We start from the raw sequence: 60,121 nt of genomic DNA on the forward strand, positions 1-60,121 counted from the left end.
CAATGGAAGTTGATAATAATGACAATTAAAGAAGATAAAGAAGACACAAATTTAACGTGGTTCGGTCAAGGTGACCTACGTCCACAAGTGGAGAGAAGCAATTTCACTATACCAACAAGAGTACAAAAGAGAGTACAAAATTAGAGTAAATACTCTAATTAATCCCAAATACCCCAAGAGAATAACCTCACAAGATCACTCCAAAGAAAGGGTTCACACAAGTGTTTTCCAACACTCACTCTCTTATAAAATACTCTATAATAAAATAAATGAGGAGAAAGAAAGACAAGAGTGAAAAGCTCTTGAATTGGTGTGTTTTCAAATGAGCAGAAACTCCTCTATTTATAGCAAGAAATCCTTGGCCTAATAATGGATATTATGTCATGGCAAATGTCATGATCCACAAATTTATTATAATGGATATTATGTCATGGCAAATGTCATGAACCACAAATTTGTTATAATGGATATTATGTCATGGCAAATGTCATAAAAATTTGGCCATATTACAGTTATCAAAGGCGAAAAGCGCAAAAAATCTCTAAGGTCCGTTGGGACTTTAAGCGCAAATAAAGTGTGGGCTTTAATGAAAAATACACAACGGGAGAAAAAGTAAAAATATGCATGTAGTCCAAGACTAATCATTATAAGCATGAATAATAAATATATAGACAAAGAAATTGAAAAATATTTCATGATAAAGTGAAATATCAATTGTTTAAGGTCGCCTTTTCAGGATTACACTCATTGGCAAGGACAAGTATGCCTTAGAGCTTTGATGCGACACTAAAGCGCCCATAAAGCGAGGTGAAGCACTCAACGTGTTTTGAGCCTCGCTTTAGGGTTTTTTAAATACCTGTTTATCTCGAACATTTTTCTCTTCTATATATTGGTGTTCAACTTATCTTAGGTGACCAAAATGTATATTGATATTTAGTTTTCTTATTCCTTGCTGTTAGGTGAGTACGAGTGCCTTGAATAAACTTTTAGACTATCCCCTTAATGTAAAAAAGAAAAAAGTGGGAGTAGAGATAGTTATTATACGAACAACAACAATCCAGTATAATCTTATTTGTGGGGTTTGGGGAGGGTAGTATGTACGCAGATCTTACCCCTACTCTGGGGTAGAGAGGCTGTTTTCGATATACCCTCGGCTCCCTCCCTCCAAGAACTCCCCACCTTGCTTTTAGGGTGACTCGAACTCACAACCTCTTGATTGGAAATGGAGGATGCTCACCACTAGATCAGCCCCCTCTTGTCATAGTTATTATACAAAGTATGAAGTATTTACGGCTCACTACTGCTCCTTTTTGGCTTTAGCTTAAAAAGAAGAGTTTATGATTTTTTATGCTATCAAGTTACATAAAAAAAATGTGTATTGTCCTTAAACAAGTGAGGTAGAAACCTTGAAATAAGACATGTAACCTACTAAAATATTAAAATATAGATAGTGTATAATTTTTTTTATTGTTAGTGTATAAGTTAAATCTAATTAAAAAATACATGCAATAAAAAACTCAAGTTCGGTATAACAATTAACAACAATAACTATATCTCAATCTCAAAACAATTTAGAGTGGATTGCTTCACTTGTTTCTTTAAACACTATAGTGTGCGACTAGTATTTCACGGGTCTTTACCCTTAACTATTGTTAATTTAATTTGTGCTAGGTGTCCTTGATGTTTCTTATGATCCAAAAACAAAGGTGGCTACCATTAGAGGCAAATTTGATCCTTTTATGCTCACTAAGACCATTAAGAAAAGTGGCAAAACTGCAGAGCTAATATCTTATAACAAGAATCCTCTTCACGAAGCACAAAGCAGTACGAGTAGAAACTCAAATAATTACCACCACCCTTCTGGAAATACCCACATTAAAAGAGAGGTCAAGGGCAAAGCTAAAGTTGGCGAGAAGAAAAGAAATGAACGTCGTGCGGGTAGCAAGGACGACGGTGATGATAATTCTGATGATATTCACCAGTGTGAAGATTTTGTGTCAACCAAAGATAAAAAGTATCACAAGGCTGAAGCCCCCTAAAGGCGTTGATGAAGCCATTTGCATGACAAATGAACGGGTTGGATCAAATTTAAGCTGCTCAAAACGGGTCATGATTCAACCTCCTAAAGTTTGACTGAGTCAAAGTAGGTTGGATCAAAATGGGTCGGGCTACAACTCACAACCAACCCACTCAACATGACCCAACCTTTCCTTTTTAAGTTTGCCTTTTGAAAAGTAGTACTGGAAATACATTAGTAAGTTTGGGTTCGGTTGCCTTGACCCGTCGAGTTACATCCAATAGTTTTATGAGTCATTTCAATTCGTTAGGTCAAGTCAACAAAAGAGTCATAATCTAACCTATTTAAACTTTACATAGGTCGAACATGGTACTGAAAAATGGATTGATTTTGCCACCTCTATTTGCAAGGGATCGCTATTGCAAAATACATAGAAGAGGTGGAGGAATTTTAGACCGTGTAACTGAAGAACAAAGACAGAAAGCCTACTCCATGTTTATGCAAATGGGACCTCAGTATTCTGGTGGATTTTACAATGGAGAAGCTAGTAGTTATCTTCATCCTCCTTACCAGTATTATAATCCAGAATATGCTAATTTTTTTCCGCAGGCACAACCCATGTCAGGAGTAAATGACTTCACTCGTTATTTTGACGACCAAGATTCAGCTCGCAGTTGCAGCATTATGTAAAGCGAAATATTTTATATTTTGTCTAGATTCTCTTGTTCAAGATTTTAGTTTGTTTTTCAAAGAAATTATAGAGTACTTGACAACTTGTGATACTTCTCTACTCTTTTCCTTTTTCCTTTTTCCTTTCTTTTGGGCAAAACGTGTTAGAGGGGTGTGCATCGGTCGGTTCGGTTCGGTTAATTCAATTTTTGATTTGTGATTTTAATAACCAAAATCGAACCACAATAACTTTGGTTCGGTTTATTCATGTTCGGTTCGATTTTCGGTTTCAAGCCATGGCAAAAATAATACGAAACAACGAAAATAGATTACTTTTAGCGGTTCATGCAAGTAGCGAAAAACATATCTAGAAAAATTGGGTAGAACAGCAAACTGCCCATTCACTCTATTTCAAATAGAGAAAGAAATACATGTAGTATGTATATTAAAGTGAAAGTGACTATTTCCATTAATTAATTTGCCCATTATTCTTAAGTCAATGCGACACTAGTATTTAAAAATTAAGGGCTGCTATAGCATAAAAGCACGTCATGTAACATGTGAACTGGATTATTTATCTATTACACAAAAATAATCCTCATGTGAACTGGATTATTCATCTTGTTTACCCGAAAAATGGATAGAGTTGAATTTATACGCAGTTCCGAGGATATGTGGCGTAACTTAATACAAAATGTAAGGATCAATACAAATGTAAATATAGATTGCAGAGAATGCGAAATAGATAAGGTTGTCACGAACAATGAATCTTATGATTCAACAAATAGAATCAATGTAAGAAATCTCAAAGAACGATTCTTTACTGTAGAAGAATATAACACTTTTATTATAATGTAAGCCTAAGAAAAAACTTGTCCTACAGAAATAGTAACCAAGCCCTTTTATAGTGGAGGGATTTGGCTCTAAGCATAATAAAATAAATATTCAGTGGGAGACCCATGATAAGTCAGCTTTTCCATAATTTCTGCCAAGATTCTCTCTAGTGGGATTGCAACGGCTTTTGTCTGCGAGCTCGATCTTGCTTGGAACCTCGATTTTGGTTTGAGCTTGATTTCGGCTCGAACTCGTGATCTTGGTTCGAGCCAGATCCTGGCTCGAGCCAAAATCGAGGGTTCCAAGCAAGATCGAGCTCATAGACAAAAGCCGTTGCAATCCCACTAGAGAGAATCTTGGAAGAAATTATGGAAAAGCTGACCTATCATGGGTCTCCCACTGAATGTTTATTTTATTATGCTTAGAGCCAAATCCCTCCACTATAAAAGGGCTTAGTTACTATTTATGTAGGACAAATTTTTTCTCAGGCTTACATTGTAATAAAAGTGCAATATTCTTCTACAGTAAAGAATCGTTCTTTCAGATTTCTTACATTGATTCTATTTGTTGAATCCTAAGATTCATTGTTCCTGATAACCTTATCTATTTCGCATTCTCTGCAATCTATATTTACATTTCTATTGATCCTCATATTTTGTGTTAAGTTACGCCACATATCCTCGGAACTGCGTATAAATTCAACTCTATCCACTTTTTGAGTAAACAGTTTGGCGCCCACCGTGGAGCCGAGGATAACAGTGGTTATTTGATACAAATCTAAAAAACACGCCATTGTGCTTTGCACTTATTTCCGAAAACATCCTGAATTTCGGATCAGCTACGAATAACCATCAATCAAATGGCTTCAACGATTAATTACGAAGCCGGCCTTCAAGATGAAACCAACAACTTGGCACCCGGGGCCGGAAGACCAATTAACGATGGCACCGAGGCTCGAATCGAAGTACCCGAAATTCGAGTCGAAATACCATTGGATGTCAATTCACAAAAAGCTTTGGAGGCGAATCAGCGTTCCGAACCGGAAAGAAGCATTCAGGGCGGTACTCGATCCGTAGCCCGAGACACCCAAAACGCGGGAGAAATTGGGGCCAGCTTACGTATGATCTTCGAGATGCTACAAGCCCAACAAGTAGTGATAGCTCAGCTACAAAGCCAAATTTGCGCACAAAGCAGGCCTAATTCCAATCCACCTCGAGAAGTCACCCCAGAACAGAGCCCGCCATAGTGAAATCTAACAAGCAAGAATCGGGGACTACTCCCGGAATTACTAAATTGCTCGAGGAACTCACAAAACGAGTCGAAGCCAACGACAAGAGGGTAGAAACGTACAATGCTAGGGTCTATCAAATCCCGGGGGCTCCACCAATGATAAAGGGGCTTGATTCGAAAAAATTCATACAAAAGCCTTTTCCGTCGAGTACGGCACCGAAGCCAATCCCCAAAAATTCTGTATGCCCGAAATTCCCAAATATAACGGTACAACTGATCCTAACGAACATGTCACCTCTTACACATATGCCATAAAAGGAAACGATTCGAAAGACCATGAGATCGAATCCGTGTTGTTGAAAAAGTTCGGGGAGACCCTCTCGAAGGGAGCGATGATCTGGTACCACAATTTACCGCCAAATTCCATCGATTCTTTTGCCATGTTAGCAGATTCGTTCATAAAGGCATATGCTGGTGCCATAAAGGTTGCAAAAAGAAAATCAGACCTCTTCAAAGTAAAGCAAAGGGATGATGAAATGCTGAGGGAATTCGTATCCCGATTTCAAATGGAACGCATGGAATTACCCTCAGTCACAGACGATTGGGCCGTACAAGCTTTCACCCAAGGGTTGAACGAGCTAAGTTCGACAACATCACATTGGCTGAAACAAAATTTGATCGAGTATCCGGCGATAACTTTGGGCAGATGTACACAACCGATACCAATCAAAAATTAGGGTCGAGGATGATCAGTTGAGAGCTCCGTACGGACCCGTTCATCAGAGCAGGACAGTTACTAAAAACCAAAAGGAGATCGACAGAGAACAAAGGTCGAACAGAGACCGATATCGACCGTACGCCGCAGATCGAGTGAATAACGGTTCAGCACGCAATGCAGTTCGGAATGATCGAAGGATTGATCGAGGAAGAAATTCTCGGAGGCTTATGAGTAAGAGCGGCTTTGATAAATATGCCGATCCTATAGAAGCACCTCGATTATCAGAATATAACTTCAGCGTTGGTGCATCCACTCTCGTGTTAGCCATCGGACGCATCAAAGACACAAAATGGCCTCGACCCATGCATACCGATCCTGCCCGAAGAAATCCCAATCAAACGTGCGAATATCATGGTACCCATGGCCACAGAACGGAAGATTGCAAGCAACTAAGAGAGGAAATAGCTCACTTGTTTAGCGAAGGGCACCTTCGAGAATTTCTGAGTGATAGGGCGAAGGACCATTTTAAAAGCAGGGATTTCAGCAAGCAAAACGAGTAAGAAGAACCGTAGCACGTCATCCATATGATCATCGGCGGAATCGATACCCCTCAGGGACCAGTACTTAAATGCACTAAAACATCGATGGTGAGGGAAAAGCGATCTTGGACTCAAGATTACGCACCCATGGGGACTTTGTCCTTTGATGATGAAGATGCAGAGGGGGTCATCCAACCTCATAACGACGGACTGGTAATATCCGTACTCATGAATAAAGCTAAAATTAAGTGTGTGTTAATCAATCTAGGTAGCTCGGCCAACATCATTCGATTGAAGGTAGTAGAGCAGCTCGGCCTACAGGATCAGATCGTACCCGCAACTCTGGTCCTAAACGGGTTCAATATGGCATGCGAAACCACCAAGGGTGAGATAATCCTACCAATAAACGTGGGCAGAATCATCCAGGAAACAAACTTTCACATGATCGAAGGCGATATGAGATATAACACCCTTTTCGGAAGGTCATGGATCCACAACATGAGAGCTGTACTTTCGACCCTACACTAGGCCCTCAAATTCCCGACCTCAAGAGGTGTCAATACGGTGTATGGAGAACAGCCAGCCGCAAAGGAAATATTCGTCGTCGACGAAGCTAAACCAATGTCCTCACTTTCGCCGATAAAAGGATCGGGCCTGGAAGGAGAACGGGACACCAAATAGCAATCACAGATATCGGCTTCGACCCAGCCAGACAACCAGAAAATCGAAGAGGATGATGATCAAAGGGTCCCTCGATCTTTCGTGATTCCCGATGACTCCGATGCCACCAAATCAACAATCGAGGAGCTAGATCAAGTCATATTAATCGAGCACTGGCCCGAGCGAAAGGTATACTTGGGAACGGGGTTGAGCCCCGAACTCAGGAAGAAACTCGTTCAATTTCTTATCGATAACATCGATTGTTTTGCCTGGTCCCATTTAGATATAACAGGGATCCCGCCGGACATAACGACGCATCGGCTAAGTTTGGACCCAGGTTCAGACTGGTGAAGCAAAAGAGAAGACCCCAGTCCGAGAGAAAGCACGCATTCATAAAGGGCGAGGTAACCAAACTTCTCAAAGTAGGGTCCATTCGGGAGGTGAAATATCCCGAATAGCTAGCCAACGTAGTTGTAGTCCCTAAAAAAGGGAACAAACTTACAATGTGTGTGGACTATAAGGATTTGAACAAAGCATTCCCCAAAGATTCCTTTCCGCTTCCCAACATCGATCGCATGATCGATGCCATGGCCGGCCACGAGATCCTCACTTTTCTCGATGCCTATTCTGGGTATAATCAAATCCAGATGAACTCGGAGGACCAGGAAAAGACTTCATTTGTCACTAAATATGGAACGTATTGTTATAATGTGATGCCCTTCGGGCTAAAAACGCAGGGGCTACTTACCAACGCCTAGTAAATAAAATGTTCGAAGAACAAATAGGAAAATCAAAGGAATTTTACATTGATGACATGTTAGTTAAGTCCCTGCGCGCAGAGGACCATTTGACTCATTTGCAGGAAACGTTTGAGATTTTAAGGAAATACAACATGAACTCACCCCCGAGAAATGTGCTTTCGGGGTCGGTTCGGGCAAGTTCCTCGGCTTCATGGTGTCACATCGGGGAATAGAGATTAACCCCGATAAAATCAAGGCCATCGAAGACATCGTCGTTGTGGACAGCATGAAGGCCGTACAAAGGCTAACGGGTCGGATTGCAGCCTTAAGCCGGTTCATCTCAAGATCATCTGACCGAAGTCACAAATATTTCTCTCTACTCAAAAAGAAGAACGATTTTGCTTGGACCCCGGAGTGCCAACAAGCATTAGAGGAACTAAAGCAATATCTATCAATCCCACCACTACTTCACACTCCAAAAACAGACGAGAAACTTTGTTTGTACTTGGCAGTATCGGAAGTCACCGTAAGCGGTGTCCTAGTTTGGGAAGTGCAAGGTACGTAATTCCCCATTTATTATACGAGTCGAACATTAGGAGAAGCTGAAACTAGATATCCACTCTTAGAAAAATTGGCGCTTGCACTGATAAACGCCTCAAGAAAGTTAAGGTCGTACTTTCAATGTCATCCCATATGTGTGTTAACCACTTACCCGCTTCGTAATATTTTGCACAAACCCGAGTTATCAGGACGACTGGCCAAATGGGCCGTCGAACTCAGTGGGTACGATATCGAATATCAACCCCGCACGACCATCAAGTCTCAAATTTTAGCAGACTTCGTGGCCGATTTTCACGCCAACCCTCGTACCCGAAGTCGAAAAAGAACTGTTGAAATCAGGTATATCATCGGGGGTTTGGATCCTTTTTACGGACGGGGCTTCGAACGTAAAAGGGTCTGGGCTGGGCATAGTTTTGAAACCACCCACGGGTAGCACTATTAGGCAATCTATTAAAACTATCAGGTTGACTAACAACGAGGCCGAGTATGAATCCATGATTGCAGGTCTCGAGCTAGCTAGAAACTTGGGAGCAGAAGTCATTGAAGCCAATTGGGACTCCTTGCTGGTGGTGAGTCAAGTAAACAAAACCTTCAAAGTTCGAGAAGGAAGAATGCAAAGGTATTTAGATAAACTGCTTGTCACTTTGCACCATTTCAAACAATGGACTTTACGGCATGTACCAAGGGAACAGAATAATGAGGCCGATGCGCTTGTGAATTTGGGGTCGTCGGTCGAGGTAGATGATTCGGTCTCGGGGAATGTTGTTCAACTTTCGAGATCGGTAATCGAAGAAGGTCACGCCGAAATAAATTCTACAAGCTTAACCTGGGACTTGAGAAACAAGTATATTGAATACTTGAAGAGCGAAAAACTCCCATCGGACCCTAAAGATTCCAGAACCCTACGGACTAAAGCTGCTCGATTCACGTTGGCTTCAGACGGAACTCTGTACCGAAGAACGTTCGATGGACTGTTGGCAGTATGCTTGGGTTCGAGAGATACCGATTACATCCTACGGGAAGTGCACGAGGGTACTTGCGGGAATCACTCTGGAGCCGATACATTAGTTCAAAAAATAATCAGAGCAGGGTATTATTGGATCGATATGGGCAAAGATGCGAAGGAATTTGTTCGTAAATTTGACAAATGTCAAAGGTTTGCATCGATGATCCACCAACCTGGAGAGCGACTCCACTCAGTCCTATCCCCATGGTCGTTCATGAAGTGGGGAATGGATATCGTCGGCCCTCTGCCATCAACCTCAGGTAAAGCCAAATTCATTTTATTTATGACTGACTATTTTTCTAAATGGGTTGAAGCGCAGGCGTTCGAAAAAATAAGAGAGAAAGAAGTTATAGACTTTATTTGGGATCATATCATATGCCGATTCGGGATACCCGCCGAAATAGTGTGTGACAATGGAAAACAATTAGTTGGCAGCAAAGTGACAAGATTCCTTGAAGACCACAAGATAAGAAGGATACTATCGACGCCATGCCACCCCAGTGGGAATGGACTGGCCGAATCAACGAACAAAACTGTCATTCAAAACTTAAAGAAGAGGTTGAATGACGCTAAAGGAAAATAGAGAGAAATCCTGCCCAAAGTCCTTTGGGCATATCGGACGACGTCAAAATCCAGTACGGGGGCGACCCCATTCTCCTTAGTATATGAGTCCGAAGCATTGATACCAGTCGAAGTTGGTGAACCCAGTGCCAGATTTCGATTCGCGACGGAAGAATCAAATAACGAGGCCATGAACACCAGCCTCGAACTATCGTACGAAAGACGAGAAGTTGCTCTCGTCCAATTGGCTGCCCAAAAGCAGCGAATCGAAAGATATTATAATTGAAGAACCAAGCTCCACCATTTCAAGCCTGGGGACTTAGTGTTAAGAAAAATTACCATCAATACCCGAAATTTGAACGAAGGAAAACTAGGACCGAATTGGGAAGGGCCATATCGGGTGCTCGAGAACATCCGAAAGGGATCGTACAGGCTCGGCATTATAAACGGCAAACAGCTATCAAGCAGCTGGAATGTATCACATCTAAAACGGTACTATTGCTAAGGTACAACCTTTCCACATTCGTTTATATCACAAAACTGACCCCTGCAGAAGTCCGAACAAGGGCTAAGATGGCTCTCTCGCTTGAAAGCACGCGCTACACTCTTTTTCCCTTAGACCGATTTTATCCCAAATGAGTTTTTCGACAAGGTTTTTTATGAGGCAACCATTAATCGTGTAGCATTTACAACAATATCCGAGGCCTCAAAAGAAAGTTATTTCACAACAGCAGGGTTCTAATAGGAAAAATTGTAAAAGCCAAATGGTCGAAGCGAACCATGCTCATATAGATTGGCCTGAACCTAGGCGTGTAATAACGTGCGAAGAAAGTTCTCTTCTTTATCAGCTTCTTATATCCAAGGAAAATTCCTCTATTTTGAGATTTATTATGCAATCAGAATTAAGATAAACTCGACTACTAAGCCTACGGGCTACTTTTATTTTGAGTTCGAGCAAACACTCATTCGACTATTACGCCTACGGGCTACACTACTTTGAGTTTGAATCATTCACTTGACTAAGGCTACGGCTATTTTTATTTCGAGTTCGAGCAAATACTCACTCGACCATTAAGCCTACGAGCTACTTTTATTTCGAGTTCGAGCTAACACTCACTCGACCATTACGCCTACGGGATACACTACTTCGAGTTTGAATCATTCATTCGACTAAGCCTACGGGCTATTTTTATTTCGAGTTCGAGCAAACACTCACTCGACCATTACGCCTACGGGCTATTTTTATTTCGAGTTCGAGCAAACACTCACTCGACCATTACGCCTACGGGCTACACTACTTCGAGTTCGAATCATTCACTCGACTAAGCCTACGGGCTATTTTTATTTCGAGTTCGAGCAAACACTCACTCGACCATTAAGCCTACGGGCTACTTTTATTTCGAGTTCGAGCTAAGACTCACTCGACCACTACGCCTACGGGCTACACTACTTCGAGTTTGAATTGCTCACTCGATTAAATCTACGGGCTATTTTTATTTCGAGTTCGAGCAAACACTCACTCGACCATTACACCTACGAGCTATTTTTATTTCGAGTTCGAGCAAACACTCACTCGACCATTACGCCTACAGGCTACATTACTTCGAGTTTGAATTATTCATTCGATTAAGCCTACAGGCTACTTTTATTTCGAGTTCGAGCAAACATTCACTCGACCATTACGCCTACGGGCTATATTACTTCGAGTTCGAATCATTCATTCGATTAAGCCTACGGGCTACTTTTATTTCAAGTTCGAGCAAGCACTCACTCGACCATTACGCCTACGGGCTATATTTCTTCAAGATCGAACCATTGACAACTAATAAGCCTAAGGGCTACATCGCTCCAAGTTCGAGTAAGCACTCGCTCGGTTATAGAGGCTACGAAGTCCAAATTTGATTAAGTTGTTTAAATCATTGTGAAAACAGTCATAAGGCGTGAATAAAGTCCTCACAAGACAGGAAACAAAAATAGAAGCAAGTCGACAAAAAAGGGAGATATGTCTATGTACAAATTTATCTGCATGGGTGATTGCAACGTAAAAACTAAGAACTAAACTTCTCGGTCAGGAGCGGTCTCTTCTTAATCGGGCTCCCCCCATTTTCGGATCTACTCTTGCTCTCATTGTCATCGTCATCGCTATCAGAAACAAGAGCTTCGGCATCAGCTTCGAGTTCTTTGGCCCTTTTTATCTCTTCAGCGAGATCGAAGCCACGAGCATGGATCTCCTCGAGAGTTTCCCTTCTGGATCGACACTTAGCAAGTTCGGCGAACCAATGCGCTCGAATATCGGCGGACTCGGCTGCCTCTCTTGCCTGGACTTGGGCAGCTTCAGCATCGGCCCGATAGACGGCCACGAGCGCATCCGCATCGGCCTTTGCCTTTTTGGCATCGGATTCGGCCTTGGCAAGTACAGAGGCCAACCGAGCCTCAAGCTCCTCAATTCTTCTTGCTTGAACCAAGCCTTTTTTCCTTTATTTTTTGAAGTTGGGTTTCGGACGATGATAACTGGGCTCGAGCAGTCTCTTTTTCTACAGCAAAGCGGTCCATACCTTTTTTCCACCGCAAAGACTCCGTTCTTATCACGCCGACCTCCTCACGAAGCTTCCCGATCATCTCGATTTTTTGCTGCAGCTGTGAGACTGAAATGTTAGCTATCGTTCTGGTATCAAGCCCATAGGCTTTCAAAAGCATCATTACCTGCTCAGACAAATCGGTCTGATCTCGATAAGCCTTGGCCAGCTCAGCTCGGAGGTCTTTTATTTCCTCTTCTCTCTGCCCTAGGGAAAGTCTAAGGGAGTTCTTCTCGTCAGTAGCCAGTTGTAGGTCGGCCGCGTATCGATGCAGCTCATTCTGGGATCGAGAACATTGTTCTCGATGAACTGCCGCTGCCTACAAAGAAAAAAGAAGCAGAGTTAACGAAAAACGAACATAAAGATAGTACCGACAAAATAATTTTAAAAGCTCACCTGATTCAAAGCCTGCCGCAATCCGTGAAAAAAATCTGACTCATCATCAACACCAGCAACGTCCTCAATACCGGTAAACATGTCACGAAAGGGATCTTCTTTATCGTGAGGCATGTCTAGATCGAGGGCTCCTAGAGCTTGAGCTTCCCTAATCACCCCTACGGAAAAGGCGGGAAAGGTAGGCGAATCCTCGATTGCTGCTGCCCCAAATGAATCGCCTAGAGCTTTCTCCTCGGTTCGAAGGGGTTCGAGGGCCTCTTCGGTCATATCCCCTGCCAGTTGACTCCGATGAGATGTGTCTTCGATATCCTATAGTTCGGGGACTCTACCCGAATCTTTCTCCGGTATATCTTCAGTTCGAGGCAGAGTCTCATGGAGCATCATCGATCCAACCGGCGATGAGGCATCGGTGGTTCTCTTCGTTCGGACCGCCAGCACGGACTCATCGTTCTCTTCTTCTTCTTCTTCATCATCTTCATCCCTTAGACGCAGAACGGATTCCACGGTCAAAGGGATGACATTCTTGTTCGGCTTATGAGCTGTCCTCTTCTTCGGTTTTGGATCTTCGGGAACCGAGGCTCTTTTCCTTTTATTTTCCTTCACCGGCTTTGGGAAAGAGGCCGAAATTTCCTCCCCATTGGACAAGGGCCTCAAAATTGCGTTTTTACCCAAACCTGCATATGGAAAACCTTAATAAAATATTTTGAAAACCACCTCGTTCGGATCATCAAAGAGTCCGAGAAATGAGCTTACCGTGATTTTTGGCCTCCCAATGACCCTTTGACAAATCACGCCATGAGTGCTCGGCGTATGTGGAGGTCGAAACAAGGGCTCGTACCCAGTTCTTGAGATCGAGAATTGCTCCGGGCATCCAGGGAACCGCTACATCAAAAAAAAGGAGTGTCGATGAGAGAATAAATGAAAGAAGAAAATAGAAGTAACAGCAAGATCATACTTACGTTTCATATTCCACTCCTCGGGAAAGGGCATCTTTTCAGTCGGAATCAGGTCCGAAGTCCTTACTCGAACAAACCTGCCCATCCAACCCCGGTCCCTATCCTCGTCAATACTCGAGAACAGAGCCTTGGTAGCCCGACGCTGGAGTTTTATTAACTCTCCTTGAAAAATTCGAGGACGGTACAATCAGATAAGATGATCAAGGGTGAACGACATCCCCTCGATCTTGCTCACAAAATATCGGATCAGGATAACGATCCGCCACAAAGAAGGATGGACCTGGCCTAGGGTTACCTGGTATTGTCGACAGAATTCAATAATAACGGAATCAAGGGGACCCAACGTGAAAGGGTAAGTATACACATTCAAAAACCCTTTCACATAAGAAGTGATATCTTCGTCGGGCGTAGGAATTATTATTTCTTTCTCACCCCAATTGCAATCCCTCTTTAGTTGTTCGAGGTGCTTCTCGGTTATCGAACACATGTACCTCGATACCGGCTCACACCGGCCAGGGACCGATGAACCTTTATCGACCTTAAAATCTGAAGTAAGGACACATGCCCTGGGAACACACTCCTCAGGCCGTGGTTCTGCCGGTGTCTCATCGGCGGCACACTGTGAAGATGAAGCCTTCTCTTTCTGAGGAATGGTTTGCGATGTTTTCGCCATTTTCGAATTCAAAGGTGAGGAGTAGAAATGACAAAGATTTGGTAGAATTGAAGAGGATTTTTGCGGAAAGAAATCACAGGTTTAGTGGTAAGTTGGAGAGTACGAAGAAGAACTTGGGAAATTTGGAAGATAGAAGATGTAAAAATGGTAGAAGATAAAAGAAAGGGTTATTTATAGGTTCAAGCGATGGCGGTTCAGTATCAATAGTGGCCGACCACCGCCTGACATGCATTAAATGCCTTGAAAGGCTAAACCGACGGGACAGCTACCAGATGCGTCATGGCCGAACCCGATGGAAACGACAGGATATAATCCGATCGAGCTGTTAAAAAATCATATCGTTTCTCGCCACATTCTTTCTGAGAAACGAGGGGACTATCCGTATACGGTTGAAATAGATTTCGGCCTTAGCACGTCCAATCGAGTACAAATAATGATTTATCGAAGTAAGATCCCGAAGGTGGAACAAACTAACCTCGAACCTGGGGAGGCCGATCCGTGTCGAGTTCGATATCATTATCAAGCTCGAATCAAAATCGAACCATGATGCAGAGTAGATCTATCATGTTGATAATCCATAGACCAACCAACATTGACCTCGAATTAATTCGAGGGCTCGAGCCAGGATCGGGCTCGAACCAAGATCACGAGTTTGAGCCGAAATCAAGCTCAAACCAAAATCGAGGGTTCCAAGCAAGATCGAGCTCGTAGACAAAAACCGTTGCAATCCCACTAGAGAATCTTGATAGAAATTATGAAAAAGCTGATTTATCATGGGTCTCCCACTGAATGTTTATTTTATTATGCTTAGAGCCAAATCCCTCCACTATAAAAGGGCTTGGTTACTATTTCTGTAGGATAAGTTTTTTCTCAGGCTTACTGTTACGCGGCGCCTTCCTGAAGTTCCTTGGAAGGGCGACGTAAGGCTAGGCAACCGATGTCAGTACGGTTGCTGTCCGCCAACTGAGGTCCCCTCCGTACGCTAGACTAGATTGTCAGTGCCGTACGGGAAAACCAATGTCATGAGCAATTGAAAGAGAGCAGAAAAGAGAATTGAGAATGAAAGAAAGCTTGATTGCATTGAATGAAAGCTATTACAGAAAACAAGACGGTGTCGGGGGGAGAGACACCAGTACAGAGAATTGTTTGCTTGCTTGAAAGTTTTGATTGCTTGGTCCTCCTTAATAATGCTTAAAAAAAATAAACCAAAGTTACATGACTAGACCTATGAAAGCTGGAAAATCACACTTAAAGAAAATGCAGCAAAACTACTCTATATTTACAATGAAAAGGACTTAGTCTTCTACAAAGCAGCAGCAAGTCCGTTGGCAGCAACTTTGTCTTTAGCATCAGGGTCTGCGCGCGCGGCATTGTCTGCGCGCGCGGCGCTGTTGGCTTTTGCCTGTGGCTGGGCGCTGGCGATGGCTATCGGTGGGGCGACAGAGGCACATGCGCGCTTGTCACTTGGAGCTGCCGAGACCACGGGGCCGACCGTGGCGACGGGCGTTGGGAGGCTGGCCAGGACGCCACGGGGCGCGTCCAAGGGATCATGGGGCATGGCTGGAAAGCCGCCCATGACATTCTCCCCCACCTGAGTTGGCGACGTCCTCGGCGCCTTCCTTGCAAGGTAATCATCAATCAGGCTCTTGTAGGCTTTGAGGTTTGTTCCCCTCTCCCAAGTATTCTCCTCTGCATCACATCCCTGCCATTTCACCAAGAACTCCTGGTGATCTTTTCTTGAGGCGTGAATCACTCGATCATCAAGAATAGCTTCAGCACGCCTTTTTCCGGTTGAATTGGGGCCTCGAATACTTGGTATTGTGAGTTGGCTTCATGAAGGATCCTCCACATCTTCCCGAAAAGGTTTCAGGAGACTGACATGGAAAACAGGATGGATTTTCCACCAAGCTGGGGTATCCACCCGGTATGCAACTTTCCCAATGCGCCTTTCAATGGACAAGGGTCCAATATATTTTTGCAATAGGCGAGGGTCATGGACCCCTGCAAACAAGTACCGCTTTGGGATTTTGACCATCACTTTGTCTCCCACCTGGTATTCCACAAAGCGGCGATTCTGATCAGCATGCCTCTTCATCCGCTTTTGGGCTTTGACAAGATAGCTCCGCACTATCTCCAAATTTTGCTTCCATTCTTTTGAGAAGCTGGCAGCCCGAGGAGATTTTGACATGTTTGGTGCGTTCACTGTGTGTGGGAGTAGCGGTTGCTGTCCGGTAACAATTTCAAAAGCGCTTTTGTTGGTACTTGAGCTCTTTTGTGAATTGAAACACAGTTGAGCAGCATCCAGAAGCTTCACCCAATTCTTCTGCGATCCGGTCACAAAGTGCCGGAGATATTCCTCTGGCATGCCATTGAATCGCTCCGTCTGGCCATCAGATTGCGGATGAAAACTTGAGCTATGACTCAATTTTGACCCGAGGCACTTAAAGAGTTGGGTCCAAAAATTGCTAGTGAAGCGTGAGTCGCGATCACTAACAATGTCTTTAGGTAAGCCCCAATACTTGACGACATGAGAGAAGAATAGTCGAGCTGTATCTTCTGCTGATATATATTGTGGGGCTGCTATAAAGGTAGCATACTTGGAAAACCGATCTACCACAACCAAGATAGTTGTGAGATCTCCGACCTTGGGCAATCCGGTGATGAAGTCCAGGGAAACGCTTTCCCAAGGTCTTTTTGGTACAGCTAGTGGTTCCAAGAGCCCTGCCTGCGTCAAGCGGTCTGACTTATCTTTCTGGCATACTAGACAAGTCTTCACATACTGAGCGACGTCATCGACCATTTGAGGCCAATAATATGCACGGCGAAGCAATGCCATGGTGCGTTCCTCGCCGGGATGACCGGCCCACAAAGTATCGTGGCATTCTGCAAGGAGAGTCCGTCGCAGATCTCCTCCTTTAGGAACATAAAGTCGGTTCCCTTTCACCTTCAGGAACCCATCTTCGGTGTAGAACTGGCGAGTCTTGCCCTGTCCTACCAAATCAACCAAATACTGTGCAGCAGGATCCTTGATGAGTAGATTCTGTATCTGGTCTTTTATGGTGGTGGTTACTTCGCTTCCCTTTAGGGCGGCGAGTACACACATCGATGCTAGATCAGCTCTCCGACTGAGTGCATCAGCAACATGATTGGTCTTTCCACTTCGGTACTCCAGGTTGAAGTGAAATTCCGCTAGGAGTTCCTGCCACCTAGCCTGTCGTCCATTCAGCTTTGGCTGGGTCATGAAATGGCTAACGGCTGTATTGTCTGTCTTGACCACGAATGGGGCTCCCAGTAGATAATGCCTCCAAAGGCGTAAACAATGAACGACAGCCAATAATTCTTTCTCATGGGAGGCATAGCGTCGCTCTGCATCCTTCAGTTTCCGACTCTCGTACGCTACGGGATGCCCTTCTTGTAGCAATACTCCACCAAGTGCATAGTCGGAGGCATCCGTTTGCACTTCGAATGGCTTGGCCAAGTCAGGGAGGGCCAAGACTGGGCTACTGGACATAGCCATCTTCAATGCGTCGAAGGCCTTTGCCCGCTTGGGGCCCCAATCCCACGGGGTGGCCTTCTTGAGAAGTTCTGTCAGCGGCACTGCGATGAGGGAGTAACTTTTCACAAACCGCCGATAGAAGTTGCATAGGCCAAGGAACGACCTCAAGGCATGTATATCCTTAGGAGGCGGCCATTCTGTAATGGCCTGAATCTTCTGCTGGTCCATCTTGATCCTCCCTTCCTCGATGACATGTCCGAGGAAGTCAATTTGTTTCTGAGCAAAGGAGCACTTGGATAGCTTCGCATATAGTTCGTGCTCCCGCAATCGGGCTAGGACCTTCCGCAAATGCTCCAGGTGTTCTTCTAGTGTCTGGCTATATACCACAATGTCATCCAAATAAACCACAACGAATTCATCAATGTATTCTCGGAAGACTTGGTTCATCAAGGTGCAAAATGTGGCTGGCGCGTTAGTCAAGCCAAAGGGCATAACCAGGAAATCGTACGACCCATATCTTGTCACACAGGTCGTCTTGTGCTCATCACCATCGGCAATCCGAACTTGCCAATAACCTGTCTTCAGGTCTATTTTGGTGAATACCGTCGCACCACCCAGTCTATCAAACAAGTCTGCCATTAGCGGAATAGGGTACTTGTTTTTCACGGTGATTTTGTTTAGAGCCCGGTAATCCACGCAGAGTCGCAAACTACCATCATGTTTCTTTTGGAATAGCACAGGGGACCCGTATGGGGACTTAGAGGGCACAATGATCCCTGTGTCTAGCATTTCCGTCAATTGTCTCCGAAGCTCGGCGAGTTCGGGTTGTGACATTCTGTATGGCGCCCGGGCAGGTGGCTTCGCACCCGGCACCAACTCAATCTCATGGTCCACAGTTCGCCTAGGCGGAAGACGCTTTGGCATGTCTTGTGGCATGATGTCTTCAAATTCCAGAAGTAACTCCTTCACGGGTGCAGGAATGGGACCCGAGGAGCGTTCTATATCTTCCATGCAGAGGGTAGCCAGGAACGTGGGTTCATGTCTTTTTACCCCCTTCTTCAACTGCAAGGCCGAGATGTTCTCGGCTGCCATCTTCATGGGAATGCACGGAATAATGCAGGGCTTGGCCCCATTTGCCCCCATCATCAGCAGCATGTCTGCATACGGTGCGGGCATGGTATTGGTCTGTCTCAGGAATTCCAACCCCACGATTAACTCAAAGTCATCTATGATCACTACGCGCAGGTTGAACTTTCCTTCATAAGGGCCAAGCTTCACTGGTACTTCTTTGGCTATTCCACCCACTGGTTGAGGTGGTGAGTTGATAGCCTTCACACGACCTTTGCCCTTTCCTACGACTAGTCCAAGACGCTCCACCTGAGTCGAGGCTAAGTAGTTGTGGGTGGCACCTGTGTCTATCATTGCCCGAATGGGCTTGCCATTTACCTTCATGTCAACGAACATTAGGGTCCTCTCTTGATGAGGATGAGTCCTCGAATTCGCCTTCTTATTTCCTTTCCTGGCAATTGGACAGGGGTCCTTCTTCTTGCGGATACCGGCACTGGTACCCGCTAAGGGCTCAGAAATGGAGCCAACAATTGCATTGAATGCACCTACTAGCTCGGTCTGGTCCGCATCATCGGCGTCGTCATCCGTCCCATCCTCAAAAGCTTGATGGGCATTCATCTGTGCATGTGGACATTCATTATTCCAATGTGGTCCGCCGCAATGGCGACATCCTGAGGGGGGCTTCCTCCCCCGATCATTGTTGTTAGATGCAGCACCGGTACTGCCGGAAGAGGGAGTCTTGGATTTGGGTGCACTCCGGTCTCCTCCACTTCTGCTAGGGCCACTAGTGTTTGGTTGGCCCCCTTTGTATCCTCCTCAGACAGGCTGTTGAGGCCTATCCTTCCGGGCTTCCACTTGGTAATCCCCAAGGCACTCTGCTGCTTGGATTGCCTTAGGCAACGTGTCTACCCTTTGTCTCTGCAACTCCATCCGGGCATAAGGTTTCAACCCTTCCAGGAAGGTGAAGAGTTTGTCTTTGTCCCCCATGTCACGGATGTTCAGCATGAGCGCGGAGAATTCCCGCACGTAATCTCGCACTGATTTGGTCTGGCGGAGCTCCCGCAACTTTCTCCTGGCATTGTACTCAACATTTTCAGGGAAGAACTGTAGGCGTATGGCTGCCTTCAGTTCCGCCCATGTGTCGAGGGCATCTTCACCTGCCTTGATGGCTTCGTACTTCACCCGCCACCAGAGTTTGGCATCACCCTGAAGATACATGGCAGCAGTTGCTACCTTCTTAGCTTCTTCCAGGCTTCCCACGGCATCGAAGTATTGCTCGATGTCGAAAATGAAATTTTCCACTTCTTTGGCATTCCGAGCTCCACTGTATGGCTTTGGCTCAGGAATTTTCAGCTTTTGTGCCATGGGGGCGAGGTTCACACCACCCCCAAATTGGTTTCCGCCTCCTCGAAGTAGGCCTTGTAAAGCAGCATTGACAACATTGAGCTGGCCTGTCAAGTTGTCAATGGTTTGTTGCATGGCAGTCACCCTGTCTGCCTCTTGTTCCCTGTTGGCTAAATCCTCGGCACGCTCATGCTGGAGGACCTCAAATTTACCAAAAATTTCAGCTGCCTCTGTGGCTGCTGTTTGCCGGTCTCCTTCAGAGTCGCGGCTGATGTTTTCTATGTCAACTTCGGCCTGGATGAGTCTGCGGTCCAGGTCGTCCAACCTTTGCACTAGGCTGGTTTTTAGATCGGGCACCATTTCCACGATGGGCCGTAATGCGTCAACCGTTCCCTCAAGGGTCGCGATGCGATCCCCATAATTCACCATGGTCAGAAATGGTGGTAATTGCAATGTGATCCCTCGTCCGATGTCGAGCCTAGGCTCTGATACCAACTGTTACGCGGCGCCTTCCTGAAGTTCCTTGGAAGGGCGACGTAAGGCTAGGCAACCGATGTCAGTACGGTTGCTGTCCGCCAACTGAGGTCCCCTCCGTACGCTAGACTAGATTGTCAGTGCCGTACGGGAAAACCAATGTCATGAGCAATTAAAGAGAGCAGAAAAGAGAATTGAGAATGAAAGAAAGCTTGATTGCATTGAATGAAAGCTATTACAGAAAACAAGACGGTGTCGGGGGGAGAGACACCAGTACAGAGAATTGTTTGCTTGCTTGAAAGTTTTGATTGCTTGGTCCCCCTTAATAATGCTTAAAAAAAATAAACCAAAGTTACATGACTAGACCTATGAAAGCTGGAAAATCACACTTAAAGAAAATGCAGCAAAACTACTCTATATTTACAATGAAAAGGACTTAGTCTTCTACAAAGCAGCAGCAAGTCCGTTGGCAGCAACTTTGTCTTTAGCATCAGGGTCTGCGCGCGCGGCATTGTCTGCGCGCGCGGCGCTGTTGGCTTTTGCCTGTGGCTGGGCGCTGGCGATGGCTATCGGTGGGGCGACAGAGGCACATGCGCGCTTGTCACTTGGAGCTGCCGAGACCACGGGGCCGACCGTGGCGACGGGCGTTGGGAGGCTGGCCAGGACGCCACGGGGCGCGTCCAAGGGATCATGGGGCATGGCTGGAAAGCCGCCCATGACATTACTCATGATCTCGATAAGCCTTGGCCAGCTCAGCTCGGAGGTCTTTTATTTCCTCTTCTCTCTGCCCTAGGGAAAGTCTAAGGGAGTTCTTCTCGTCAGTAGCCAGTTGTAGGTCGGCCGCGTATCGATGCAGCTCATTCTGGGATCGAGAACATTGTTCTCGATGAACTGCCGCTGCCTACAAAGAAAAAAGAAGTAGAGTTAACGAAAAACGAACATAAAGATAGTACCGACAAAATAATTTTAAAAGCTCACCTGATTCAAAGCCTGCCGCAATCCGTGAAAAAAATCTGACTCATCATCAACACCAGCAACGTCCTCAATACCGGTAAACATGTCACGAAAGGGATCTTCTTTATCGTGAGGCCTGTCTAGATCGAGGGCTCCCAGAGCTTGAGCTTCCCTAATCACCCCTACGGAAAAGGCGGGAAAGGTAGGCGAATCCTCGATTGCTGCTGCCCCAAATGAATCGCCTAGAGCTTTCTCCTCGGTTCGAAGGGGTTCGAGGGCCTCTTCGGTCATATCCCCTGCCAGTTGACTCCGATGAGATGTGTCTTCGATATCCTATAGTTCGGGGACTCTACCCGAATCTTTCTCCGGTATATCTTCAGTTCGAGGCAGAGTCTCATGGAGCATCATCGATCCAACCGGCGATGAGGCATCGGTGGTTCTCTTCGTTCGGACCGCCAGCACGGACTCATCGTTCTCTTCTTCTTCTTCTTCATCATCTTCATCCCTTAGACGCAGAACGGATTCCACGGTCAAAGGGATGGCATTCTTGTTCGGCTTACGAGCTGTCCTCTTCTTCGGTTTTGGATCTTCGGGAACCGAGGCTCTTTTCCTTTTATTTTCCTTCACCGGCTTTGGGAAAGAGGCCGAAATTTCCTCCCCTTTGGACAAGGGCCTCAAAATTGCGTTTTTACCCAAACCTGCATATGGAAAACCTTAATAAAATATTTTGAAAACCACCTCGTTCGGATCATCAAAGAGTCCGAGAAATGAGCTTACCGTGATTTTTGGCCTCCCAATGACCCTTTGACAAATCACGCCATGAGTGCTCGGCGTATGTGGAGGTCGAAACAAGGGCTCGTACCCAGTTCTTGAGATCGAGAATTGCTCCGGGCATCCAGGGAACCGCTACATCAAAAAAAAGGAGTGTCGATGAGAGAATAAATGAAAGAAGAAAATAGAAGTAACAGCAAGATCATACTTACGTTTCATATTCCACTCCTCGGGAAAGGGCATCTTTTCAGTCGGAATCAGGTCCGAAGTCCTTACTCGAACAAACCTGCCCATCCAACCCCGGTCCCTATCCTCGTCAATACTCGAGAACAGAGCCTTGGTAGCCCGACGCTGGAGTTTTATTAACTCTCCTTGAAAAATTCGAGGACGGTACAATCAGATAAGATGATCAAGGGTGAACGACATCCCCTCGATCTTGCTCACAAAATATCGGATCAGGATAACGATCCGCCACAAAGAAGGATGGACCTGGCCTAGGGTTACCTGGTATTGTCGACAGAATTCAATAATAACGGAATCAAGGGGACCCAACGTGAAAGGGTAAGTATACACATTCAAAAACCCTTTCACATAAGAAGTGATATCTTCGTCGGGCGTAGGAATTATTATTTCTTTCTCACCCCAATTGCAATCCCTCTTTAGTTGTTCGAGGTGCTTCTCGGTTATCGAACACATGTACCTCGATACCGGCTCACACCGGCCAGGGACCGATGAACCTTTATCGACCTTAAAATCTAAAGTAAGGACACATGCCCTGGGAACACACTCCTCAGGCCGTGGTTCTGCCGGTGTCTCATCGGCGGCACACTGTGAAGATGAAGCCTTCTCTTTCTGAGGAATGGTTTGCGATGTTTTCGCCATTTTCGAATTCAAAGGTGAGGAGTAGAAATGACAAAGATTTGGTAGAATTGAAGAGGATTTTTGCGGAAAGAAATCACAGGTTTAGTGGTAAGTTGGAGAGTACGAAGAAGAACTTGGGAAATTTGGAAGATAGAAGATGTAAAAATGGTAGAAGATAAAAGAAAGGGTTATTTATAGGTTCAAGCGATGGCGGTTCAGTATCAATAGTGGCCGACCACCGCCTGACATGCATTAAATGCCTTGAAAGGCTAAACCGACGGGACAGCTACCAGATGCGTCATGGCCGAACCCGATGGAAACGACAGGATATAATCCGATCGAGCTGTTAAAAAATCATATCGTTTCTCGCCACATTCTTTCTGAGAAACGAGGGGACTATCCGTATACGGTTGAAATAGATTTCGGCCTTAGCACGTCCAATCGAGTACAAATAATGATTTATCGAAGTAAGATCCCGAAGGTGGAACAAACTAACCTCGAACCTGGGGAAGCCGATCCGTGTCGAGTTCGATATCATTATCAAGCTCGAATCAAAATCGAACCATGATGCAGAGTAGATCTATCATGTTGATAATCCATAGACCAACCAACATTGACCTCGAATTAATTCGAGGGCTCGAGCCAGGATCGGGCTCGAACCAAGATCACGAGTTTGAGCCGAAATCAAGCTCAAACCAAAATCGAGGGTTCCAAGCAAGATCGAGCTCGTAGACAAAAACCGTTGCAATCCCACTAGAGAATCTTGGTAGAAATTATGAAAAAGCTGATTTATCATGGGTCTCCCACTGAATGTTTATTTTATTATGCTTAGAGCCAAATCCCTCCACTATAAAAGGGCTTGGTTACTATTTCTGTAGGATAAGTTTTTTCTCAGGCTTACTGTTACGCGGCGCCTTATTCTTCTAGAGTAAAGAATCGTTCTTTCAGATTTCTTACATTTATTCTATTTGTTGAATCCTAAGATTCATTGTTCCTGACAACCTTATCTATTTCGCATTCTCTGCAATCTATATTTACATTTCTATTGATCCTTACATTTTGTGTTAAGTTACGCCACATATCCTCGGAACTGCGTATAAATTCAACTCTATCCATTTTTCGGGTAAACACATCTATAACACAAAAATAATCCTCAAAACAATAGATGCACAAATAATGAACAAAAGCAACTTGCACATGATTTGATACATATAATTGAGAACCTAAGTTGCTCCGACACGTTAGTTTAGGTGCCGCACCCGTGTCGACACGACACTAGTATGGGTGTGGGTATGGGATCCGTACCGAATCTGGTCAAATAATTTTGGGTACTTTGACCACGACGGACAGAAAAATTCGAGGCGAGATACAAGTTGATTCACAAAATCAGAACCAAAACTAGGGTAAATTTGATGAAAATAGCATACCTTATCTAGGAAATTAATCATTTACTTATTTACAACTTGATAATAAAAAAGAAATCCATACTTTACAAGCTATACTTGTTTGGACAGAAAATTTGATGGAAGTTTTTTCCCAAAAAAATTCACTTTTTTTCGAAATCAGCGTTTGTTCATAAAATTTTCAATTTTCACTTGAAGATGCATTTTGAAAATTTTCAAAATTTTGAAAAACTACAAAAAGCTGTTTTTTAAAATTTTCACTTAAATCACTCATAAAACTTCAAAAACAACCCAAACTGAAATTTATGTCCAAACACAACTCTAAATTTCAAATACCATTTTCACTTGAAAAAAAATTTCACCATTTTTTTGAATTTTACAAGTCTTATGTCCAAACGCCTACTTAAGTATTCTACAAAACTTTTCATAATTAAGAGATATTTTTATATTTTTATTTTTTTAAATTATATTTAGCCGGATCCTCCCACCCGTATCCGTACTAGGATCCAGATCTCCGAATCTTAGAATTTACATCTCGAAGGATCCGACCTCTAGATCCGCACCCGTTTCGAACGCCCGCACCCGTGTCCGAGCAACTTAGTTGAGAACTGGACATTTTTTTCATTTGTTTCATTATTACTACAAAATAATGAACCAATCATTTCTTCATTATAATGTTAGCTTTATCTTCGTATAATGCAGTCCCACGAGGAATCAACATTAAATGGCTCTTGTTGTTTTACAACTTGCATTTTTCTTTTGGATTTCTCACCGTCAGCTACTTATTGCATTGATCCGAAATTCGATTTTTCGGTTTAACCGAAAACCGAACCATTAAAACCGACCACCGAATCAAACATCGAACTTTTTAAAACTATAAACCGCAAACCAACCGAATAAACCGAAAAATCGAAATCGAATAAACCAAAATTTTTGGTTCGGCCGGTTTTTTCGGTTCGGTCGGTATTATGCCCACCCCTAACTTAGTTGTGTGGTAAGCAAAATACGTACCAACAATTGGAGAACCGCACCACATTAAGCCTATGATAAACATGTCCTTATTTCATATTTTTGTAAGAGACTATTTTTAAAGTTTCCCTCTTCACTATAAAGTGTGAAAATGTTAGACTACAACCTATTCTTTTTGAATTAATTTTTTTTTTATTTCGTTAGTATGAGGGAGAATATTAACTTATCTAGTTGATAATGGTTAAAGATATATGATTTCTAGATAACACATAAACGATATGTGATTTTATAAGGATTTCTCACTTTATAAAAAATTAATCCTGGTAAAAACTAATAAGCGATAAACCGGAGATTATTTAAGCGATCATAAATAATACATATGCGATTTCTGGCTAGATAACACATAAGCGATCTACGATTTTACTAGGATCTCCCACTTTATAAAAAATAAGCGACCAATCAATCAGAGATCACTTAGGCGATCATAAATAATACTTGGACGATTTCTAGGTAACACATAAGTGATCTATGATTTACTAGGATATCCCAATTTATAAAAAAGATAATCATGGTAAAAATTAATAAGCGAGCAACCGGAGATCACCAAGGTAATCATAAATAATACATGCGCGAATTCTAGGTAATACATATATAATATATGATTTCACCAGAATCTCTCACTTTATAAAAAAACGATCTTGATAATAACTAATAAGTGATAAACCAAATCAATTAAGCGATTCACTACACCATATCTCAGAAAATCAGAAGTGCTCTGAAACTGATGTGTCCCCTCTTTATAAGTTCTTGGGACCCGTAGGGCCACTAACTAAAAACTTTAATCCTACTAGACATGAACTTCTATTGGTCTTTATACAAGGCCATTTAACTAATTCACCCATACTTTTTCTATAGTTTCAACAAAACACCTGTTCCAACACAGGTTTTACAAGCATTTACAGTGTAGTAGAGCAACATGAGTAGCTATGCGAGTTTAAGCAGCCAGCAAATGACATTCTGGACATTTTGATCATATGTAGTAGCACATTACATTTTTACTGCCACCTTTAACCTTCCTTGTTTTTGACATTCTGATATAGAAGGCCTCTAGTAGTAAGAAATAAAACAAATGAACATTTTAACTGTAATTCTTACCTGCTTTTGTTACGAATTAAATTACTCTACAACCCCTGCCTCAGAGACCATCTTCAGCAGTGCCATTAGAGACAGTCTTACTACTCCTTTGGGAAGTCCTCTTGGTAGCAACAAGTGGATTCTCCTCATCAATTTCTTTTGATACTTCAAACTTAACCACTTTGAGCACAGGGTGCAAATAAGCATCCTGTAGATATTCTTTCAAATTGAAGTTTGGTTCTGTACTCCGTTCTACTGTATCCTTCACCACTGCATCCTGCAGAGTGCATTTAATCTTAAAAATCATTTTCCAAGTTGATTGACATAGAAATATTCCTAGAGGAATCTATCAACAGTAATCTTGTACTAACAATATCCCAACTAGTTTGGGACTACTGCGTTTTTGTTGTTGCTGTTATTGTATAGAAATTTTCTTTTCAATGATATAATTCCAATATTGGCGTCTCATTGCTTAGAACATAAAGAGTAAGAGGTAAAGAACACTAACCTGCAAGGGAAATTTGACAAAGACGGACTCAAATCTGCCCTTGCAAAGTTTATGGAACCAGATTGTCAAAACTATAAGTACTATCAGCAATGGAGTTGATTTGGCAGTATCTTTGGTGCTCAGGAGACCGATTAACAGAAGCTGGGATATTACCAAACCTATAAGTATACGACGATTGACATCTGGCCAAAATGATGCACCACTCTCATACTTCTGATCGTATACATTAATGATCTAGCAATAAAGAACCAATTTCAGAACCTGACAAATTGAAGGATACAAAATATCGAGAAAGTAATATTATGCATATGATGCTTGAGGGTTTTGTAGAACGTTCAAGTTTGGAGACCTAAGAAAAAGATGATCTTATCTAAAATAGATGAAGCTGCATAAAACCACTACAAAAGCGATAATTTCAAGCTGCCTTCAAGAGAAAATAAGGCAATAATGGTGCAAAGTGACTGGAGAATTTTGGGCAGTTAAATGAACTGATGTTAAGCCAAAATGCAACTTCAGACATTGCACATCATGAAGAATATGTAAACAATGTTTTCTACATTTGCTTTAATGGCCATACAGCTTGGAGATCACTGAACTTTTTCTCATTGGTTTAACTCATTATCAAATATTTCATCTTGGGTTCCATCTCCTTAACAAATATCTACGTACTATATGTTCCAAAATTAATAGCAAAACGTACCTGATGGCGGAAAACCATATAAGCAAACGCAAAGAAGACAATGATGAAAGGCAGGAGTATTGGTGTGACCACTGAGTACACAAGGCCTAGGAGGAAGTACAGTTGTAATCGAGGTTCTGATACAGAAAAGTTTAATGAACCAGGGTCCATTGCCTGCTCCCTGTCATGGTCTGTCTTTACCAGAAATGTATTTTTAATGTGAAACATGACTAAAGGAACCAATCTCAGGATCTCTGCAGCAATTCCAGCCCAGCCATCAACCATTATGAAGGTAATAAAGAAAGTAGCTTTCATGGGAAGAGTTACACCAATAGTTTTTGGAATCCTGCATCGCAATAAAGTTTTAATAATTGCATCTATACTCAAGTGCAAAAGAAGAGATGTTTGCAGAGTATATCATCTGTAAATAAAGGAGCTGTTTCATATCAGCTGCAGAGCTATAATATGTTGAAGGGGAGCCTTGGAGCAACAGTAAAATTGATCCCCGGTTCGAGCCATGGAATCAACTATTGATTCTTGCATCAGGGTAGGCCGTCTACATCACACCCCCTTGGGGTGCGGCCCCTCCCCCGACGCTGCGTGAATGCAGGATGCTTCGTTCACCGAGCTTCCCTTTTTCAGAAAGTAGTAAACCTTTAAACATGTTCAGACTTCTTCTTCTAAAATGCCATTTGAATAACTCAAAAGTCAAGTATTTCAACACCACACAAAAGGCCTAATCGATCTGTCAATGTACTGTATCTGCAAGACCTTTTTTACACATCATGCAAATGGGAAATTGTCATGCGTATGCACTAAAATTGAAAATTAATCATATGCTGCTGACAGATAAAAAATTTCGGCACTGTGCTTGATCAGGTCACAAGCAGGGATCAACATTAGTTGATATAGTCTATTCAACATCCTGGAGAAGAAATTCTAGGAAGTGGTCAGCTCTTAAAAGCAAGGATTATCATTCTTTCAGGCGCTTCTCAGTAGTGATAAATAAATCCAGATGATGTAGACAATCATAGGACTGATTTTTTATTTTTTTTTTTGCAGCCATATAATGTATTTAATCTTCTTTTCTTTACAAGCACTCCAAACAAAGACTGGCTGGCTGTCTTCCTTTTAGATGAGAAACGGAACTCACTCTGTTGGAGACTGATCGAGAAACCTCTGAAGCTGTTGAAATGCAGCACCAGTAATGATACTTCCAAAGAACACATTGACAATGACAAACAAATGATATTTAGATGCTGATCTTCTGTCCAAAGATGAGAGCGATGTAAAGCCTTCTATTTTTGACATGATCATAAGAATCATAGGAAGAAGAATCAGAAATATCTTTAATACAATCCCGGGTAGAAAACCTTGGACAAATGATTTGACAACATCCCTGTAACAGAAATTCCAGTAGCACGGACATTAGAAATTGACTTTCAATGTACTAGAAGGTCCACAAGTGCAAATATATTCAAAATAACAGTTAAGCATTGAGTCTATTCATTGCAACATAGAAAAAGTGATTCCATACAAGATGTAGGCAAGGTAACTGCAACAAGTAATTCACATGAACATTGAAGGGGATCACTTACTAGGTGAAACAACTTAATAGTTTATACGACTTCTTTACTTCCCAGGAAACTGCACCTAATAGAAGCATTACTTATGAATCTCTGCTGTTGTAACAGAGACAAATAAATTACAAAAAGGCAGTCTTCTCCAAAGTTTAGCTCATTTGATCAACTCTAGAAGCTAATATAGAACTGGTAAAAACATTCTCAATCTCATCCAGTATATTCAGATGTTTTCTTAGTTCTTTTTAAAAAAAAACTATAAGCACACATATAGCAAATTTATCCAAGTTAGAAGTATCACTTACATTTCGATTAATGACTTCAGGAACGGAAGAACCTTTTTGATGCCATCAATGCTTGCGAATGCTTGAACGAATCCAATTGGGATCATAAAAAAGAAAGTAAGAAAGAATAAAGCAACAGCCATTAGCAGTCTCCGGACAGCAAGTTGAATATATGGTATTGAAAGATTATCCCAATAGACATCACGTGGTTCAGGAGCCCATTCTGTCAACCAAATGGTTGAGTTTCTTGATTGTTGTGTTTGAGCACATACAGCTGCTCCCCAACGAGATTTAAATGAGACAAATGCTGCAGGAACGATTGCGTTGGGATCACTTATAACCTTTTCTCTTTCTTCAGCTTCCTACATCAAAGGGGAAAGCCAATTACTGTAGTGCCATAAAAGATTTGCTATAAAATGTGTTAACTGCTTTAAGCTTTCTCCACTAGCAAAATTTACATTTAGTGACTAATCTGTTACCTCCAAAGCATCATCTTAGCAATTGAAGGGGTGAAACCAGCAAAGTCTGATGGATTTTAGAAGTAGAAATCATTTTATTCCCAGTACGTAAGTGACATGGTACTTATTTTTACGTTATTTAAGGCTTAATTGTTGTTGTTACACTACATTAGATTCAGTAGTTTAGTCTTTTTAGCCTCGTTAGAGACTTGTTGAAGTGTAGGGATAAGTGTGAGGTCTAGTTAATCTCTAGGATTGGAGAACCCAAAATTGTTTAAAGACACAAATTATTTAGTAGTTGTTTTATACCGATTGAGTGATCAAATTGTAATTGCATAACAATCTCATGCTTTTAGAAGTCTTAAATGTCCTATACACAGTCCCCTATTGGCAGATTTATGTCTATAGATTCAACCAAGTGTTCATTGAAGCAGAGTGTGTTTTAGTTGCTTCTTCCATAACATACATCTGCTGTGTACATTTGCTTTATCAATGCAGCTCATTTCACAAGAAATAAAAGAATATAACATAAAAAATAAATGAGTTAGCCATATAAAATAGGCACAGGAATTAGAAGCAAGTGTAACCCATAACCCATGGTCAGAGAAACTTACTTCTTCGCCCAACTTCTCAATTTCAGTCATATAATAGTCGATGGCATCCACGGATTTTCCCCAAAGGCCCCAAAAGCCTGTCTATACATGACAAAATATGAGACTCAGTTATGAGCAGAAACTCAATGTATACATTTAACAAGAAGCAGAAACAGGAAAATGCAATTGAAACAAAGTCCCGATAAACAAAGAATAATACCTTAATTTTTGGCTTCTTCACAGGGTTCCTCTCATACTTGGTTTGGTAGTACGTAAGCCAATTACGGAAACTCTTTTTCTTTTCCACCAATTCAGCAAGCTTATTTGCATTGTAAACAACCTACAAGTAACATCAATTTAAGGTTCATCTGTTGTAGTAACTGCAAAAATACCGCAGTACATAGGAATGAAAATGGTTCTACTCCTAAATTTCTCATAATCACTAAGCTAGATAGAACACATTTTTTTCTAAATAAATGCCAGACCAAAGATACTTTGACTACGTAACCAGAGAAGAAAGAGATATGATATATCTTTGCCTGTCAAATACTGAAATACTTCATACATAAATATTCTAATACATTACAAACCTGATGTGTAAGATAATGATCTGGATGATTCACACGAAAGAAATGTTCAACATGCTCGTCCACTGATTCATCAGGATCTGGTGGGACATTTTTAACAAGGACCTATGAGAGAAATCAGAATTGGTAAACTAACCAAACGTTACGTTCATAAACACTCAAAACATTTACGGTCAACAAAATACGTATTGCACCCACCGTGAACTGATCAGGCCGACGGTTTTCAGAGGCAAGAAAATGCAGTCTCATTGTTGATATTGTCTTGTATTCTTTGTACAAAATATAGAAGGTCCAAAATGTGAATACATAAGCCATCATCACGTGTGCCCAAAACCTGAAAGAATATACAACTAAGTTTTCCATTAGGAAAAATATGCAATGGCATAAGTCTCCTCCTTCAGGAAACAAAACAAACATCAAATTTTCAACCCAAAAAAAAGCATATTCTTTTCATTCATTTGCAAGCATTTCTTGTAATCATTCGTGCAGAAACTATACTCCCTCGGGCTGCCAAGAATACTAAATGAAGAGCGCTATCTGGTATACTATCTATTTTATGCTATAGAATTGAAGAAAACAACAAAGGTACCGATTTTGTGTCACAACATCTGTACATGACTACATGTTCATAAATATCTTTTACAAACATACAAAACGTATATGAATTTAAACCCTTCATTATAGCAACTTATAATTTTTGACAAATATATTGACGATTTCTGATTTGCATTTGTTCATCAAAGTAATTATTCAATGTGGAACATTTTCTACCAGCAAACTCATTTTATAAAAGATGGTTGTATAGAATCAAGTATCCACTTACAACAATAACATCAAGCGGAGGTACTAATACAAAATGGAAACAAGTCAACCCTCACCTCTGTGATCCTGAAGGGACATTGGATATGGAAAGTCTATCAATATTACTGAACGTTAGATCCTCAATGTGCTCTAATGTTTCCCCAGCAGTCCAATTAACAGGCACTAAAACCGCAAAAGAAAGCATTGTGATAGGAACAAAGATTTTCAAGCTGCATTGATAATTCAGGAGTTAGATAATATACAAGGAACTTTGTAAAACAAGTTTCCAATATCTTCTACTTATCGTTTTTTTAAATTTCCAAATAGAGCTCTTTGTTATCATCTCCTTATGAAATGGCAAAGGAAAAATGCAAACCTTGTGGGACTCACCCAAGAAGGTAAATCCGTATATACACTGCAGAATCAAGACCAGCATGATCTATAAGCTCTTGTTCTGGCATTTTTAGAGCTGCAGGCATCCAGTTCAAGAACCTAATGTATGTTCTGAAGTCCAAGTTTACAAATTTATTCACAAATGCTCCAGAACTTCTAGGACTTGCTCGTATACCCTTCAAATACCATTTAGGGAAATACACTCTGTCATTGATTGGCTGAAGCCGTACAATTGCAAAGGCCAAAAGGAAAACAAGTGCGGATAGTAGGTTTATCACAGCTGAAACAGAAATATCTTGAACACTAGCCATATCTCCCTTGAAATGTTAGCTGTCACCTGTTATTTGGGTGGAAACTTTTTAGAATATTTCTGAAGGAATTGACAGGGGAATGACAAGTAGAGATTTCATTGACAGTTTGAATATAAACTACGAGATACTATTTTGTTAATTTTTTCCATATTTCTCATTCCAAAGACAAACCAATTTCCACTCATTCCTACTGTTAAGAGATAATGATATAATGTCTAAAGGAGTCAAACATGAAATAACGTCTAAGGAATTAGAATTGAGAATGATTTGCAACCATAAAGTTCATTGGCATTATGCATACAAAGAGGGAGCTAGTTTGCTTCGTTCGTATTTCAGAAATGTCGTTCAGCACCTTTTGCTTTATCTATTACCAAAGACAACAGAACGCTTGAACAATGGATCTGCAAGCTTGAGAACACTACTTGCTGGCCAATGTTTAGCAATTATCAATAGTTTGACCATTTAGCAGTCAGGAGGATTTCAATCCATAAGCTGGTGCTTCTAGAATAAACTATAGCAACTTCCAAAATAAACAACCAACTTACATAACTCACACCAAACTTATCAAAAACTTATTGAATATGACATTGAGGGCCCAGGATAGACCAATACTGGCTGAACGAAAAAGGAAACAGTCTTTTAAATAAAGCAGCCTGAAAAATTTGATCGTCCAATCCAAAATATTGAGCTTCAGAAGAATATTGAAGTAAGGAACTAACCAGAAAAAATGCCACAGCCAGAGGGAAAGGCGGCGACGTAAGATTCTGGCACACAAAATCATCCAAAGAGAGAACGCACAAAAGTTCTCGCCTTTCTTGTGATCATAAGAGGTCAGAAGAAAGGAAAAGTTGGGTTTAAAAAAAGGTCCAATTTGTTTTGAAAGAGAAGGACATAGTAATTAGAGTTTCTTAGCTGGATAGAATTGGTCGGTAGCGGGAGCTGAGAGGGCGGCAACAAGAATGGACACGGCACGGCCGGCTTTTGGAGGGACGAAACCCATGTATATAATGCGTGTCCGTGTTGCTAAACGGATAGCACAATATTTAATTTCCTTAATACCAAATCTAATTAAGTTTCGTGATTAACTCATACTCCTATATACTACTACTATAAATAATATTAATATGATTTACATATAATATAACATGTTATTTTAATATATTCTTCTTTAGTTTATCAGCTGAAGCAATTGTTACTAGTACTATAAGTTATTGAAGGTTAATTTAACTTGATGGATTCATTAGTGTAATATCTTATCAAGATTATTTGAAGTGAAATAGTAAGTCTTGTCTCTATATAAATTTACGTTATTTACTCCTGTTATTAATGTGTTGAATGCTCAGTGAAGACAAATGTTGAGTGCTCAACTTGGATGCGACCAAATTTGTTTGCTAATTTTGCTTCACGAAAAAATACTTACATGCACTTTACTATATCAATTTAAACAATTTAACTTCAGAACTATAAATTGAAGCGAGAATTTATATGTTATTCAAAAAAAAATTAGAGTAGGAAATATATATCTAAATCGCACATTTTGCATTCATTTCTTAGCCCCACCTAGTCAAAATCTTAAACGTTGGCTAATTCGCACGGAATCTCATACCGTAGAGACTCACCCAACAATAGTTGTATGATTGTATGAGGACATTCTCTGCTTTTGACAAGTGTAATTGTGGGTCCATTTGCTGACATTGGATTGATTTAAATAAATAAAAAGAAAAGGTGAATTTGTAGTTGATAGAAAACTTAATAGAGAAATGGAGGGAAAGAAAAAACGTGAAAACCATTTTTCCTCCTTAATTACCAACTTTTGTCATCACAATAGAGAATAGACTCCAACAAAATTTCTCACCACTTTGTATTGTTTATCAACATAGTCCAACGAATGCCACAAAATAATACTCCATATACATTTTGTATATATCTTTCTTCTTCTTGTTTTTTTTATTATCATAGTTTATATCTTTCTAAATTCATCTTCGATCAGTTGCCAAAGCTTTAAAACTGAATCTTTAGAAGTTATTCATCGATATCAATATGTAATATAAAATTGCACTCACAAAATACTCTTCTTGTCAATATCAGTATGAAATACAAAATTATGCTCACAAAATACTCTTCTTGTCGATATAAAATTTATCTTCTTGTTAATAAATTGCTCCTTATTTTGGTATATAAATACAAATATGTGCCCACTGACATTGAGACTTTTGCATTTGATCCATTTTGCTACCATACCAATACAAAAATATTATTTACTGTTGAGGTTTTTATTATTTAAAGATGAAATAGTCTTAAAATGAGGGTGAATGGGAAATAGAGGGAAAATGAAATTTTTGAGTAAAATTTTAAGTTTCCCCCTCTTGACAATGAGACATTGTCCCATATTAGAAGAGGAAAGGATTTTTGGTGGGTATATATATAATTGCTCTTCTTGTAGCTCTTAAAGAGTTAAGAAGAAAGCAAGTCTCGCGCCGTCGTCGTCGCTCGCTCGGCTTCGGCTTCGGCTTTACAGGATGACACGTTTAGGAATCACCTATGTAAGTGTGAAGTGTTAGCCGCTTCAAGGAGAACTTTGTAAGGCCAGTTCTCTACGCACTTATGAAATCAGGCGGTGTTCATGGCTGAAACGAACACAACAATGAGAACCAAAGATGGTTAAGGGTTGATTGTGTGACTTATGGTTGTCTAGGTATACACCAAAGTTCGACGGTTCAAAGATATCAAATCTACCGATTGACCGAGTATATCCGACATAAGTTCACTACTGAAAGTTCAAAGGGAAACCTACTTATCCAGGTGCGATTAATCCTTGCTTGCAAATCACATGAATGGGAAATGGAGGAAAAATGAAATTTTTGAGTAAAATTTTAAGTTTTCCCCTCTTGACAATGAGACATTGTCCCATATTGAAAGAGGAAAAGATTTTTGGTGGGTATATATATAATTGCTCTTCTTATAACTCTTAAAGAGTTAAGAAGAAAGCAAGCCTCGCGTCGTCGTCGTCGTCGCTCGCTCGGCTCGGCTAGGCTACGGCTTCAGATTCGGATTCGGATTCGGATTCGGATTCAGCTTCGGATTTGGATTTGGATTTGGATTTGGTCAAATGATCGATTGATTGATTAATTTTTTGGACCAAATTTATTTGTTAATAGTAAATATTAACGTAAGATTATCCGCATTTGTAACGGATATATTCCAATCTGTGTATTGACCACCAGCTGCAATAGCAGCCGCCTAATGCTCTACGGCTACGGCTTCGGCTTCGGATTTGGATTTGGATTTGGATTTGGATTTGGATTTGGATTTGGTCAAATGATCGATTGATTGATTAATTTTTTGGACCAAATTTATTTGTTAATAGTAAATATTAACGTAAGATTATCCGCATTTGTAACGGATATGTTCCAATCCGTGTATTGACCACCAGCTGCAATAGCAGCCGCCTAATGCTCTTCCCACCATGGCCAAGTGCTTGCTCCACAAACAAGCTAGTGCATGCTCCACCATGGAGGGTGGAGGGTCGTTCATCTTCAAAGCTGGCTGCTATATATATGTGCAGCAGCTGTTGAAGAAAGACACGAACGAAAAACGAAAACACCAACAAAAACTGAAAACGCTCAACTTTGGCTATACATTGCTCTCCTTCCTCTCAGCATTTCCATACGATTTTCTGAGTTTCTACTCCTTTGTTCTGCATTGTTTTAACTTCAAACAAAGCAACTGTAAGTGTGATTTGCTACCGAACTTTGTGTTCGCTGAAACACTGGGGTTTGAAGTACCGCTACACCAGTGTGTGATTCGTTCTATCATGGGAGGAAATAATCTATAATCTTGGGTACTAGGAGGGGATTAAATTCCTTAAGGAAACACTGTGAATTCAGTGGGCTCGAATTTATTACTGTTAACTTATATTTTGCAGAATTATTATTTACAAATACAGCAATATTGGCGGGACTAACAAGAAGAGAACTTGAGACATTTCATACAATCCAGTCGAAAGCTTACAAGTGCTACCAAAAATATTCTAGGTTCTATAGTTGATGCTGGTATTCGTGCAAAAAAAAGTTGTTCGATACCTTCAGAATAAAGCAGGTGGAATTGAAAATGCAGGATTTACTGAACAAGATGCTCATAACTTCATACAAGCGCATAAGAGAAACATGATTAGTAGTGGAGATGCTCAAACTTTGGTAAATCATGTTATGCATTTGCAATCAGAGGATTCAAACTTCTTTTATTTTTTTCAAGTTGATTATGCAACTTCTTTTGGAGAGATAGCATATCTTGATTGCACTATGAGTGTTTTGGGGATGTGATGATTTTTGACACTACATATATCGTACAAATAGATATGACATGATTTGTGCTCCATTTGTTGGTGTTAATAATCATTAGAAAAATGTTTTCTTTGCATGCACACGATTGATTCTTTTGTTTGGTTATTTCAAACATTTTTGAAGGCAATGGGAGGAAAAGCACCAAGAACAATTTTTACCGATCAAGCTCATGCCATAGCGTTTGCCGTTAAAGAAGTTTTTCCTGATACGTGTCATCAATTATGTGAATGGCATATTGACAGAAATGCTCAAAAGAACAAACCAGGTCTTTACTGGAAATCGGGATTCAAAGACTATTTCGATAAACTCTTGTGGAGGTGCACGTGAGAGATAGAATTTGAGTTAATATGGCAGAAAATGATAAGTGATTGCAATTGTGGGGGTAACACTTGGCTTCAGAAGCTATATGACTTGAGGGCGAAGTGGTGTCCCGCATTCAGTCGTTCTTTTTTCTCCGCGGGTATCAGATCAACTCAAAGAAGTGAGAGCACGAATAGGGTCTTTACAGAAATGGCATGCAAGACAATGAGTATAACTGAATTTGTAAAGCACTACGAGCAACGGGCAACTGAAATGCGTGATATTGAGGCAACTGAGGATTACAAGTGTCGAGGAAAACCTAAACTTTCCATAGAAGATTATGGGATCTTAAAGCATGTTGCTAGTGTTTACACCAGAAGAATTTTTTCCAGGTTTTAACATGAATTTTTGCAAGGGACAACCAAAAAAGTAGTCAATATTGATAGTAATGGGACTAGTAGTAAGTTTACAATTTTAAAGGGTGAAAGTGGGCAAACTGAAATCGTCTAGTTCAATTCTCTTGACAAATCCATTATTTGCAGTTGCCACATGTTTGAATCCATGGGTTGACTATGTTGTCATGCACTGAGAGTTTTGTTCTTTGACTTGAACTTTTCTTGTATCCCTGAGCAATACATTTTGAAAAGATGGACTAAGAATGCTAAACATGGTAATGGATTTGAGGAGTACATCAATAAAAAGGAACCGTTAAAATCCTCTATGGCAATTCGCTTAAATGGTTTAATGAAGGAGTCGTTTGCAGTTATGACTTTAGCAGCAAATGATGTCGACTCCGAGGAAATTGCTAGAAAGTATTTGTATCAAGCAAAGGTTGAGATAACTAAGCTCCAAATGCGTTATATGTAGACGGTCGTGATAAAGATCGGCATAAGTTTATTTCAACTATTGATCCTCTACTAGGTGGTATGGATCAAATTCTGGATCCAATCAAGAAAAAAGGAAAAGGGATATGTGAGATTAAAGCCAATTACTGAGCAAAGAAGGAGAAGGACATCTCAAAAGGTATCAAAAGCTAAAGCAGGACTACCACATGCGTTCGCGGGATTACATTTTGAGGTCTAATCTCTATACATGTCAAGTTACATATTTTTTGTTAATGGTTTTTGCATCTTTCTTTCATCTAATAAATTTAATATGTATTTTCCTTCCAATTTCAAATATGCAGCTTTATGGAGATTCAAATAGTACTTTCACCCAATTGTTGACTCAAGAATCAAGCTCGCAGACAGCATGTTGCAGCCAAAATCAAGCTCAAACTACAACCAATGTTGGCATCAAGTTCTCATACCATATTCATATTGTTACTGTCGTTCGTAGACAGTTATTTGGGTTAATTCTTCAGCAAAGAATAATCCTTGTTTGGAAAGGGGGAATAGTTTCATCTAAGCGTTCTTGTCTTGATAGCGTTTAAATGCATCCCCTAGTAAATCAATCAATCAATTACTAGGGGAGCAAGATTAAATGGAGTACAATTGTTTGCAAGAGAATTTCAAATATTTAATTATTGAACCAAACGCCAAGTGTGACAGACGGTTCTTTTTTCAGTTAGATTTCAGCTATTGCAGCTCAAGTTTTCAAAGTTATTGCGGCTCCGATTGTCTAGTACCTCTCCAATGTGGTTGTTACTGTTCCATTGCCTGTTAGGATTTTTCGGAAATAACCTCTACTCCGGATAAGATCTGTGTACTCGTTACCCTCCCAAACCACAACCACACACGTGAAATATTAATGGGGGTTGTTGTTGTTTCATGTACATACAAAACAAGTTAAATTGACCTTCGAGTTTCAGTTTGACGTCTTTCCTCTTTTTAACTTTCCAATTGGGGCTTTCAAATTCTTTCTTATGGACAGAGATTGTAAACTCAATTAATTGGCTAGTATTGAAGCCACAATATTTGCACTGGACTTTAGTGATGAACAGAAAAGATTATTCTTAAGTCTTAACGAAGAAATTTAAGCCAATAATAAATTATAAACTGAAACCAAACCGAAAAAACCACCAAATAAACTGAAAATCCTGATTCAGTTCTTATTCTTAACATAACAACAGGCTGAATTACTAAAACAAAATCCCTCGTCCCTTCTTCCCTCTCTCTCTCCTTTTGAAATTCTTGGTTGGAAACTCAAGGCATGATCAGGAACTTGTATACCTGTATGGCGCCAGGTCGAAAAATAGCTGCCGGCAAAGCACGTCTTCTGGAGGCGGATCTAGCTCATAACTTATGGGTTCATCGAATCAACAGTAAATGAATTCGAACCTATAAATTTTAAATCTTGCGCTTCTGTCTGGCGATCGATTTCTTCCATCAAGAAGTAAGCCCAATTTTAGACCATTGAGAAACCCATTTGGCCATTTCTTACAATCTGATTCCCGCGATAGAAATAATCGCCGTCAAAAGCTTCATCGCTGCTATCTTCACCTTCGTCTTCGTCTTCATCGCCGACTTTTTCTTCGCCTTCATCAGAAGATAAAGGAACCAGCCAACAAGCTCCGTGTAAATGCCCATTCACACACACAAAGTACTCTAACCCACTCTCCATCGAACCAAGCCGCCGCGCCGCGCTTTTAGGAACGAGCCGAGCCGCCGTCATACTCCAAACCCGTGCCCCACAAAACGGACATTTTATTTTCTCTTCAAGCTCCACCTGCCTTCTAATCAAACACGCCCTTGTCCTAGACCTCATAAATCCCCAAAATACCCCTCTAAATATCCCCAAATCATCATCCTTATCCCCAGTTGGATGCTCACACGGATCACTTACGTACAGCAAATCATTTCTACATTTCTTCACCAGAAAACTCCGACCGGACGTTTTTGAAAACCGGGACGTTTTCACGAAGTGACCCGGAGCCGGTTCGCCCACTTGAAAATGTCGGCTGGACCGGCATCCGTTGCAGAAAAACATCAATTTAGCCATAGCTTGCCATCCGCCGCCAATTCTACCGCTAGGCGAACCGTCTGTTAACGCCGTTATCATTTGCGGAGCGCGATACACACACATCTCTCTCCAGAGAATCCTTTTTGCTACTGCACGGAGCTTTCTGTTAACACACGACATTTGACAGAGTGTACGGATATCCCAATTAATTGACGCAAAGACGGGGATGAGAATCCTCTCATCGTAGATTCCAGAACCTTCCGATTCCGACGAGTCTCCGGCTGAATTAAAAAGCCGTTTTTTACTGTGGTTGTCGCTCATTCTTATTATTCCGACGGGTATCTGGTCGGCTACTGGCAAAGGCTCTTGTATATATAGATGGCTACGAATAGATAAATTAACTGCCTATCATTACCCCCCAAATAGAAAAAATGTTGCTACGTGGAGCTGTTTCATTGGATGATAGAGACAATTGTGGATATGATATTTCTTAGGGTCAAAGTAAGTGTGTGGAAGCAAGTGAGGATCTAGGCGACACGTGTCCTTTATTAACCATCTTTTTTGGGGCTCGAAAATATCTCAACGAATACGTGTCAGGGCTCCGAATATCTAGAATAATATAAATATTTGTAGCGCTTTCAGCAAGTGATATGATTACAAGTGTGTATTGGTACAAGCTTACACGTTTAATTTTTTGGAATTGTTTACCGTACCGACCGAAGTCCAAAGAAAAAGATAGATATCATGTCCTATTATGGATCGAGTACTATAATAAACGGTACCTTTTGAATTTTCTGTTACAAACAAATTTTTATGTAACCGTCTCATTTATTTTGAATATTTTTTGATATTATATCAAAATATTGTTATATAAAATATATATTATAATATAATATAAAAATTAATTACGAAAAAACTTGATTTTTATAGTGAAATGCTGTTATATATGAATGTTGTTATAGAGAGTTCTGATTATACTAATTAATTGAAAGATAATTCTGAAGTGCCTAAGATGGAAGTGGTTGATATGCGTTCTTACCAGAAATAAGATCCTCACTTTGTCAAAAGTGAGACATATGTAGTTCATCAATGGTAGAAAGAAGTAATTTTTTTTGACAAAAATTATCACAAGTAAAAAGTTCAAAATTTCTTAGGCCGAAAGATTTTTTTCACTTTGTTTACGAATCTCAGGTTTCCATTTCTTTGACGGGCGAAGTGCTGCAATAGTTATTTTTAAGTCCGTTATTTAAAATATATTCATAATTTGTAATATATTTAAAAACTAATCAATTCATCCAAACTCCAGAACTAAATATCGTGAATTTGAAAATTCATGACTTATAGCCTGTTTGGCCAAGTTTTTCTAATCCTAAAATTATTTTTTTTTATAACACTCCTCAAATCTATAAAAGTTTCAAAACGCGCTAAATATAAAATTTAATTTTTTTTATCTTACCTTGAATGCATAAAAATTATACTTATATTACAGATTTAAAAATTATACTTAATTTTAATATTATTAATTATTAAAAGTGGATATCATTAAATACTTGTTAAGTTAAAAAAAAAAAAAAAAAAGCAAAGTAAGTCATATAAGAATTGGGCTTAAAGCCCATATAGTGACCTGTTCCATCCTAAGCAAAAGGCATAAAACCTTGGACAAAAGTCAGATTGAGAAAATTACAAAGAGTACAAAGCAACCAAAAAAAAGAAAAAAGGCAGAGACTTCTACGGACAAGAACCAGAAGCACGTTCTAGCTAAGTACTACACAGGCAACGAAAATTCTAGATTTCTTTACAAATAATTAGTTCTTGAACGCAAGTATATAAAAAATTATATTCTCAATTATTTTGTAGTATAAGAATTAGATAGTTAATTCATTTCTTTCTCTATATCAACAATAAGTTTAATGTTTAGGTGTGAAATTTTTAAATTAATTAAATTGCACTGGTTGTTGTAGAATCGACTGTTTGACGGGTATAAATTGGACTGGGGCCTACGTATTGGCTCGAGGAGTTTTGAGGTGAGTTGATATAACCCTTTACTAAAGTGGTTTTAACTCACAAAGGCATGCATATAAGGTGTTTGATGAATTGCATAAAAGAGTTAATATATACTTAATTGGAGTGAGTGAGTACCTATTAGCTTAGAATTATTTTCTAGCTAAAGTTTAGATGATTTATTCTGATATAGGTGCATAAATTTTCAGATTTTTGTATTATTCTTATTTGTCATTTTCATGTTGAAAATTCATGAAGAAGCAAGAATCTTTAGAAATACTTTTGAATGTTTATTTCATTCGTATGCCATGTTTTACATTTAAAGATACCAGTATGAGTATGTATAGGATGTTCCCGAAAAGATTTAGACTTAAAAAGTCACAAGAAGGAGTTTAGAAAGAAAAGATTTTTGGGAGTATCCTCTATTCTGAGCAGGGGTCATTGTGCAGGCAGAGAGTCTTGACCAAGGCGTTGACTTCCTGAAACTATTTGTGCCAAAGTAGGGAGCACACGAGCCGAGGGTATCGTTGCTGAGAATTTACTTAGCCAGTCTAAGGTATGATACATGAGCGCTAAGAACCATGAAGCGAGTGGCACCTCGTGGATTGGGCCTATTCGATCAGGTTGGGATCGAACCCATGCCGATCACACGGTGACTAAGACAGAAATAGGTCAGGATAGTTGGAACTCCCGAAGTATAAAGTGAAGTATTTTTTTTATAAGAAAGAAAAAGAAAAGAATTTCTTTTAGAATATTCATAAACTGCTATTATGCAATTATTTTAGAATTGTTCTTAGAAACTTTATGTTTCCATGCCTTTAGAATCTTTGCTCGTAATGTATATTTTATTAAAGTTTTGTCCCCTGTCGTTGAGACTCACTGAGTATAATGGATGGTACTGATATTCTCTTTTGAGAACCTACGTTGGTTTGCGGTACAACGTAGGAACCGGTTTTGCAGGCGAGCAGGCTACAGGTTAGGACTTCCCTCATTTCCAGCGCTATTGGTGAGCTCCGCTTTTGTTCGTGGAGTACTCCTTTAAGTCGTCATTATTTAGCTATTTCTTTGTTTACTTAGAGAACTGGCCAGGAAATCTCATGTCCCGAGCAGTGCATCAGTTTATCAATAGAGGCGTCATAGATACAATCGTTGGGTTAAGATTCAGGTGTTTTTGATAATAATTTAGCAGTATTTCAGTGGTTACTACGAATAAAATTTTGGATTGATTTATTTTAGATATTTAAATTAATTAAAAGTATTTAGTTAAAGTATTGCCTTGTTGCATATAAAGTTTGAAGTTATAATAGATTTGATAAGCGCAGATGGTTCGCTCGGTCATGTTTAGTGATCGGGTGCCAGTCACGGCTTGTTTAGAAAATGGGTCGTGACAAACTTGGTATTAGAGTTTCAGGTTTATGGAGTCCTAAGGGTCTATGAAGCCGTGTTAGTAGTGTCCTATTTATGGGTATGAAGCGCGCCATACTTATAAATAGGAGGCTACAAACATTTAGAAAAAGTCTCATTTTTTTCATACTTTAGATCGTGCAGTAGAGCCTACCTCTAAGAAATTATTTAATGTATTCGTTTCTCCAAAACTCACAGAAATGGCTCGTACTGGCAAATCTGACACCGACACTCAAGATGTTGCTCAAGAAACTATTGTTACTATTGTGGCTCAAGGTAGAACTAAGAAGGCTTCAACTCAGAAAAGGAAGGGTAAATCCACAAAGGGGGTTCAAGTACCCTCGGTTGAAAATGAAGAAGGGTTGGAGCATGATGATCCAGTACCTTAGGATCCAGTGCCGCCCCTAATAGCAGCTCCGGCTCAGACAACTATATCTCTAGAGGCGGGTCAGATGTTTAATGATGTCAACAGTGCTATGGAGATGTTTAAAGTCTTCATGGCCAACCAGGACGAGAGAAGAGATGAGATTCCACCTCAATCAAATAGACAAAACAATTCTGAGTCCTCAAGAGTGAATGAATTTTTGAAGTTGAGTCCTCCATTGTTCCATGGTTCTATAGCTGATGAACAATTCTGAGTCATCCAATGAATTTTTGAATTTTTGAAGTTGAGTCCTCCAAACACAATCTGCTTCTCACCAAAAGTACGTTTGAGAAAAACACTTCTCAAAATAAGCTCAATTTTGCAGCTTGGCCAAATAGGTTATTAGTGTCCTAAATTTTTAAGCTGCTAATTTGAAATTCGAAACACTTCTGAACTACTAATTTAAAATTCATGACATAAGATTTGAACTTCTGGACACAATTTTCAAACTTTAGGTTACGATGTCCTGAAGTTTGAACTTTGAGGTTTAAATTCTATGACATTATGTCCTGAAGTTTGAGCAAAATTGGCTAATCTTTAAATATATTGTAAACTGTGGATATATTTTAAATAAAATGCTTAAAAGTGGCTATCTGATGTCATTTCCACAACTAGGTAAGCCTAACAAATTACGGAAAATAACAAAACGAAAGTAAAATTTGGCAACTAACAGCAGTGGATAACTGAATAACTAGTAAAAATGTCGCCCGGTATGTACAATAATCAAATACTCTATAATTACACAGTCTTCCCAAAACCCGAAACATCATAAGTCATAAGCTATAGAAGGAAACTAGTATCTCTATACACTAGAGTCTAATAAAAGAAGTACAGAAGGTAATTGACATAAGGGAGAATAGAAGGGGACTCCGAAGTCTGCGGACGCGGAAGATGTACCTTGAAGTCTCCGTACATCAGCAAGAACTCTCAGCTAATAGCGGGGCTAATAAGAAGTACCTGGATCTGCACACACAAAACACGTGCAGAAGAGTAGCCTGAGTACACCACAACGGTACCCAGTAAGTGCCAAGCCTAACCTCGGTCGAGTAGTGACGAGGTCAGGTCAGGCCCACTGGTAAATAATAAATAAGGCAGGAGAATATATACAGTATAATAAGAGACTAGAATTTAACAAAAGGAAGCACCGCAAGGCAATAGTACAACACATAGGGGTAAACAGCAGGGGATCTCCCGAGATACCGTCTCGTAGTCCCAAAATAAATATACAGGGAGAACTCCCGAGGTACTGCCTTGTAGTCTCAAAAGTAAATATACAGAGAGAACTCCCGAGGTACCACCTCGTAGTCTCAAAAGTAAATAAGCAGGGAGAACTCCCGAGGAACCGCCTCGTAGTCTCAAAAGTAAATGTACAGGGAGAACTCCCGAGGTACCGCCTCGTAGTCTCAAAAGTAAACACACAGCTCAAACCGATAAATACAACAAATAGCAAGATTTCTAAAGTTATACTAATAAAGAACAAGGAAAAATAGGAAATCAACTAGGCATGCTTCACAGAGTTCAAATAAGAAGTTAAAGCACACAGACATGCGATATTAGACTAAACATGGTAACTACACATATTGGAATAACTCAATTAAGAATGAAAACAGGCTAATACTCATTTAAACAGTATAACTCAAATAAAAAGGGAAACATGTTGCTACTCAGTAAAATAAATCGGGTTTTACAACAAATAGTCCGTGTACGTACTCGTCACCTCACGTACACGGCGCTCATATATCACAACAGTGCCAAATCCTAAGGAGATTTTCTCCACACAAGGTTAGGCAAGCCACTTACCTCGAACCAATCTTAATCAATTAGTAAGAATGCCCTTTCCTCGATTATCCGACTCCGAATGGCCCAAATCTAGCCAAAAATAATTTCATACCATAAATACAACTATATTAGACTAATTTAATTAATGAAATCAAGGCTTTAACAAGAATTTTGAAAATCGCCCTAAAAAGCCTCCCCATGCACATGTCTCGGAATCGGGTAAAAGTCATGAAATATGAACAACCATTCACTCACGAGTTCACTCGTACCAAAATTATCCAAATCCGGTATCAAAATCTCAATCAAAACCCAAAACCTTAGTTGAAGAACTTTTTCCCATTTTCCCCAAATTTTCACCCAAATCCGAAATTAAAATATGAATTTAGTGATAGTTTAGTGGAATATAACCATAAATGGGTTAAGAATCGTTACCCAAAAGCTTCATCTGAAAATCTCCCAAATTATCGCCTCAATCCGAGCTCTCAAAGACCCAAAATGAAAATGAGATCAAACCCTCGAAATTGATCTTTTCTGCCCAGCGATTCCGCATCTGTGGTTCACGAGTCGCACCTGCGGAAAATCCCTCGCAGGTGCGGAAATGACTTACGGGGCTGGGTTCGCATCTGTGAGTAAGGGGCCGCACCTGCGCGCCCGCTTCTGCAAAACCTCACGCTCTAGGCCCCTTCCGCTTCTGCGCTCCATCTTCCGCACGTGCGAGTCTGCACCTGGGGTCTCCCCACCGTAGGTGCGAAAAGACCAGAAACCAGAAATTTCAGCAAAAACACAAGTCCAATTTTCGATCCGTTAAGCATCCGAAATACACCCGAGGCCTCTGGGACCTCAAACAAAGATACCAACAAGTCCTAAAACACCATACGAACTTAGTCGAGCCCTCAAATCAAATCAAACAACGCTAAAAATACAAATACCCTCCGATTCAAACACTAATGAACTTAAAACTTCTAATTTCTTCAACCGATGCCGAAACCTATCAAACCACGTCCTATTGATCCCAAATTTTGCACACAGGTCATATTCAACCCTACAGACCTACTCCAACTTTCGGAAACGGAATCCGACCCCGATATCAAAAAGTCCATTACCGGTCAAAATCTCCAAAAATTCAACTTTCGTCATTTTAAGCCTAAATGAGCTACAGACCTCCAAAACAAAATCCGAACACGCCCCTAAGCCCAAAATCACCCAACGGAGCTAACGGAACCGACGAAACTTCATTCCGGAGTCGTCTTCACACAATTCTGACTACGGTCAAAAATCCTAAAACTTAAGCTTCCGTTTAGGGACTAAGTGTCCGAATAATACTCCGAAACCAACAACAAAACCTCCTGGCAAGTCACACAAGAAGAAAAGTATATGGGGGAAGCAGCTAATAGGGGATCAGGGCTATTACTGTCAAAATGACAGGCCGGGTCGTTACATCCTCCCTCTTTAAACAATCGTTAGTCCTCGTACGAGTATAGAGACATACCTGAAGTGGTGAAAAGATGAGGATAACGGCTGCGCATATCATGCTCGGTCTCCCAAGTTGCCTCCTCGACCGACAGACCCCTCCACTGAACCTTCACTGAAGCAATGTTCTTTGACCTCAGCTTTCAGACCTGCCTGTCCAAAATAGCCACTGAATCCTCAACATAAGATAGATCCTTGTCCAACTGGACTGAGCTGAAATTTAGCACCTCAGACGGATCACCGTGATACTTCTGAAACATAAAAACATGGAATACCGGATGAACTCTTGCTAGACCGGGATGTAAGGCAAGCTCATAAGCAACCTCCCAAATACGCCGCAACACCTCAAAGGGACCAATGGACCTTGGGCTCAGCTTGCCCTTCTTCCCGAACCTCATAACGCCTTTCATAGGCGAAACCCGAAGCAAGACCCTCTCCCCAACCATGAATGCAACATCGCGAACCTTCCGATCCGCATAACTCTTATGTCTGGACTAGGCTGTACAAAGTCGATCCTGAATCACCTTCACTTTAATCAGGGCATCCTGAACCAAGTATGTACCCAATAATCTAGCCTCGCCCGGATCGAACCAACCCACTGGAGACCGACACTGCCTACTATATAGAGCCTCATACGGTGTCATCTGGATGCTCGACTGATAGCTGTTGTTGTAGGCAAACTCCACAAGTGGCAAGAACTGATCCCAAGAACCTCCAAAATCCATCACACATGCACGGAGCATATCCTCTAATATCTGAATAGTACGCTCGGATTGTCCGTCCGTCTAAGGGCGAAATGCTATGCTCAGCTCCACTCGAGTACCCAACTCATGCTGTACAACTCTACAGAACCGTGATGTAAACTGCATACCCAGGTCAGAGATGATAGATACCGGTACGCCATGAAGCCTGATGATCTCGCGGATATAAATTCAAGCCAGCTGCTCGGAAGAATAGGTAGTCTTCACAGGAAGGAAATGAGCTGACTTGGTCAGTCTATCCACAATCACCCAAATTGCATCAAACTTTCGCCGAGTTCGTGGGAGTCCAACAACGAAATCCATAGTGATCCGCTCCCATTTCTACTTCGGAATCTCTTACTTCTGAAGCAACCCACCTGGCCGTTGATGCTCATACTTCACCTGCTGGAAATTTAGACACCGAGTTACATACTTCACTATATCCTTCTTTATCCCCCTCCACAAGTAATGTTGCCTCAAGTCCTAGTACATCTTTGCGGCACCCGGATGAATGGAGTACCGCGAACTGTGAGCCTCCTAGAGAATCAACTCACGCAACCCATCTACATTGGGCACACATAGCCTGCCCTGCATCCTCAATGCACCATCATCTCCAATAGTGACCTCCTTAGCATCAGCGTGCTGAACCGTGTCCTTAAGGACAAGTAGATGAGGGTCATCATACTGATGCTCCCTGATACGATCATAAAGAGAAGACCGAGAGACCACACAAACCAATACTCGACTCGGCTCAGAAATATCCAATCTCACAAACTGGTTGGCTAAGGCCTAAACATCCAACGCCAATGGCCTCTCTACTGCTGGTAGATATGCTAAACTCCCCAAACTCTCTTCCCGGCGACTCAAAGCATCGGCCACCACATTGGCCTTCCCCTGATGGTACAAAATGGTGATATCATAATCCTTAAGCAGCAACCACCTCCGCTAACGCAAGTTAAGATCATTTTGTTTGAACAGATGCTACAAACTCCGGTGATCGGTGTAGATCTCACAAGGGACACTGTACAAATAGTGTCGCCAAATCTTCAAGGCATGAACAATAACTGCTAACTCAAGGTCGTGGATAGGGTAGTTATTTTCATGCACCTTCAGCTGTCTGGACGCGTAGGCAATCACCCTACCGTCCTGCATCAACACCGCGCCGAGACCAATCCGCGACGCATCACAATATATAGTATAAGACCCCGAACCTGTAGGCAATACCAATACTGGGGCTGTAGTCAAAGTTGTCTTGAGCTTCTGAAAGCTCTCCTCACACTCCTCTGTCCACCTGAACAGAGCACCTTTCTGGGTCAGCCTGGTCATAGGTGCTACAATAGATGAGAATCCCTCTACAAAACGAAGGTAATACCACGTCAAACCAAGGAAACTCCGGATCTCCATAGCTGATAACGGTCTAGGCCAACTCTGCACTGCTTCCACCTTCTTCGGATCCACCTTGATCCCATCACTCGATACTACATGACCCAACAATGCCACTGAATCTATCCAAAACTCACATTTTGGAAAATTTGCATATAACTTCTTTCCTCTCAAGGTCTGAAGCACAGTCCTCAGGTGCTGCTCATGATCCTCCCGAGTCCGGGAGTATACTAGAATGTCGTCAATAAACACAATGACGAAAGAGTCAAGATAAGGCCGGAACACACTGTGCATCAAGTGCATAAAAGTTGTTGGGGGCATTGGTCAACCCAAAAGACATCACAAGGAACTCATAGTGACCATACCAAGTCCTGAAAGCAGTCTTCAGGATATCTAGCTCCCAAATCTTCAACTGATGATAGCCTGAACGTAAATCAATCTTGGAAAACACTCTGACACCTTGTAACTGATCAAATAAGTCATCAATACGAGGCAATGGATACCTGTTCTTCACTGTGACTTTGTTTAGCTGGCGATAATCAAAGCACACAGGCATAAAACTATCCTTTTTCTTCACAAATAAGACCGGAGCACCCCAAGGTGACACACTGGGCCGAATGAAGCCCTTATCAAGCATCCTGTAACTGCTCTTTCTACTCTTTTAACTCATGAGGAGACATACGATACGGAGGAAGAGAGATGGGCTGAGTGCTCGGCAATAAATCAATGCCAAAATCAATAACTCTGTCAGGCGACATGCCCGAAAGATCAGCTAGAAACACATCTGGAAAGTCCCTCACTACTGGGACTGACTCAACTATAGGGTCATCAATACTGACATCGCTCACATAAGCTAGATACGCGTCACACCCATTCTCAACCATTCGTTAAGCTTTAAGAAATGAAATAACTCTGTTGGGAGTATACTCTAAGGTACCTCTCCACTCTAATCGCGGTAAACCTGGCATAGTCAGTGTCACGGTCTTAGCGTGACAATTTAGAATAGCATAATGGGGCGACAACCAGTCCATGCCCAAGATAACATCAAAGTCTACCATACTGAGCAATAATAAATCGGCTCTGGTCTCAAAACCACTAAGAGCAATCAAACACGACTGATACACGCGGTCCACAACAAGAGAATATCCCACAGTAGTAGATACATAAACGGGGGAACTCAAGGAGTCCCGAGACACGCCCAAATACGGGGCAAAATAAGAGGACACATAGGAATATGTAGATCCTGGATCAAATAAGACCAACGCGTCTCAATGACAGATCGGAACAATACCTGTAATGACAGAGTCGGAAGAAACTGCCTCTGTACGAGCCATAAGAGCATAATATCTAGCATGGCATCCCCCTCTAGGGCGACCTCGACCTCCCCGACCTCCACCTCGAGCTGACTGAGCAGGTGGGGCAGTAGCTGGTGCTGGAATCACAGCCTGAGGACCCGGTGGAGCATGCGGCGGCTGAGAAGTCTGTGGAGGTGCACCCCTCCTAAGTCTTGGGCAATCCCTCAGCACATGGCGGGTGTCGCCACACTCAAAACAAGCTCTCGGAGGGCGTGACTGTTGTGACTGACCGCTAAAAGCACCCCGTGCAAGAGGTGCACTAGATACTGGCGGTGCATAATAAGGCTCCTAGGGCCTAGAAAGGGCCAGAATACCACTGGTAGCTGGAAGAGCTGAATGAACGGGGCGACTCACATAGCCCCTACCATGACGAACTGCAGTTGGGCACGAGTACCACTGTAAGTGCCAGACTCTCGAGACCTCTTGGCCTCCCTCTCCTCTCTATCCCGAGCGAGCATGCCCTCCAATCTCCTAGCAATACTCACAACCTGCTGGTAAGAAATATCCATCTCCAGCTCCCTGACCATACTAATCCTGATACTGGGGTGGAGTCCCTCAATAAACCGATGAACCCTCTCTCGAATTGTGGCAACCAAGGTCGGTGCATGTCGGGCCAAATTATTGAAACGAACTGCATACTCTAACACAGTCATAGCACCCTGGCGCAACTTCTCAAACTCCGCGCGTCATACGTCCATGAGGCTTTGAGGGACATACTCTCTCAATAACATGTCCGAGAACTGAGTCCATGTAAGTGAAGCTGCCTCAGCCGGACTACTCAACTCATAAGCACGCCACCACTGATAGGCTGCTCCTATAAGCTGGAATGTTAGTAAAGGAAACCCCACTCGACTCCGCTACACCCATAGTACGGAGAATACGGTGACACTCCTCCAAAAAACCCTGGGCATCCTCTGACACCAATCCACTGAAAGTAGGAGGGTGGTACTTCTTGTACCTCTCAAGTCTGAGCTGCTCCGCCTTAGAAACTGTTGCCCTAACCTCGGACTAAGCTGGAGCTACCGGTTGTATCAGTATAATCTCTGGAACCTGGTCGACCTGAACCAGCTGCTCTAGAGTACCGGCGACGGGAGTTTGTGCTCCTCCCCCGGCCTGAGATGTGGCAGGAGCAAGTGGAATCAATCCAGCCTGAGCTAAGGTGCTGAACATGCTTAGAAACTAGGCTAGAGTCTCATGGAGGGTTGGTGCAGCAACAGGTACCTCAGGTGTCTGCTCTCCAGCTGGAGCTACTGGGGGCTCCTCTGTTGCAGCTCGTGCGGGTGCTCTGGCTGCACCGCGTGGACGTCATCGGCCTCTACTCCGGTCCCGGCCTCTCGCGGCTCTAGCAAGGGGCGTGGGTGCCTGGTCGTCAGATCCTCCGGTACGGGTCCTCACCATCTGTGAGAAAGAATAGAAAAAAGAAGTTTAGAATTTGATGCCAACAACTTCGCACGACAAGGAGTCAAAGAAGTATAATTGTTCCTAACAGTTCCATAGCCTCTCGAAGATAGGTACAGACGTTTTCATACCGATCCGCGAGACTCTACTAAACCGACTTGTGACTCACGACACCTATGAACCTAGAGCTATGATACCAATTTGTCACGACCCGAAATCCCTCCGTATAATGTCATGACGGCACCTAATCTCTGCAACTAGGTAAGCCTAACAAATTGCGAAAAATAACAAAACGAAAGTAAAATTTGGCAACTAGCAGCAGTGGATAACTGAATAACTAGTAAAAATGCCGCCCGACATGTACAATAATCAATACTCTATAATTACACAGTCTTCCCAAAACCCGAAATATCGTAAGTCACAAGCTACAAAAGGAAACTAGTATCTCTATACACTAGAGTTTAATAAAAGAAGTACAGAAGGTAATTGACATAGGGGAGAATAGAAGGGGACTCAGAAGTCTGAGGACGTGACAGATGTACCTTGAAGTCTCCGTACAGCAGCAAGCACTCTCAGCTAATAGCGGGGCTGATAAGAAGTGCCTGGATCTGCAGACAACAACATGTGCAGAAGAGTAGCATGAGTACACCACAACGGTACCTAGTAAGTGTCAAGCCTAACCTCGGTCGAGTAGTGACGAGGTCAGGTCAAGCCCACTGGTAAATAATAAATAAGGCAGGAGAATATATACAGTATAATAAGAGTCTAGAATTTAATAAAAGGAAGCATAACAAGGCAGTAGTACAACATACATGGGTAAACATCAGGGGATCTCTCGAGATACCGTCCCGTAGTCCCAAAATAAATATACAGGTAGAACTCCCGAGGTACTGTCTCGTAGTCTCAAAAGTATATATACAGGGAGAACTCTCGAGGTACCGCCTCGTAGTCTCAAAAGTAAATAAGCAGGGAGAACTCTCGAGGAACCGTCTCGTAGTCTCAAAAGTAAATGTACATGGAAAATTCCCGAGGTACCGCCTCGTAATCTCAAAAGTAAACACACAGCTCAAACCAATAAATACAACAAATAGTAAGATTTCTACAGTTATACTGATAAAGAACAAGGAAAAACAGAAAATCAACTAGGCATGCTTCACAGAGTTCAAATAAGCCGTTAAAGCACGTAGACATGTGATATTAGACTAAACAAGATAACTACACCTATTGGAATAGCTCAATTAAGAATGAAAACAGACTAATACTCATTTAAACGGTATAACTCAAATGAAAGGGGAAACATGTTGCTACTCAGTAAAATAAATCGGGTTTTACAACAAATAGCCCGTGTACGTACTCGTCACCTCACGTACACGGTGCTCACATATCACAACAGTGCCAAATCCTAAGGGGATTTTCCTCACACAAGGTTAGGCAAGCCACTTACCTCGAACCAAGCTCAATCAATCAGTAAGAATGCCCTTTCCTCGATTATCCGACTCCGAATGGCCCAAATCTAGCCAAAAATAATTTCATACCATAAATACACCTATATTATACTAATTTAATTAATGAAATCAAGGCTTTAACAAGAATTTCAAAAATCGCCCTAAAAAGCCTCCCGGGTCTACGTCTCGGAATCGGGTAAAAGTCACAAAATATGAACAACCATTCACTCACGAGTTCACTCGTACCAAAATTATCCAAATCCGTTATCAAAATCTCAATCAAAATCCAAAACCTTAGTTGAAGAACTTTTTCCCATTTTTTCCAAATTTCCACCCAAATCCGATATTAAAAGATGAATTTAGTGATAGATTAGTGGAGTATAACCATAAATGGGTTAAGAATCGTTACCCAAAAGCTTCCTCTGAAAATCTCCCAAATTATCGCCTCAATCCGAGCTCCCAAAGACCCAAAATGAAAATGAGATCAAACCCTCGAAATTGATCTTTTCTGCCCAGCTATTCTGCATCTGCGGACTACTAGTCGCACCTGCGGAAAAATCCCTTGCAAGTGCGGAAATGACTTAAGGGGCTGGGTCCGCATCTGCGAGCAAGGGGTCGCACTTGCACGCCCGCTTCTGCGAAACCTCACGCTCCAGGCCCCGTCCGCTTCTGTGCTCCATCTTCCGTACCTGCGGTCTCCCAACCGCAGGTGCAAAAACACCAGAAACCAGAAATTTCAGCAAAAACACAAGTCCAATTTTCGATCCGTTAAGCATCTGAAATATACCTGAGGCCCCCAGGACCTCAACCAAAGATACCAACAAGTCCTAAAACACCATACGAACTTAGTCGAGCCCTCAAATCACATCAAACAACGCTAGAAACACAAATCACCCTCCGATTCAAACTTAATGAACTTGAAACTTCCAAATTCTACAACCGATGCCGAAACTTATCAAACCACGTCCGATTGACCCCAAATTTTGCACACAGGTCATAATCAACATTACGGACATACTCCAACTTCCGGAATCGGAATCCGACCCCGATATCAAAAAGTCCACTATCGGTCAAAATCTTCAAAAATTCGACTTTCGCCATTTCAAGCCTAAATGAGCTATAGACCTCCAAAACAAAATTCGGACACGCCTTAAGCCCAAAATACCCAACGGAGCTAACAGAACTCCATTTCGGAGTCGTCTTCACACAATTCTGACTACGATAAAAAAATTCTAAGACTCAAGCTTCCGTTTAGGGACTAAGTGTCCCAATAATACTCCGAAACCAACAACAAACCTCTCGGCAAGTCACATAAGCAGTAAAAAGATACGGAGGAAGCAGTTAATAGGGGATCGGGGCTATTACTCTCAAAATGACCGGTCAGATCGTTACAATCTATTAGTAAATATATAAATATTTAATTACGAATTTTGAGTTTAATGACAAATTCAAAATCCATGAACTTCAAATTTTAGTTCCGGCAATATAGATGGCAAGCTGCCTTTGAGCCCATTCAGACTGCTTTTTGTTGAGCTTGTTTTCTTTTTTGATGCGTGTGAAATGAATATATTGTCGGAATATCTGTTACGTACGTGAGACGGCAAACCTCTCATTCTGTACTTAATCCTTTTATTTTCATGTTCCTTTCATACCAAAAAGGACGTATCTGAATGGTTTTTGTTTTAGGTACAATTTTATCAATCTTTGATGAGTGATTGACTGATTGTAACATACTAATTGCCTAGTTGATGGTAGCAATTTACATATTACTATCAATACTTATTTATATGACATATTAAAGACATTATTGTAGACAAATTTTTTCTTAAATTTCAATGTTTCCTACATATGCTAGATAAAATAAATTTGTTCAAATGAGGGAACTTTTGCTCTTTATCTTTTCCTATACTGTTAATCATGGTGTAAAAGTAGGAATATGTATTGATTAGAAGCAAGTTCCCACTTCACTAAAGTATTAGTACTGTAATTTTTTTTCTGCTATTATATCGATGTCCAATATTCTCTTTGTGGCTCGAATAATTTGAATTTGCACGAAATAGTACATGATCACTAATAATATAGATTCGCGTCGAAATATCCCTCTTAATAATTAGTAATGGGTCAGAGGCAAAATGAAGCAATAGGTGAACGACGGATCGAAAAGCTCGATTGGAAGGAATAGACGAAGAAATGATCTGTCCTACATAAGACCATATTTTGGAGGTTTGAATGCATTTACTATAATTAAGTCGTAATTTTGTATGGTTATTACATAAATAAATTAAAAACCCCTAAAAATATTGACAATCTATTTAATTTAAGCGTACCTATTGCAAGGCCTACTAAATTAAATGCGTAATTCATTTCGGGTCGCAATCCACATTAAAGAAATCCAACTGCCATTCGGACATTTTCTGTTTCTGATTCAGAACTGTAAATGCAAAAATAGAAAAAAGAAAAGAGAAATCTGCCAAAGCTGTAGCTTGTGGACTGCCTCAATTATCTGATCATGGACGCCTCCTTTCTCCTTTGTCTTTGTTAAATTCTCCATTTTTCTTCCTTTGCCAGAATTTGCCAGAATATCCCCTACTCTTGGAAATTACCAATCTGAGAGTAGGGGGACAGAGAATTGTACACAGACCTATAATTCCCCTATCAAAAATTCAAAATGGGTGCCTCTTCATCAGTTCCACAAAAATCAATTCATGAATTCACTGTCAAGGTGATAATTTTTACCACCTCCTGTTCATTTTTCTCAGGCATAATCATTCTCGTATGTTGGATTTCCTTTTTGTTCCCCTTTTTTCTTATTCTTGTTTTTTTTTTGTGTGTAAAATTGGTGGGGTTGTTTCCACTTTCCAATATACAGGATTGCAAAGGAAAGGATGTAGACCTCAGCATCTACAATGGAAAAGTGCTTCTTGTCGTCAATGTTGCTTCCAAATGGTCTCCACTTTTCCTTTTTCCCTTTTTTCTGTATACAAGTTTTAAACTCAAGTTTCTTCTTTTTTCTTTTTCACGATAGTTTTTTGTATTATTCTTGATGATATGAAGTCCTTGGACATATGGTGATGTTGATCATGTTTGTTGAAACAGTGGGTTCACAAACTCCAACTATACCCAATTGACTGAACTCCACAACAAATACAAGGATAAAGGTAACTTTACTCAGATTGTTAAGATTAGTTACTGCCTTATACATGATCACATGTTCATATTATTAAATATACAACATGGCTCATTAATTGTATCTGGAGTTGGTACTTTTTGAGGTATTTTGTGACTGTGCATATTCCATCATATTTATTTTAATTGAAATTTAGGCTTTGAGGTCTTGGCTTTTCCTTGCAACCAATTCTTGAAGCAAGAGCCTGGTACAAGTGAGGAAGCACAACAATTTGCTTGCACAAGATTCAAGGCAGAATATCCCATTTTCCAAAAGGTAAGATAACATAACTGATAAATTTTGATAATTGAGGCCTTTTTATCTAATGACATGGATTTAGTTATTGTTACAATTAGACTGATGCTCTTAGTGGTCTCTCGGGTGAAAGAAGCAGCTCACAGTCTTCTCTATTATGCTGAAAAAGTACAAATATAAAGAGCACAGTTCAATTTAACCGTAGTACGTGTAAAAAACATGAAACCTTAGCATTTAGCTCATCAGTGTTTTAACTTGCTGCATTTTGAATCCAATCATTCCATTATTTATAATTGCATCATTTCCAGTTATTACTCTTTGTTCGTTCTCTACTCTTTACCTTTGTTTAAACTTCAATAAGTAAACCTTATCTGTGTTGCACCCAATGGTAACACAGAGAAGCGATAGGTTTCAATACATTTTCCAATAGGTTTGTTGTCTACTCTTTGTCTCTGTCTAGACTTTTCCTGAGTAATCCGCATTTGTGTTTGTTGTCTACTTTATAGGTTTCTATACCATATGTCATTGCTTCTCTTTGGATTCTTTCTTGTTGCCATATGGTCATCTTACCATTCAGATATCACTTACTTTTTAGTATCTGCTTTTAATTCTATAAGAAATGGTTGTTAGAGTTATCCAACAGAAAGCTTATTTATTTGCTGGACTAAATCTCGTTAAAAGACCAAAAAGCTGATTAAATGTATTGGGAAATGATAGCCATTGTTGTACTGGTTCATTATCTCTTTATCATTTTGGTATGGAACTTCCCTAATCTAATTATGTAGACTTACCACAGATCAGCAGGAACTGTATAAAGGGAATGTGTGTGGTAGCAATTGCTTTTTGTTGCTCTGCACCTTTACTTTTTAGCCATTTGTCGTCTTATTTTTTTCGTTATTTCAATTTAAAGGTGATAATTCAAGTTTTTCAATTGTGTTGTACCCTTGAACATGTTTCTGCCCTTGTACCAGAAATTGGAAGCAGCCGCCCTGCTATATATGACCTTTTTGCATTCCATGTATTAGTCAGTCTTGTAGATCAGGATTTTGAAGAGTCTATCTGCAGCTGGTTATTGAGGATATCTTTTGTTGTTTTATTGTAATTTTGTGGACCTTATGACAAACTTGAAAGTCAAACTAGGTGCGAGTTAATGGTCCGGATGCAGCACCAGTCTACCAATTCCTTAAATCAAACAAAGGTGGTTTTCTTGGTTCCAGCATCAAATGGAATTTCACCAAGTTTCTGATTGATAAGGAAGGGAAAGTTATCAAGCGTTATGGCTCCACTACTACACCATTGGCAATTGAGGTTGGCCTCTCTCTCTCTATGTCTCTCTCTCTCATCAACCCACCAGCAGAGAAGTTTATATGGTTTTACTTGCCCTTGCCTCTACATCTTAAATCTTTTTAGGTAAAGGTGAGGATTTGTTTTTGAAGTAAATGCATCTTAGCAGTTCTCCTCCAAGTATGACAAAAACTTGTTTCCTAATGAAGCTAATATACTGATCCTTCTATTCAAATACCTATGATTTGTTGGACAAGATAATTTTGTGGACAAATATATTCTGACCATCTCCTTATTTTACTTGGTCTCATGGGAAATAAACTTATCCAAACGTCCCTTTATAACTCACCAAAGGTTTCCTCTTATCTTTCAGTAAGAAAACCTATCTTGTCCTGCTCTTCATGGCGAGAAATACTTCAGAATCTATCTGTCGCAGGATGACAAAAGTTAATACTTTGTCCAGAGGGGGAAGGGTTGTTGGGGAAGGAAAGTAGGAGATGAAGAGAAGTAGAGAACTGTCTAGAAGCTGATGATATCGGCTTTCAAGAAGTATACTATTTGACTTGAGGATATGCCAAAGTTGGAAAAGGCAGATATTTAAAGGAAGAGGAAACAAAAAGAATAAGGAGCACCGAAGGTTAATAAACTTTCATGTATAGAAAGGAGCGCTATGCATTTCTTGTTTGCCATCATTGACTGTTGTCTTCTGGAGATTATGATGTACATATCTTGTATCAGGAGGCTTAATGGTTACCAGTTACTAAAGCTTATCTTGTTAACATTTGCATATGATTTCTTTTCTATGAAGTCTTGAGCAGTAAACTTGCAGCTGAGAATTTTCCACTCAGGTTGAGGAGGCTTCAAGTTGCTACCATCTCCATAATCTAATGCTTATTTACTTATTTTTCGATAAGGAAGATATCCAATATCTCATGTATTAATGGAAGACTATTAGCTTTTCTGATATATACTTTTGGTTGATGACTCCCAATCAAGAAGCTTATTCAGTGCCCTTTACGAGGTTCATGTACATTTTGAGGTGGTTTTAACAGTTCTCCTTTGATTTACTTGCAGGCAGATATCCAAAAAGCACTAGGGGAAGTGTGAGAGGCTATCAAGTACAGATAGTTCAGTTGATGAACTCAATTATATAAATAAAAAGAGAGGATGGAGATTTCTGTTTGTTCAACCTGCTTGTGCTCTTGTATATTGTGTTATCCGGGGAACAAGGTTTCAATTGTCGTGTGTCTCCTATTAATATAATTTGTATTGAATACAGTATATAGTCTCTGTTTCATGGTAAAAAAGTATAACTTCTATTAATTTTATTCTTGGGCGCGCATTCATGGTGAGAGCCTGTCACAGGCAGTTGCAGCTAAAACTAATTGCTTATGATATAGCTTGCAGTTTACAACTGTCCAAACAAGTTGCTCATCATAACATCAATTATAACTGCTGCTGTTGTTGAGTCAATTGAACTCGGTCGAATACGAATCATTGATTCCCTTTAACGCTCTTTTGATCTCTGAATTGAATTAGGGTGTCAAATGGGCGGATTGGTCTGAATTTTGGCTGGTCAAAATGGGCGGGTCAAAGTTACTTGGATTGAGATGGATTGGGTCAAGATGAGCTAAAATTTGGTTCATAGCCCAACACATCCAACTCTTAT

At 41.0% G+C, this 60,121-nt stretch overlaps 3 protein-coding genes across 5 annotated transcripts; 1 reads left to right on the forward strand and 2 right to left on the reverse strand.

Annotated features, from left to right (window-relative positions):
* Positions 1-26,461: 26,461 nt before the first annotated feature.
* Positions 26,462-33,821, reverse strand: LOC107776665 (hyperosmolality-gated Ca2+ permeable channel 1.7). 3 transcript variants are annotated; one of them, XM_016596575.2, is made up of 12 exons: positions 33,524-33,821; positions 32,491-32,830; positions 32,178-32,330; positions 31,498-31,633; positions 31,303-31,404; positions 30,933-31,052; positions 30,734-30,814; positions 29,683-30,023; positions 28,951-29,196; positions 27,819-28,143; positions 27,119-27,352; positions 26,462-26,887 (listed from the first exon to the last, which is right to left on the reverse strand). In XM_016596575.2, exons 2-12 carry the CDS (start codon positions 32,802-32,804, stop codon positions 26,672-26,674), a joined length of 2,268 nt encoding a protein of 755 aa, XP_016452061.1. In that variant the 5' UTR covers positions 32,805-32,830; positions 33,524-33,821; the 3' UTR covers positions 26,462-26,671. The 3 variants fall into 3 exon arrangements, with proteins under 3 accessions (XP_016452061.1, XP_016452062.1, XP_075100693.1); XM_016596576.2 differs by lacking the exon at positions 33,524-33,821 and having other exon boundaries at positions 32,477-32,615; XM_075244592.1 differs by lacking the exons at positions 32,491-32,830; positions 33,524-33,821 and having other exon boundaries at positions 31,498-31,649; positions 32,178-32,326.
* A 5,559-nt stretch (positions 33,822-39,380) lies between these two features.
* LOC107816653 (EID1-like F-box protein 3) lies at positions 39,381-40,750 on the reverse strand. The gene has a single exon (XM_016642388.2). The coding sequence runs from the start codon at positions 40,667-40,669 to the stop codon at positions 39,794-39,796; it is 876 nt and encodes a 291-aa protein (XP_016497874.1). The 5' UTR covers positions 40,670-40,750; the 3' UTR covers positions 39,381-39,793.
* Positions 40,751-56,163: 15,413 nt separating this feature from the next.
* On the forward strand, positions 56,164-59,780 carry LOC107812623 (putative glutathione peroxidase 5). The gene is made up of 6 exons (XM_016637769.2): positions 56,164-56,469; positions 56,617-56,693; positions 56,844-56,905; positions 57,071-57,189; positions 58,309-58,476; positions 59,527-59,780. Exons 1-6 carry the CDS (start codon positions 56,416-56,418, stop codon positions 59,557-59,559), a joined length of 513 nt encoding a protein of 170 aa, XP_016493255.1. The 5' UTR covers positions 56,164-56,415; the 3' UTR covers positions 59,560-59,780.
* Positions 59,781-60,121: the final 341 nt, after the last annotated feature.

Source organism: Nicotiana tabacum, chromosome 22, assembly GCF_000715075.1.
Source record: "Nicotiana tabacum cultivar K326 chromosome 22, ASM71507v2, whole genome shotgun sequence".
NCBI classification, from domain to species: Eukaryota; Viridiplantae; Streptophyta; class Magnoliopsida; order Solanales; family Solanaceae; genus Nicotiana; species Nicotiana tabacum.

Excerpts from the sequence above, each read along its gene's own strand:
- LOC107816653 (XM_016642388.2), bottom strand. The coding sequence starts at position 40,669 with ATGAGCGACAACCACAGTAAAAAACGGCTTTTTAATTCAGCCGGAGAC.
- LOC107776665 (XM_016596575.2), bottom strand. The coding sequence starts at position 32,804 with ATGGCTAGTGTTCAAGATATTTCTGTTTCAGCTGTGATAAACCTACTA. Across the intron at positions 30,024-30,733 it reads TTGAGAAGTTGGGCGAAGAA|GAAGCTGAAGAAAGAGAAAA; the intron begins GTAAGTTTCTCT and ends CCTTTGATGTAG. Across the intron at positions 28,144-28,950 it reads CTCGATCAGTCTCCAACAGA|GATTCCAAAAACTATTGGTG; the intron begins GTGAGTTCCGTT and ends ATTGCGATGCAG.
- LOC107812623 (XM_016637769.2), top strand. The coding sequence starts at position 56,416 with ATGGGTGCCTCTTCATCAGTTCCACAAAAATCAATTCATGAATTCACT. Across the intron at positions 56,470-56,616 it reads TTCATGAATTCACTGTCAAG|GATTGCAAAGGAAAGGATGT; the intron begins GTGATAATTTTT and ends TCCAATATACAG. Across the intron at positions 58,477-59,526 it reads CTACACCATTGGCAATTGAG|GCAGATATCCAAAAAGCACT; the intron begins GTTGGCCTCTCT and ends ATTTACTTGCAG.